We start from the raw sequence: 72,089 nt of genomic DNA on the forward strand, positions 1-72,089 counted from the left end.
AGCCCAATATTTCACAGATAGGTTTGGCCACTCTGATTTTCACTTAACAACTATTAACATCCAGCAGAACGAAGTAGAGAGGGTGATAACAGGAAGCTAAAGTTGGTAGTCCTGTGATAGGAGTTAAATGATTAGGCAGGAGTAGCCCTTGACTCTAAAGAGAAAGGAGGAACAAAACACACCCAGAGTACTTATAACAATGGTCCCTTCCCTTAGGGCTCCCAAGAATATATGCCACATCCTAATCCCCAGCAAAACCTGCGGATATGTCTTAAATGGCAAAAGAGTGACTGTTGCCTTACATGGCAAAAAGTGTGATTAATATACAAATGTCATAGAAGAGGAGTTTATCCTGATTGTGACTAGAGTCACATATATCTTTATCAGGCACATGCACAGAGAGAAGGTATTGTGGAGACTGAAGCAGAGATTGAAACACCAGGGCAGGCACCAGAAGCAGGAAGAGAAATGGATTGCTCGCTGGAGCCCCTGGAGGAAATGTGCCCTGCCAGCACTTTGATTTCAGACTTCTGGCCTCCAGAACTGTGAGAGAAGAAACTTTTATTGTTTTAAGCCACCAAGTTTATGGTATTTGTTACAGCAGCCACAGGAAACTAATACACCCCCCACCGAGCACCTCTCTTACTGAGGCACTAAGCAATGTTCCACCAACCTACACAAAGTTCCTGAAGATAAGAGATGAGCCTTTTCCATTCTGGCATCCCAATTTTGTCTAATAACCTGCTATAGTCCTTCTCGAACCTATTTATATATAATAGTCTATATAATATCTTGAGGCAATGAGTTTCATAAATTCACTACCCACTGTGAATAGCACCTTGGTGTATGGACTTTTTTTATGGCACAGTGCATTTTCATGACAAATCCATTTGTCCTCTCTTTCAACTTTTGCTTAATGCTTCTATCATTAGCTTGAACAAACGTGGGAGACAATTGAAATCCACTCAGTAGGACAAAGGTCAGAGAGGAAAGCTTGAAGCACTTACACCATACTCATGAGACACATAAAAGGCAGCCCCTTCTGCAGTTGAAGGCTGCTGTGGCAAGTGCCCTGTTGAAGAGAGCTGAGGTTCATCTGGAGGCCCCATCAGGGCAGCACCTCGAGGCAATATTCATCCTGGAAGCATTTCAAGAGGAGATGGCCCAGAGACAGAATCATGCAGAGGCACAGAAATTAAGCCCAGTAAAGGATCCACCTCTGCCGGATAACAGGAAACATTTCCATTTGGCCTTAAATAGAAAAATGGCCATATCATCCTATCACCACCACAGAAATCCTGATGAGATCAGACCATTGGAGCAGTCTTATGGATTAAGCCCATAAACATGTCTTACTGCTTGTTTTGACACTTGCATTCTATTGCCACCAAAAGAATCAAATTTATAAAAAGATAAAAGTTAATTTACTGTAAAGAATTGGAATTTGGAGTGTACACATTTAAACGTTTAAGTGCCTTACTAAACATTAGTAAATCTTACGTAAGCTTCTAAGACATTTATTCTCAAACTTTAATGTTCATGAGAATTATGCAGGTACTCAAGGAAAAATGAAGGTTCCTGGGCACCCCCAGGTTTTTCTGATTCAGTAGGTGAAGGGAAGAAGTGGGTGATGAGACTGTGCTACATGTTTTGAGAAATGTTGCTTTAGAATGTGTTTGTGTATGTGAGTGTGTGTTAAATTCTAATAGTGTAGTGGTCAGTCCCCCTTTTCCCCTCTTATAGATACTGAGATTTGCATTGACGATAAGACCTGGAGCAGAAGGATGCCAAGCTATCATCTTAATCGTCTTGAAAACAGTTGTTATACACTCAAATAACATCTTTTTTATAAATCTGTACACAGCTGAAGGAAATTTATGGACTCACAAAGAATAAACTAATTGTTAACATTTAGTGAGGACTTCCTTTGCCAACACTGTTTCAAATGCTTCATGCATAGTAACATATTGAATCCTCACAAGAGCCTCAAGAGGTATATGCCATGTTTACCCCTCTTTTATAGATGAAGAAACAAAGGCCAGAAATTTGGTCAAGTCCCTAAGATCTTACAACTAGTAAGCGGTAGAATGGGTATCTAAATTCAAGCAGACTGTAATTCATATTTTAAACATTTGCTTTCTATATGTTCATTTATTAACTTTAAGCCATTGTCTATAATTTTGTCATTGAAGGAATTCTCTATAGCTGTTTCATTTTTTCATATTATTTTAAGCCATTTACTAAATGGGTGAACTTATATTTTAGGACACTGACTTCCACTTTTTTTAACCTACCAAGTTGGGATCATTAAATAAAACTCTTTTGAGACCCTAGAGTAAAAGAGGTGAATTATCACATTTTCTACATCAAGCCTTCCAGAATCCTGAATATCCAAGATGCCCTCACCCCCTGTGAGCCAAGGCGCATTCCAGAACGCCGCAATTTCCCCTTTTCCAGACTCCTGTAGCGCAGAGCACCAAGAAATCTCACAATTAAAACAGCATGGGCCCCAAATATCTTTAAGACTGCCCACTCTTTTCATTAGCAAGAAGGGGTAATATCTCCATTACAGATGCAGAAACACACCCACGTTAATCTTCCCTTCATAGAATTACTAATCCAACTCAGAGTTTTTGCTGATTTTCCTCACTTTTAATTTAGACCACCTCCAACTGAAGCTCTTTATTTTCCATACTGACCTAGTCCAGAGGAGTGATCTTATTGTAATGGTGATAAAAACACTGCCCCTCACCAAAGCCAAGCTGGTAAGAAGGGACTATGGTGCTTTCTCCTCCCTCCACTGCCAGTTTTATTTTTTACTATGTTTATCTCCTCCAGGTTTATTTTCTATCTTAAAGCCACTGTGGGGCCTTCTCGCAATTTTAATACAAGTACCTTTAAACAACAGCCACTTAACTTCCTTTGGAATAGAAATTCCACATGTCCAGAAGCCATCTAACACTTCCAGACAAAAGGCATTCACTGCTTCCGGATGGTACCTGGTTTAAGATAAGAAAAACCTAAGGGTTTTAAGGGTGAAGTTTTTAGGGCAGGTCCCAGGGGAAGATCTCAATAGAATATTCAGCAACTCTCTAGGTGTGTCCTTTCAGGATTGTGGTCTCCACTGATTGATTGTTCAGCACCAGAGCAGGGGTCATTATCCAATGCAGCTGGTCGTCAGGTCAGCCGTGGGGTCACTGGTCTGGTTTTTCTGCCTTTCTGGGCCTGGAGCTGAAATACAACTGAGGCCTAGATGTTATCTCTAGGGAAGAAAGGTCAGGGGGTCCAAACTGTTTGACCAGCAATATGCTGGGGGAGGAAAGGTCACCTTGGGGTTGAGGTCCCACCGTACAATTGTCCGTTGCTGGGCACCCAGGGCTTTCTGCCCTGGTGACCTTCGGTACCTGGCCCATTGTCCTTGCTGTGCTCCTGTTTGTCTAACTGCCTACCACATTACTACCCAGGTGCTCTCACAAAACTGTGATAAACTTCAGTTTTCTCCTCTAGAAAATAAATGTATCTAGCAGAGGGTTGTTGCTATGGTTGAAAATGGATATGTGAAGGAATACAGCAGACTTGGAAAATGGTAGTGATTGATACTGTCGTTATCACTAAAAATAGCTTAAATATATTAGAGCAAAATTTCATAGATCTATGTGGGAAATGTAACGAATAGTGAAGGGATGGGTCAAATATAAGTAAACCACAGCAAGAATCTCTGGAGGAAGGGGATTTCAAAATTTAAGGGTGTAATGCAAATAAAAGTCATAGAAGGGAGAAAAAAATACTGGAGGCAGAAATAGTGATACCAGGATCTTGAAGGAGGTGACAAAATGACACTGAGAAATAATGGTGGGAGGTGTTGAGCAGCAGGCAGTCACTGAGATGGGACATGGACCCCAGTGAAAGTGCTTGACTCATAAAATAAAGCGAGTATTGAAAACTTCTCATGCAGTTGTGTGGACTTACGAAGCAGGAAGAGGTGTGAAGGTTGAGAGAACAAATAAATTTGAGAACTCCTTTTGGATACTAGAGGGCTGTCCCTTACAAATGCTAATGAGCTAATGCTAAATGAGTTCACATTGGCAATTTTTTTGTTGGGTGTTCTTAACACTTGCTGAGGAAAAGCCACTTATTGACTGAAGTTGAAGCAACCAGAAAAACAGCTTTACTTGAGAATGCCTACAAGTAAGTTAATGGCCAATCCCAAAGGGGAGAAGAGTAAGCACTTTTCAAGCACTTGCTGATCAAGACTTTTGCATATGTGAGCTCCTGCACATCAGAGAGGACTCCCCACTGGGTTTGCTTACCCCTTTAACTAACTCCTTGAATGTAAGGACAGCAGATCCTGTAAGCTGTGAATTTCAAATAGTCAGAAGTTGCATTCAAACCAATAGAGCTGTTCTTCCTATTAGAAAATGATGCAGCTGCAGTGTTATTAATTGAGCAAAAATACTGTCCACCTGGAGCCCGGTGACCTTCACCCCGTGGTTTTAAAATTGGCAGGTATCAAAATTCAAATGTGAAGTGACTTATAGCTGAAAGATTGGGATCCAAAGGTTAAAAGTCCCTGTACCAAGAGGTCAGGTCACCAAAGTCAGGATGAGGTCACAAAGGTCAGAATGCCCTGCAGAACAAGTATTTGCCCAGCGTGTGGAACTGGAAGAAACCCGTGGGTGAGGGAGTATCAATAGACTAATCAGCCAGGTTAAAAAAATATGGGCTCTGGAATTTGGCAAACCTAAAAGTGTTTGAAAAAAACACTTTTAAATATAAGCTGAGTTAATAAGAATTTGACATATCTCAGAGCAAAAAAAAGAAAAAGTATGCTTGTCTCCATCGGAGGCCCAAAGTTTCAATTTTATTGTTTGTGTCATATAGTCGTAACTTAGCCTCCTAGTGTCATTTTTTCTATGTTGTGCTTAGAAGTGATTATATTCTTTAGAAATTGGATCTGAAAAGTGATGACATTAAGAATCAAGCGCCAACAACTTCCTAGCATTGTGTTCCATACATTTGCAGAGACCGAAATGAGGCATTAATTACCTTAAGCTGTTATCTTTAAATATGTATAAAAATTCACTTTAAACAGTTTTTGGCTGAAGTTTTAACTACTTCTACCTTTCTTTTAAAATTATTTAGAGGAAAAAATAAAGTATCTTAATGTTAGCACTATTTTATTTTATTTCATATTTTTATTCTGAAAGTTGTAGTAACAATAGATTTGACAAAGACAAGAATGTGGATTCACTCGTTAACAAAATAGCTAAGTGGGGGTTTAAAATGAAAAATATTAGACATGTACCACATTTTTCTCTTTTAACATACACTGGTCAAAGATATCTATTATTATGAAAACCTTAAATTTTTAGAACGCTTTTTAACTCACAGAACATTTTACTATATCTCTTTCCATTTGATGCCCACTGGAAATAATATACAGCATATAAAAATCAAGTTAATTGTGAAATATTTTTGCTATTAAATGGCACTTGGACAAATTAAAGACAATGAACCATATTTTCACTTTTGACATGTGATTTCAATCAGCTCTAATAAGATTATGTATTTCATCCCATGTCCACTGTATCAAAAATAATATAACCTAATGTTATTAAAGTATTGTCATCTTCGACTCCTCTCTGCTCTGGAAGGTAGCAGGCGCCCTGAAGAGTATTGCAAGTCTGCGTAATACAAAGTGGTAGTATAAATATCAAGGATTAATTCATTGTCTTTTCAAGATATACCACAACAGGACTTAGGACTCTATATCTCAGCTTTAGTAAGATCCAATTTTCTCTTGTAAACTAAAAAGTCTCTCTGAAGATTTAGATTTTCACTTTGTAAAATTATTCCCTTAAAAATACACAAGAAATGACAAGATTGTAAAGTAACAATATGTGACTATAGACACAGTTGTTGCTGTATAATAAATTGGTGTTTCGTTAATCAGTTTCAAACTGTGCATTCTGAGTTGTATGTGACTTCCAGGGCAAGGCATTGACTACTGAAAGTTGTATGTGATGATTAAGTTAATATTTCACATGAAGAGAAAAGTTGTATTTGTAAGGGCAAATTAATACTTGATCAGAGGGTCCTAAGATTATGTTTTGATTGTGACAGCCACTTCTCCAAAAGACTTGGAAGAGTCCTAAAATCTGGGCAGTTTATCCTGAGAAACATGTTTAAAATACTTTTTTTAAGCCAAACTCTGAGGGTTTTTTGGAGTAAAACAAAACATTTGATGATTTGATATGCACATTTGTTTTGTTTCAAAAGCTTTTTGGGGGGGAGGGGGATCAGATGTCTCCACTCATAATGCTTAATTCACTTGGGAGAATGTACCAGCAAACCATTCATCATGTGTGATTATGCTGTCTAACTCAAATTAGTGAAAAGATTTAAAACCTTATTATTTTATAAAACTTCATGAATTTTTTTTTTAATTTTTAAAAAAAGAGTCTAACTGAGCCTACAAACATAGTCAATATTCCCCTAAACTCATATTTAATCTTGTATAATTTAAATTATTTCATCTTCCTAAAATAAACTTCAACTCTTCAACTAAGTAAGTCTTAACCCGTAAAACCCCAATTCAGAGCCCATTTCTTTTGGAAAGTTTTATCTAACTACTCACTTTAATTTAAAATACGGCATGTATCACCTGTACAAATTATAATTCACTAGTTCACATACATTTCACATGTGTTAGTCATGCTTCCCCAGCTGGATCTGAAACTCACCTAGGAGAACATGGTGGGAAAACTTCCAAAATGAAGGGCACAGTTGGTATCCAAAAAATGCTTGTCTTTTGAAGAATTTTGTTTAAAATCTTTTCCTCCCATAGATGTTATTATTGCTAGTTAATTCTATTAGCCATTACTAAAGATCTTTCTTGCTAAGATTAGCCAATTTTCACATTCATGGGAATTTTGGTCTCATTTCTATAAAAACTAACAATTCAGAGGCAGTATCATGAGGTAACAATAACTCAATTCAATGTATTTCATAAATCCTTCTACTCTGCCTCCATCCCTCCCAGGGACTTAATGTGGAAAGAAAAGCTTACAGCACATTCTCAACCCAACTGTTGAATTATGAACTCTATACTAAAAATGCATGGGTTCAAATTCCTCACCAATCTGAGCAAATTATTTAAACTTTCTAAAGCCCAGTTCCCTTATCTATAAAGTGGAGAACAGGATATACCTCATGGATATTTATGAGGATTAAATAAAAGAATGTTTACAAAATGCCCGGCACTTAATAAATAGCAAATATTAACTATTATTTTATTATTACTTCATCTGAGGACTTAAGAAAAATAAAAGTATGGCCTATCCAAATAACTGGGAGAAAATATAATAGCTACTTGAGACTCTTTGCTCTCATTAACACAGTGTAAAAACTAGGTTGGGGCATAGTTTATCAGACCAAAGATCAGACGTATACATGCCAACTTAGACCTCACCTTGTCCCTCTTCTCTAGTGTAACTCTTTTCTCATGCTTTGTTCGCTCTGGTCCAATTTACTAACTGAGATCATCACTCTTGTACGAATGGTCCCAGGCATTCCCCTCCTACTTGCTCAGGAGGATTGGCCATTTCCCTCTGAGTTTCTTTCCATCCTCTGAATTTCTGATGAGAATCCTCTTTTATCATATTGTTTCTTCTGAACCTCTGGAAGACAAATTCAGAAGGAAAGTGATGGAAATAAAAAACAAACAAAACAGTGCTCCTACTGGGTCAGGGCAAGGAGCTCTAGGGGGGCTGGGAAGTGAGAAGCATGAAAGCAGCCATGGGGTGTGCAATTGCAACAGACAAGGATTTACGAGCAACCTGAGTTCTCTTTGCAGCATTCTAGAAATAGAAGTGAAGAAGTTTAAATATTTTGAAATAATGTTTTGGCTCCTGAGTTTTTCTTCAGCTATGATACATTCTGAGATTAGACCATATGGCTTTATAACTATTACCCAAGTTAAGAACATGGATGAAATTTATTACAAAGTGTGGGGAGAAAATTTGGGGATGCCAATAGCTGTAGTAGCATAATAGGATAATTCGTGCTGCTTAAGTTGACTTAAATAGCTTTAAGCCCTGGGCACCAAGCAACCATCAATGAATCCATTCAATCACCTTAAACAGCTGCATTCTTTGAGTCACATTACCCATTTTCATTTTTCCCCACAAATTTAAAAATACTTTAATATTTCCCTTCCTTACTTTATATTTTAGCCCATGTCTTTCTGCTTCTCTTTTTTCAGGGTGATCTTTAAATCCATGAGCATTTTGGGGAAAATACTATTTTTCCACAGAAATCATGATATTGAGTATTAGGAATGAATGGTCCCTAAGAAACAAACAGTCTAGATGCCTAATTATATCCTAACTTCTTCCCCTTTCCTTTCTGGTGCTTTCTCCACAAATCCTGCAGTTTATCATCCTCAAAACAAATCTGATTGCTGAAGGGAAGTAGAATATGACACCCCAAAACATACTACTTTGGCATAAAAATTATTTTGAGCCAACAATTGAGGGGGGAAAAAATACAAGAGAAACTCTCTGTCTTTCCCTGTTTGTCTAAAAGCAGAACATAAATGTATTAAGGTGTCTCCCTTTTCCCCTCTACCAGAAGGGCAGAAGTTTATCACTGGGGACAACTGGAGACTGTTACCAGCCCAGAGGTGGCAGTGGAAGAAACTAGGAACACATTTTACTAACTAGGCCTTATCTTCCTTTAATTTCCTCATATATTTGCCTTCTCACAATTTGCCTCACTAGAAACTCAAAGTCCTTTTGCTTTGTCTTATTATTTCTCTAAAAACTTATGTTGTTTTGTTAAGAGGTCACATAAGCCCAAGTTCTAACCACACCTTTGAGTTACTCATCACTGGATGCTCCCAAGTGTATGCATGATACACATGTGAATAAACTTCCATGTGTTTCTCTCATGTTAATTTGTCTTTTGTTAGTCTATGTTATGGCCTCAGACAATGAACCTGAGATAGGTAGAGGGAAAACCATTTTCCTCCCCCACATTGCCTTATTCATGCTTTGATACCTTTGTCCGATTCTTTATTCCTATGGAATAAAATCCCATCTCCACAGGTGTCTCTTCCTAACTGAGCCCCAACCTGTTTCTTCAACCACACCTTCCCAGTACTTTCCGTACCAGGCTACACAAACCTCTTTCCTACTGTCTGAAGACACTTTACCCAGAAACTGGGGAGGAAATGCTCTTATATATACTGTTTCTTCTTTCCAGAATATTCTTTTCTGAGAAAACTTATACCACTAACTAAGAATTTTTTTTAGCCAGTTCAAGTTCTGGCTTTTCCTCAACTTCTCCAGGTGGTACTAGTACTCCTAGAGTAATACTTTTTTATTGCCTCCTTTAACTGTGACAGAAACCAAAGACAAAATTCTTATTAGCCTCATTTTGCAAAGAATTAGGTGGGAGAGATAGAATGTAAAGGACTTTTTGAAGGCAGAACTGGCAAATTTGTCATCCTTGCCCTCACAATCAAGCAGTCGCTCCTTCACTGTGCTTCTATGCATTTCTGTTCATCTCTCGATTGTAGTCCTTAGCAAGTTGTATTGAAAATAATTGTAATGATGTGTCTCCTCTGAAGTTCTAACTGTATTCCTTTCTGAAGTTAAGGCTTTTATAGTCCCAGGACTTGATATGGTTCTTGGTATTCAAATGTTTCCTGATCAAATGAAGTAATCAATCAATAAAAAAGGAAAATATTCTGATTTAAGAAGAAAAGGGAGCATGAGCTAACATTTAATGAGCTCCCATACCATTGATCAGACATTATGATAGATTCTACAAAGCTCATTTAGAATTATTTAGTGAGTTCTATCCAAACTCTCTGTTTTTATCAAACATTCATATTACATAAAATGGAACACAACTTTATAGCACTTTAACCAAATAAAGTAGGTCTTCTAAACTTTCAGGAATAAGATGCTTGCTGAAGACTTTTTATATGATTTGTTAAAGAAGCATTTCTTATGTATTAATAAAGAAAAGAAATTACTGGAAGCCAACTTAGAATCAGAGCAAAAGAATTAAGCACAGCCAATTTGTTCTCTTTACACAGATGTAAACCCAGCAGTCTCTGCATTTCTTTTATTTGTGTACTTGGCAGTAAGCATCTCCCTGCCCGATTGTGTGCTCTGTTTTATTTTAGTCTCTTTTGGTTGCAAGTAGCAGACCATCTCAACCCTAAAGCTAAAGCAAAAAACCAAAAACCAAAAAAATGGTAAGTGGGGAGGATTTCATTATAAGAATTCACTTGTAAAGAAATTGAAATAATCAGTAATAAAAGCTGTTAACCCAGGCAGTGTCTGTCTGTCTGTCTGTCTGTCTATCTATCTATATCTATCTATCATCTATGTATCTATGTATCTATGTATATCTATGTATCTATGTATCTATGTATGTATCTATCTATCTATCATCTATCTATCATCTATCTATCATCTATCTATCTATATCTATCATCTATCATCTATCTATCTATCATCTATCTATCTATCTATCTATCTATCTATCTATCATCATCTATCATCTATCTATCTATCATCTATCTATCATCTATCTATCTATATCATCTATCTATATCTATCTATCATCTATCTATCTATCATCTATCTATCTATCTATCTATCTATCTATCTATCTATCTATCATCTATCTATCTATCTATCTATCATCTATCATCTATCTATCTATCATCTATCATCTATCTATCTATCTATCATCTATCTATCTATCATCTATCTATCTATCTATATCTATCTATCATCTATCTATCATCTATCTATCATCTATCATCTATCATCTATCTATATCTATTTATCTATCTATCATCTATCTATCTATCTATCTATCATCATCATCTATATCTATCTATCATCTATCTATCTATCTCTCATCTATCTAATCTATCATCTATCTATCATCTATCTATATCTTTTAGCATCTCTTTCTCTCTCTGTACATGGCCTCTTTACCTCTCTGATTCTCTGTGTCTGCTTTCATCATTCCTCTTTGCCATTTCTCTGTTTCTATTTCCCTGGCAGGAGATGGGGGGCTCATCCAAGGACATTGTACATGTCACACATCTGTAGCCATGTTTAGAGACTAACTAGATGACTCTCCATTCCTCAGAGAGAGAATCTCATTGGCTCAGTGTGGTCAGCTCTCTACTCTGGACTGATCAATAGCACTCAAAGTGGCAAAAGTCTTCCAATATTTTTTTTTTTAAAAGGGGGCAGCTAGAGACATCTAGGAGTAAATTTCTCAGAGAAAGAAGATTAGTGTCAATTGAGCAGATACCTTAATAATTGTCCATTCCATATAGGTTTTTATCCAATTTTTTCTTATGTGGAAGCCAGTTAGAGTGTTTGTATATTATAATTTTAATAGATATTCAAAATGCACAATACTGAGAAGAATCGGCTTCTCAATGAGTTTGTAGTAGATTCAGTCCTAAAAATTTAGACCACTATTTTCCAGTCACTATATAATTATTAGGGATAGTTGAATCTATACCATATTTGGTTGTTATATCATTTTCTCCACTTTTGCAAATAAATTGATATTTTCCATTCAATATAACTAGAACTAAAGAAAATCTGCAGAGGAAATGTCTTTTCTTATTACACTGTAATTATGTTTGTGTCATAATAGAGTGGCTAAGTGAAAGGAACATGCTCAACTCACTGCAGGACCCAGTTAGCAAACTGAATATTTTGGTGTGTTTACAGAATAACTGATTAAACCATGTAACCTCAAGAGAGGCAGACTCCAATACACAGAAACGTCAAATAGGAGGTGTCTCTGATCTAAAGACATAACTGGACACAGATGAAGAGTAGGGCAGAAAATGCTCACCCAAATTCTTCCCTAATGTTGCCTAGTTCAAAATAACCAGCCCTTATCCTTTAAACACAGAAATAACCATTATATTGAATCTTGGTTTTTATTTTATTTTATTTTTTTAATTGTAGTTGACATTCAATATTATTTTACATTAGTTTCAGGTGTACAGCATAATGGTTAGACAATGATATAATTTTACAAAGTGATCTCCCCAAAAATTCAAGTGACCCACCTGGCACCATACATAGTTATTAATATTATTGACTATATTTTCTATGCTGAACTTTACATCCCTGTGACTATTTTGTAACTGCCAATTTGTACTTCTTAATCCCTTCACCCTTTTCACCCATCATTAATGTAAACAAATTTGTGAAAGTAAAATGTCTCAAGAAATTATAAAGTTTCTAATTTTCTTAAGATAAGCCCTCAAAATTGGCTGATCAAAAATTTCTCTAACTAGGCAATAAACTTTGTGTACACATTCATCATCTTTTTCCCCCAAAATGTCATTAAAATGACAGTAAGCATATTCAAAAGAGGATAATTGATAACAGCATTGTAAAGGAAGTGACGGATAGTAAGAGGGGTGGCTCAGGAAGACAATGAAAGCAGATGGGAGCTACATGAATGTGCAGCCCTAGGATGGAGGAAGCTACACACTCAGTAAAATGTATTCTCACTGAAGAATGCTGTACTTCAGGGAGGGCCCTGTACTTCAGGGAAGGCCTTGGAGAAACTCCAAGCTACAAAGCAGCAAGTGAGAAAGAGTGGACTGTGGAACTGTGTCCATCAGGGCTAATCAGGAAAACAAAAACCTTTATAAGCATTTTAAACCAATAGAAGTCAATCATTACTGGAAATGTGTTATCCTGATAATGGGAAAAACTGGGAATGCCCAAGAGCTTGGGCTGGTGATACAACCCAAGGATTAGCAGTAGCAGTAAATTTCTGTGGCAGGGCTAGAGAGACCAAAGGACAAGGTGGTATTATCAGAGGCCAAACCTATAGCGGTCCAGCAGAAGTTGTAACAGTGAAAGGCCTGCCCAGTGGAAGCTGAGACCACAGGAGAACGGATGGATTAAATGGGGGAGACACTGCCAGGTCCTGAAATGCTACCTGAGGTGCTGTTGCTGCCTGGGACACACAGAAAAGGAGAAATACCCTGATTCCTCTCTTCTTCCCACTCTCCAGTTTTCTACCTGTGCTTTTCATTGGCTGCACCCAGCCAATTACCAAGGGAACTTGAGAAATAAGATTCCTACTATGTGGAGGAGAGCACAAGAAGGTTGGGAAGTTTATCTGAGAGCATAGAGCCACATGACAAGAGATAGGTATCAGAGCAATGCTTTCTAAAAAAACTAACTCTGACAGAGAACTAAGAGACCCAGTGGGAGTTAATACCCCAGAGCCAAGCCTCATTATCATTTTTTTTTTCCAGGAGTGCAGAAGAGAAGGTCTACCTGTCTACCCTTCTCTATACCATAAAGGGCATCTGTTTTTTACCCACACAGTTTCTGGAAGGAAAAAAACACCTATTTTTATTATTTATATTTATTAATTAAGTATTTTGTTCACAACATTAAATGGATACCACTCATTTGAGGAAAATCAGAGGATTAAAAAAGGACCAAGATGAACAAACAGAACAAGTGAACCCAACAGAAAACACACAATTCACTGAACGGAACAGTACTTAGTCTTTTCAGAGAGAGATTCAAGAATATGTTGCCCACACAAAAACTAGCATGCTCAAGAAGAGATTGCTATGAAAAAGGAGCAGTTAGAGAACCAGAGCTCGCCCTGGCTAGTGTGGCTCAGTTGGCTGAGCATCCTCATGTGCACCAAGAGATCAATTCCCAGTCAGGGCTCATGTCTGGGTTGTGGGCTGACCCACAGTAGGGGGTGTGTAGGAGGCAGCTGATCAATGTACTGCTCTCACATCAATGTCTCTCTTTTTTCCTCTCCCTTCCTCTCTCTCTAAAATCAATAAAAATATATATATATTTTTTTTTTTAAAAAAAAGAAAAGAAAAAAAGAAAAGAAAAGAAAACCAGAGCTCTTGGAAGCTAGATATATGATTGGCAAATGTTTAAAAATTTGAGTTAAAGTTCTGGAATATGAGCCAATAATCTTAACCTAGAACATAGAGCCAAAACCCAAGAATTGAATATATATATTAAAAGATAAACTGAAGCACACTAAAATTGATATACATAGACTCAAATCAGGCAGCACCAAACTGAAAGTGGTTAGGAGTACTCTATTGATGGAATCTAGGGGAATGGCTTTTATAAGGAAGATGCAGAAGCAAAGCAAAAAAATGATTTGATTGGCTATAGCTTAAGTGGTTGCTTTATTTGGGAAAGCATAGTTGGCTATTTGTGATTAGTTGTTCTTAAGTTTAATTTTCTTGAATTCAAGTGCATTGAGTCTGGCTTAGGGTAGGTTTGCTTATGTAGGCTCCCATGGTATTAAAAATACCTCAGTCTAATGGCCTTTTTGTTTAATTAAATATATATGAACGAAAAAGTAAGAAACATAGAGACTTAATCAGGAGGCCTAATATTCTTATCCAAAAGAACTCCTCAAAAAAGAGAACAGAAAAAAATCAAGGGGAGAGAAATTCAGCAGAAAAATAATGGAGGCTCGGAGGAGATGGAGGATGCAAGATCTATATCTAGGAACCAACAAGAGTTAGATATATCCCCAAGTTCTCAGTCTCAGGTTAAGTAAAAACGTGAGGGTGTCAATTAAAGACATTTAAAAATACATGAGTTACCTTCACTTACTTTTTCTAAAAAAAAAAAGTAATTTGTGATTTCTTTCCAGACCAGCAAAAAAGGAATAGAAGAAAGAACTGCTCTAAGGTCCAAGAAGTAGTGCATCTAACACAAAAATACTCTGAAAGAAATTCCTTCAGAGTAGGCTCTACAGTATGTGAGGAGACAGATGGTCAGAATTGGAACATGAATATAGAGGGTCCTAACCACAGTGTTTTCAAGAATAAGTGGATTAGCTTTGACCCATAGTGTGGTTAAAAGGCAAGATTATCATGCTGCTGAAATAAAGTCTTAAGCCTCTTTAAATAAAGAAATGAAAAAGAAAATTGGAAACTCAGAAGACCAAAGACCTGTATCTTTGAACCAAATATTAAAAGAGTGCAATGTGGAGTGATGTTCAAATACTTTTGGAGTGCAAGGAAAGAGGCCCTCTCCACCTTTACTCCAGGAGCATTATTTGACAAGTGGCCCAGATTTAGTGAAATGAGATCACATCATTCTACTTCATCATATGGTTAATAATTACTATAATTGTAATATTGAAAACATTTACTGTTTCTAAATTTTAGAATATAAAGTATAAGTAGAACATCAAACATTTAATTATAATAGTAGTACAGAATTTAAACAGTATGAATTTGGTCAATGTAAAAATAATGGCACAGCTAACAGAGCTAAAGAAGTATGGAGAAGCCCTGCCTGGCGTGGCTCAGCAGTTAAGCATCAGCCTAGGATCCAGGAGGTCACAGTTTGATTCCCAGTCAGGGCACATGCCTGAGTTGCAGGCTTGATTCCCAATGGGGGGCGTGCAGGAGGCAGCCAATCAATGACTCTCTCATCATTGATGTTTCTTTCTCTCTCTCTCCCTTCCTCTCTCTGAAATCAATAAAGATATATTTTAAAAAAAAGAAATCTAGAGGAGAAAGTGGAAAGCTGTGAAACAGCACTGATTTTCTTATCTTTATAACCGTACATAAGAAGTTAATGCACGCAACCTTGATGAACAGAACACAAGGTTTACCAATAAAATAACTCATCAAATTTAAGGGGGCAGAAATCAACTGGAAGAAAAATGAAGCTTAAGTTAGCAAATTCATGGGCTTGCATGGGAAAAAATAAAAAGATATTTTAAGTAGTATATTTTGAGATTTACAATTGCTAAATAACTATAAGATATTAATGCAAAATAGAGGTATGAATGTACAGTTTAGCATGGGGGTTGGTGGCCCACCAGAGAATTCTGCTGAGTCCTTTTTTTGTTTTTATATTCCATACAACGTTTGTAAAAATAAAAAAAACTTAACCAAAGCATTCAGATTTCTGATTTTTCTTAGAAAAAAGAGTGGAAGAATGATCTAGCAACACTGAGGTTGCAATCCTGCATGGGAAAAATTGGCCAGAGCTGGCAGACAGCCTTCCATTAGATGGGGCCTGTGCTAGTCCACTGGCCACACTCTCCATTGCCCCAGCTATGTTACTTGGGGCCTGCTTTGTCTGTTAAACTACCTACCTGGTTCTATGAGACTGGAGTTTATGACTCCTCGTTGAGGGTTATGGAGTTAAATACCATAAGAACTACATGTGGTTCAAGGTGGTTAACTCTGGGATCAAGGGTAGGAAGAGTATAATTTGGAAGATAATCTTTCACTTCAACCCTACAGTACAGTTTGAGCCAGCCCTTTTTTTTCTATGTCTTTTTGCCTACGTATGTCTATGTTTTATCTGGCTCTAGCCTGGCCATGGACTGATTCAAAAATAAAACTCTAGAAGGAATTAAGAGACCCCATGCTAATGAAAAGGTCAAATGGAATCAGAGGATGGCTTTCAAGGCAATGAATGGTTCAGTGCTAGGGGTCCACTGATGCTATAAAAAAATAATAAAACAAAAAATCAGAGAAACCTATCTGTCTGGCGGAAGTAACGCAACTTGTCTCTGATCCTGCTTGTGGTCCACTGTCAGCTCTCACAAATACCCATGTGCTCCTCTACATTTCCCAGCCTTCCTTCCAGGATGTTGCAATTATGTGACTATATTTTACCAGACGGGATGCGGGCGGATGTAAGGTAAGCCATGCCCAAGCCTGGCCCATCAACTCTTCCCCAGCACTCCTTCAGTTCTTTTCCCTTTCTCAGCAACCTGCAAGCCAGGTGTTCAACACGTCTTAGCTATAACACAGAGAGAGCCTATGTGACCCATATTGGCTGTGATGTGAGCAAGAACTACGCCTTTGTTTTATTAAGCAATTGAGATCTGGGGATTGTCTGTTCCAGCAGTTATTGCTAATTACCTAAATCAATGGCTCTCAAATTTAGCATGTTTCAAAATCACCAGGGGCCTTGTTAAAACAGATTGCTCACAGGTAACTTAATATTAAGTCTCTCCCACATACCCTCACTGAAGCAATGCTTATAGTAACTCCAATGAACTGAAATAAACTTGTAAGAAGAATGAGTGATGCCAGATTTCCAAGATGAAACATAATGGTGCACATTTACCCACACTGAGATGACTAAAGCAGGCTGGTAAGTGATGACTCCAAGTTACCTCCCAATTTCAATTGCAACATAATTATGACCTTCTGGGAAACCAGAGGGCAGACAGATCAGCTTCCTCTGAAGTCACCCATGGAGGAAAATCATGGGTCAGTTTGCAGGTAGGAAAAAGTTCAGAAAACATAACCAGACACGCAAACAATGGTTCAGTGATATCATGGGAAAGTAATATATTGGAATCACGATAAGTGCCACAAAGTCATACCTATATGTTGTAACAATTCTGAATAGGAACACTTCATTTCTGAATAGGAGCAATAATAAAAAGTTAACTGCCAGGGAAGGGAAAATACCCAACAGAAATTCCACGATTTTATGTCAAGAACATTGGCAGCAAATGAATGTATTTCTAACGACCAAGGAGTGACAGATTCAAACATAGAGATAAAAATAAGATATTAAATAAAATTCAGTTTCCTTTTCTTTTTTCAGATATGAAAAATGTGCCTCTATGTGATCAGTATTTCTACAGTTTTTTTCACGACAGTGATTTTACCATATTGCCAAATTTGTCACTGTTCCTTTTCAAAAGGTAGTTTTGCATCTTCTTTAATAACTTTGTACCCCTCTCCTATCTCTACCATAAGCCACACAAACTAGTGTTTCTTTTTATATACAAAGATATAAAGCTAATTTTTCTTTTAGTTTGACGTACTAATATTTAATTTGTTAATTGTCTCACCATATTATGATAATAAATTACTATGCTTTCTAAAAACTACTTTGTGTGTTTTATGTGTTTCTCTTGATTTCTTGAATAGGTGTGGTCCCATAAATTCCTGCTTGGACATTTCTGTTAATATTCCTGAGAACTTTGTTACTACAAGTTATTAACTGAGAGTCAAATGAGGATGGTTTGATTGCACTCTTTGATCTTTCCCATTCTATTTGGAATCCAATGGGATATTTGCTCTCAATGTCATAACTTCTTCACATTTAAATTCTAAACCTCATTTAGAAGCCATCTGTAGTCCTTAATTCTACAGGCAATACATAAATAAATAAATAAGTATATAAAAAAATAAATAATATTCTCTTCCTCGTGAAAAAATTTGAATACAGAGGATGATTAACTAAAATGGATTTCATTACAGTTTTGATATTCAAAAATTTTAAATATTTCAAAATATTCAGAAAAGATAGTCTTTATTATATTTCATTCTTACTGTTTTACAACAAATATTATTAACCACCTACTCTCTCCACAAAGCATTGTCCTGGATGCTGAGGAAGATTCAAACATCAACAAGACACAAACTCCTCTATCTTCATAGAACTGAGAAGTAAGGTAAATTCATAAGTAGTTAGTTTTGATAGTGAATGTTAGTTCCTTAAGAAAAGTAGAACTTAAAAGCTGTAAGTCAGAAGATAGGTTATTTGTGAGAGGAATGGGTGATAGCCTCATGGACATGTGAACGACTTCTTAAGGAACTGTTGGATATTGATTGTAGAGGCACCAAATGTAGATGGTGGGAGACAGTGCACGCAGAGCATAGAGCATATTCAAGAATGGAATAAGTTTGGAAGATGGTTATAAAGACAATTAGAGATAATGCTGACAACAGGCAAATGGTGCCAAATTATAGAAGTTTAAATGCAACATTTGGGGGTTTGGAATTTACCCTGTGGTCCCTGAGAGAAGTGAGAGAATTACAGTTTTGTTTTAAGATCTGTCTGATAACAGGTGTATACAAAATAAGTTAAGAAAACTCTGAAAATAAGACTGACAAGATATTGATGGAAGAGAAACTGTGGGGTTAAGCAGAGGGAGAAACCAAGAATAACTCAAGTTTAGAGCCTGATTAAATGGGTGGATGCTGACTCAATATACAGTGTGGGGCAAAAGTAGGTTTACAGTTGTTTGTATGGAAAATAATACAACAATTAATAATTAATACGAGAATAAACTGTTTTGAGTACTCACAACTGTAAACCTACTTTTGCCTCACCCTGTACAGCAAAAGGTAGAGAGCTAATAATTATTTGAGACTAGCTTATCCAACTTACTTCATTCACATTAAATTAAAACACTGGCACAGCTCCCAGAAACTCCATAAGAGAGAGAATTGTCAACAATGTCAAATGTTACAGAAAGAGGTAGATCTGTTGGTGGCAAAACAGCACCAGGTGTTAGACCAGTGGAGTCAGACCAAATCTGGGTTCAGCAGCCTTGGTACTTGAGTTCTGGCTAAGAAAGAATTCAGAGCCAAAACTCGAAATATAAGAGGAAAATTTATTTAGAAAATCACAGAGGTAGAAGAAGTGAGCTGTAGAAGAAATGGGCTCAGGAAATAAGTTACAGAGGCAAAAGAAGGGCCCCTGGAGCTCAGGAGAGAGAGGCAAAGAAAACAAGCCTGGGGGAGCCGGGTAGGGAAAGGTGTGGATGTGCTCCATAGAGAGATCTCACAGAGTCTTCTGTCTTGAGGGTATTTATCTGGAGGCCTCAGGGGAGGATCCCAGTAGAATATTCATCAGCTTTCCAGGTGTGTCCTTTCAGGGTTGAGGTCTCTATGATTGGTCAGTGCCAGGGCAGCTGGTCCCGATGTAGCCAGGGCATCGCTTATCTGGTTTTGCTGCTTTTCTGGGCTTGGAGCTGAAACTCAACTGAGGCCTAGATGTTATCCCTAGAGGTTAATGCTTAAGGGACTGGTCACGCAAGGGCCCACATGGGAGTCACATGAGGCCACTCTTCGGCCCCTGGTTTCTCCTCCAAAGTGGTCTACCGCATGACTAGCAACATGCCAGGGAAGGAAAGGTCAGGGAAGGGTCCAAACCACATGATGGGCAATGTGGTAGGGAAGGAAAGGTCACCCTGGGGGCCAGATCCTTGTTTTCCCAGTTTTGCCTGTTTCTAGGCACCCGGGCCTTACACCCTGGTGACCTTCTGTACCTGGCCTAACGTCCTTGCTCTGCTCATGTCTGCCTAACTGCCTACGACAGATGTGGGGATTTCTATTTGCATTTGTGATTAAAGTCATGGTTAAGAAACTCTATATCAGAAGTCTTTTTATAATCTTAGGTTAGGTGTAGATTTGGCAATTATCTAGGTCATCTGACAGAGTTGGAAATCAAATTGCATAACTCCTAAAACACCAAATCCACCAGGAGTCTGAATCATTCATTTGTATTTCTAGAACTGACCACACTGTTTTGTAGCTCCCTGTCTTCAGGCTACACTCTAAGCTCCTTAAGGATAAGGGCTTTGATCTTACAAGTACTTGGCCTTTAAAGGAAGCTTAATCCTTTTTTGTTAAAAAGAGTAGTCGAATGAAAATTCCAAGGATCCCACATAATGCATGTTTCAGGGCCTGTAGAATGTTGAAGACTGAGAAGCTAGAGATGATAAAGATGCTTTAGAGGCCTTTAGATTGAGCAGTGAGTAAGTCTTCCCATTGCCAGAAAGCCATGCTTTATGTATTAATTAACTATTATTCTCAAGTTTATAGAAGCTGACAGGTTAAGTCACTTCTGGAAGATTGAAATGAGTCAGCCAGAGATCAAAGCCTGAGGGAACTGGTTTACCGCTGAGAGCTCTGTCTGTAATCTACCAGGGAGGTTCCAAACTGCCCTAAAACTTCCCCTCCCAAATGATGAGTTGTTCAGGTTTTCCTGAGGTTACTTTCACAAGAGCAACTCAGGGGAAACATGCACTTTTAACTGAGCAATAATTACAAATGCTTCTATTATCTTTTTGAAAATTCTATGGAGCCATCTTTATTTAAGACAAAGTGGGAATTCTTGGTGGAAAGATAAAGCATATCCTACCTACTCCACTGTACCAAGAAATAAACATCTACTGTATAGACTACAAATACCAGACACATATGCTGCTTACTTGTGTTTTATCTAGCATCTCTAAAATAATTAAGTGAATTGTTGCTTCCCCTTGTAAGATGTTTATCAGATATTGGTTTAAAAGCTTCATTTTTTGAATAACAACTAGGAATTAGCTGAGTCTAAGTTACCTTACAGCTTCTCTTTTGGCCTCACTGCAGTCTTGAAACAGGACACGGAAGAGTTAACCCGAGGCCCAGACAGTCCCCTGCTGATCAGTAATGAGTGAGAGCTGCAGCTGAATGTCAATAGCTCCTTGTGAACTTGGGTAACCCAGCTGAGCCCTTTGCTTGCCAGAGCTGGAGGAGGTAATCAGCTTGACCCTCCTGACCTTTCTGAGGCTGCACCCTGTCCCAGCATCAAGAAGCTTTTCTGCATATGACTCCTACAGGCTGCTCACTGAACGTCTTCGAGAACTGACCCTGAGTCAGCCTTAAGAGGAAACATAAATTAGTCAATGGTGTGTACAGGTTGCACAATATAGTAGGTGCCTTAAAAAAAATTAATGGGAACACATCCTGGAAACCTCAGAAATATTTCCAGGAACAGCCATGACATCTGCCCTTCCAGTGTTATTAAAATAAATTGAAGGTTATATAACAGTTCCGTCAGCACTTCACATTTCCTTGCGGAGTTGTGTTTCATCAAATGCTTTCACCTTTCTGGGACTGGTACATTGATTTACTTTTGTTTTATTGTTTGCTTGTCACTCTCTTCATTGCGTAGTCCCAAGGATGCCATACCCACAAAGTTTACATTATAGATTGAGTGTATTTCATAAGATTTTCATTGAAATTTTAAAGAGCAATTCATCCCCATTCTGTTCAATAAAAGAAACCTGAACAATTACTTAAACTCCATCTGTCTATCTGAGTCTAAACATATTGTTATTAAAAGGTTGTTGTTCATAAGCTGGAAGAGTGAATGCTAATTCTGCTGTTAATGCATAACTTACATAGCCAGGTAGACTTCAGCACAGCAGTGCTTCTTATAAAAGTATGAAAAGGTGATTTGAATAATGAAGATTAACCTACCATAGGCTCTGCAGATCCATACATGAGTCTCATAACAAATATAACGTTTATATTCCCAAGAAAATAGAGCTTAAATTTAACAAAAAGATTCAATTGATTTACACCCATAATGGTGTTCAAATACTCCAAATTAAAGGCACATAATTCCATCGAGGAGCTAGAGGCTTCATTCTTACCCTACAGCAAATTTACCACCAGGTATATTTATTAATGGATTTGGCCTAGAATAATAATTTATATACCCTTGGTTGTTTGTGGTTTTTTTAATGATGAAATATTTACTTGTTTAAATACAAAATATTAGAATTGAGAGTATCTTTTTTTTTTTTTTTTTTTTTTTTTTTTTTTATTAATCTCTCCCCACTCACTCCCCCCTCCCCGCCTTCCCTCTAAGATCTTTTAGTCTGTTCCATGCTTCTATGTCTCTGGATCCATTTTGTTCATCAGTTTATTTTGTTTATTATATTCCACATATAAGTGAGATCATGTGGTACTTGTCTTTTTCTGACTGGCTCATTTCACAGCATAATACTTTCTAGTTCCCTCCATGCTGTGCCAAAGGATAAAAGGCCCTTCTTTACAGCTGCATAGTATTCCATGGTGTAAATGTCCCACAGCTTTTTTATCCACTCAACTACTGATGGGCACTTGGGCTGTTTCCAGATCTCAGCTATTGTAAATTGCGCTGCTGTGAACATAGGGGTGCATAAGTTCTTTCTGATTGGTGTTTTGGGTTCCTTAGGATATATTCCTAGAAGTGGGATCACTGGGTCAAATGGCAGGTCAATTTTTAATCCTTTGAGGAAACTCCATACTGCTCTCCATAGTGGCTGCACCAGCAGTGTACCAGGGAGCCCTCTTTTCCACACTCTCACCAGCACTTGTAGTTCGTTGATTTGTTGATGGAGCCATTCTGATAGGTGTGAAGTGATACCTCATTGTGGTTTTAATTTGCATCTCTCTGATGATTAGCAACGTTGAGCATTTTTTTCATATGTCTCTTGGCCATCTGAATTTCCTCTTTGGAGAAGTGTCTATTTAGGTCCTTTGTCCATTTTTTAATTGGATTGTTTGTCTTCCTTTTGTTAAGTTGTATGAGTTCCTTGTATATTGGATATTAACCCTTTATTAGATGTGTTGTTGGCAAATATGTTCTCCCATACAGTGGGCTCCCTTTTTGTTTTGTTGATGGTTTCTTTGGCTATGCAGAAGCTTTTTATTTTGATGCAGTTCCATTTGTTTATTTTCTCCTTTGTTTCTCTTGCCCTAGGAGATGTATCAGCAAAAATATTGCTACAAGAGATGCCTGAGATTTTCTGCCTGTTTTCCTCTAGGATTTTTATGGTTTCATGTCTTACATTTAAATATTTTATCCATTTTGAATTTACTTTTGTGTATAGTGTAAGTTGGCGGTCTAGGTTCATTTTTTGCATGTATCTGTCCAATTTTCCCAACACCACTTATTGAAGAGACTGTCTTTGCTCCATTGTATGTTCTTGCCTCCTATGTCAAAAATTAATTGACCATAATGGCATGGGTCAATTCCTGGGTTTTCTGTTCTGTATCATTGATCTATATGTCTGTTCTTGTGCCAGTACCAGGCTGTTTTGATTACAGTGGCTTTGTGGTATAACTTGATACCTGGTATTGTGATCCCTCCAACTTTGTTCTTCTTTCTCAATATTTCCATAGCTATTTGGGGTGTTTTTTTAGTTCCATATAAATTTTTGAATGTTTGTTCTAGATCTGTGAAATATGCTGTTGATATTTTAATAGGGATTGCATTGAATTTATAGATTGCTTTGGGTAGTATGGACATTTTAATGATGTTAATTCTTCCAATCAATGAACATGGTATGTTTTTCCATTTGTTTATTTCTTCCTCCATTTCTTTTTTCAGTGTCCTGTAGTTTTCCAAGTAAAGGTCTTTTACATCCTTGGTTAAGTTTATTCCTAGATATCTTATTTTTTTAGTTACAATGGTAAATGGGATTTTTTTTTAGTTTCTCTTTCTGAGAGTTCATTATTGGTGTATAAAAATGCCATTGATTTCTGCGTGTTAATTTTGTATCCTGCTACTTTGCTGAATTCATTTATTAAATCTAGTAGTTTTTTGGTGGAGTCTTTAGGATTCTCTATGTACAATATCATGTCATCTGCAAATAGTGACAGTTTTGTTTCCTCCTTTCCAATTTGGATGCCTTTTATGTTTTCTTCTTGTCTGATTGCTGTGGCAAGGACTTCCAGTACTATGTTGAATAACAGTGGACACCCTTGTCTTTTCCTGTTCTTAGAGGAAATGGTTTTAGTTTTTGCCCATTGAGTATGATGTTGGCTGTAGGTTTTTCATATATGGCCTTTATTATGTTGAGGTATAACCCCTCTATTCCCACTTTGCTGAGAGTTTTTATCAAACATGGGTGTTGGATTTTATCGAATGCTTTTTCTGCATCTATTGATATGATCGTGTGGTTTTTGTCTTCAATTTGTTTATGTGATTTGACCTGGAATAATAATTTATATACTACGATTTCCCTTGGTTTTTACAATAATTTTTAAAATCCTTATTAAATAATTGCTCCAGAATAGGTGAATTCTTTAACAAATGCTACTAGCACCATCAGTATAACCTGCAGGTTGAAAGGGACAAGAAAGACTCAGCTTCAGATGGGCAGAGGAAACAAACACTGTTGGAAACCATAGCCTGTGGTCCAATCTGTAAAATACTGTGTAGCCTTCTTTGGACAAGCACATATGGTTAGACTACGGGAAAAGAAAAGAAAAAAAAAAGCCTGCGCACAATTCTATATTAAGCGTAACATCATACTCTCAAGTTGGTCCTAAGAGAAACAACACAATTATGAACCCTAAAATGAGCTGAATCAACAGATGGTAGAGATTACTTGAGGGAGATGACACCTATATATATGACCACAACTGTCACACACACACATAACATCTATAGAACAACTGCATTTACCCAGACTTGCCTGTTTCTGGCTCCAGCATCTTGTAACACATGACAGCTTGAACATCTCTGAACAAATATCTTAAGAGTCCATGTCCCAAAGGAGGCTGAATTTTCAAAATGCATGCCACGTGCCCAAGTAAATCACGTTATCGAGACTGGGCTCTGACAACAGCGTTAAACTAACAAAATATATTTCCCTTGCTGATTTTAAGAGCCCATTAAGATCAGATCACAGGATAACTAGTTATTTTAGCAAAGTCTAAATCTGTACATAGAATTCCCTCTAGTAAGTGCCACATGTTTATTTTACCCCCAAAACACTTCTTTTTATGAATATTCGTAGAACTAACTTCTGTGAAAGTGCTCGTAAAGAGCAAACCGATTTTATCTAATCAAATGCCACCAGAGCAGCAGAGAACCTCACTGCTGCATTTGGAGTGTCTCTTTCTTTGCTCCTCTGTCCCACACCACCAGCACTACCACCCACACTTTCCTGAAGGTAGAGAAGAGCTTTGTCAAAGATTTCCTGGTAAATCAAAGGCACTCTGTGGATGGTAATCGTGGGCACTGTGCCGGATGAGACCTAGTTATACAGTATTCTACAAAATGAGCTCCCACTGGCTCCAGTCAGTCAAACACCTAATACCTAAAATAAATGAAGAAGCCTCAGAAATTGCTCTGGTAACTAGGTTAAATAAACAAGTACACTTAAATTTTGCAAAGCTTCATATTTCTACAGTCAAAACATAATTTGTACAGATTAGCTGCCAAAATATAGTTTGGGGGCTGTTCCTTACTGAGGTTACAAAATGACTGCTGTGTTACGAATACTGAAAAGTCTACCATCCCATGAACATTTTTAAGGGCCTTATTTGATGGGGAGTAGACTGTCTGGTAAGTAAGGGGAAAGAAATACAATTAAGATATGGTGCCCAATCTAAAGGCAGTTCCACTCCAGCAGGACAAAAAGACAAGTAACTATTATATCTAATAAAATTATATTAATCGCCTGGCTGGCGTGGCTCAGTGGTTGAGCATCCACCCATGAACCAGGAGGTCATGGTTTGATTCCATGGTCAGGGCACATGCCCAGTTGTCGGTTCGATCCCCAGTAGGGGGTGTGCAGGAGGCAGCCAGTCAATGAGTCTCTCTCATGATTGATGTTTCTATTTCTCTCTCCCTCTCCCTTCTCTCTGAAATCAATTAAAACATATTAAAAAAAAAAAATGATGTTAATACCTGATGGAACTATGAGCCAAGAGCTATCAGCTCCCTGAGCAAGGGTTCCCAGCAGAGGTGACCTAGGCCTTCAAGGGAGGTGGCGAATAGGATACCGGCGACACTGCAGGCCACCTGAGGACGAGAGTTCCAGTGCCCAGCCTGTGCTGAGTGCTCAGGCTAATTCTAGGTAAAGAGGAGAAGAGAGGGACTGGAAGTTTGAACAATCAATTTCTAAAATGTGCTTATTATGAGCAATTCCAAACAAAAGGAGAGAGGATAATAAAATGATTTCTCAAATGCCCATCACCTACTTTAAAGATTATCAAAATTTTGGCACATTTGTTTCCCTGCCCCCTTTTCTTTTTCTTCCTGAGTGTTCTTTTTTCAGTTTTTAAAAAACTTTATTTAAATAGTTTTCCCCCTATAACTTGAATTTTCCCCCCATAACTTGAATTTTTTATTCAACTAACATTGATTGTGAGATTCATCTACTGCATTTCTTTCCTAGGCCTGTCATAACAAATTGCCACAAACTTAGTGGCTAAAAACAACAGAACTGTATTCTCTCACAGTTCTGGGGCTGGGAGCCTGAAATCAAGAGTCCACAGGGCTGTAGTCCCTCTAGGGCTCTTAGGGGGAACCTGTTCCTGCCCCTTCTAGCTTCTGGGGGCTCCAGACATTCCTTGTTTAGTAGCTACATAACTTCTATCTCTGCTCTGTATTCACATGGCTTCTGCTCTGTCCATATCTTCCCTCCTTCAGGGACACTTGTCACCGGATTTAGGGCCCACCCATGTATTCCAGGATGATCTTTCCTCTAGATCCTTATTTACATCTGCAAAAGCCCCAGATCATATGTGCTGAAGGCACATTTCCAACCCATGCATTTTCCCAACTCCCTGACCATTGGACTGCATGGCCTCCAAGCTCAGCTAGCTGGGAGTTCTGGTTACTGAAGTAATGGGCATTTAATGTGCCATTGGCTGTGCTGCTTCTCCCATGCAGGTGAAAACTAGTATCGAGGGTCTGCAGTGCGAGGGGACTGTGCGCTGGCTGGGGAGGCAGGAAATCTGGGTTCTGGAGCCAATCCTCGTTGGAGCCCCAAGCTCCAAGCATGCTGCAGCTCTGTCCCTGTTCCTCTTTCAAGCCTCTTTACCTAATTTAACTGGCAGGAAGGTCAGTGAGGAGAAATAACCACCAACCCACTCCCTGGGTTTGGGCTGGGAATGCACAATGGGATTTTTAACAAACATTGGTTTTTTAAAAAGGTACTAAAGTAAATAATCTTACAGAAATTTTCTTTTTAAATTTTTAAAAAGCATATCCAAGACACATATCAGTTCACCTCTTTTAACTTTAATGTGTCTCTAAAAAGGCATTGTCTTATATAATCAAACTGCCATTATCACAAACAAAATTAATGAGAATTCTTAAGCACCATCTGATGGCAAGTCATGCTAAACTTCTCCATTTTTTAAAAAGAGTGTGCTTTCATGATTATTTTACTAAATTGGTGACAATTTTTTTAAAACAAAAAAAGCCCAAATGCCACCCCATGGATCTGGGTAGCATCTCATAGGCAGTGGGAGTTCCTGGAGAACCCAGACTACGGCTAATTCCTTATAGACTAGCCCTGTACCTAGGAAGGCTAGGTAATTCTGACCAGCCCAGAATTAACCTTAAATAAATGTTGGCTGAATTGAACTGACTTGAATTAAACACATTTTTAAAATAGGGTGACATCTCATCAGCACTCAGTTTTAACATAACCCTGGTGGCTTGAGGGTTGATATTGGAAATTCTGCCCTAAAGAAAATCTGTGCACTTAAAGGCTTGTAATATATGAGGTAAACACTGCAGGTGTCACACAGACCAAAAACCATAAACTGAACATCATCGAACAGAAATCCTCAGTTTACAGACTTACTGAAACGACAAACCTTTGAGCCTTCTGGAATGTGGAAAGGGCCATACTTACCCTAATATATCTGAATAGACTAATAACATCTGAATAGATTAATATCAAAGATAGATCTTTCTCAACCAGGTTAAAATGTCTCCTCTAATGCTTAAAGAATTGCTTTTAAAATATTTATTTCAACAATGTTCTGGGTGAGTTATTTTTGGACAAGCCTGTGCATTCTCAATACCTAAGAAAAGAAACTGTAAGAGGAGAGAAAACTCCATCCAGGAGGAATGGTGCTTATCACCCTTGCAAACTTTCAGCACCTTACATTTTAAAACACACGTATACACTTCTTATTTCATTGTTTCTCTTCGTTATTCACAACAAGTGATGAAATCTATAGGGCAAATATTACCTACATTTAACAGGTAAGTAAACTGAGGTCCAGAGGAAGTTACTGCCACAGTCAAAGTATCAAAGCTGGTTATTAGTGGAGGGAAATTTGAGGTCAAGTCTCTGGATACCAAGGGTGGTTTCATGTTTCTACCATTTCCTTGATTTTTATTTTCTATTTTTAGCATTGCCTTGGTTCTACTTGTCCCTTGTCATCAAATCTCCTATGTAGAAGGAGCTGGAAGGCATTGAAGGCTCCCTGTTTTTGTGGGTAAGCCAAATAAACTTCAAGCAACTTGAAGCACTCTCAAGAGCTGACAACCTCCGCTTTGTATTATTTTTATAGATTCTGCAGGCTCCGTTGTTATTTTTAAAGTTTTCTTCCAAGAAATAAATAGTATCATATTTTCCTACAGAGTGAACCTCTATTAGTAATTGGTGATCCAAAAAGATTTTAACTACTTTTACTGTAACTGATATATATTATATATATATTAAAGATTTTTGTTCAATTTGTTTAGAGTATCTATAATACGTGTTTTGTATGAATAGATAATAAGATGTTAATATTGCACTAAATTTTGAGAACATTAAACTGCAGTATGAAAATCTTTATACTATCATATTATGGTATTAAAATAAAATGCGTAAAGCAACAATTAGTTCTGGTTCAATTATTCCACAGCAAATTATCTTCTGTCAATTATTATGAATAAATGTATGTGGTCCTTGCATTATTAATATGTGAGCTACAAGTTCTGAATTTAGCTTTCTATTGTTGTTCCTTGTATAACATCCATTTTGCTCAGCTTGTGATCTTATTTCCAGTGCTACCTGAGTTTCTAATTTTTTTATTTTTCTTAAACTACTTTATTATAATAAAAAGTTTTGCTAATTTTTGAAAATTAAATTTTTTTATAAGTGCCCTTGTAAAAGTCAGTATAATAAAGTGCTATAATTCTGAAACCTAAAGAAATTGATGCAAGATATGAATGAAGATTATTTTGTAATATACTTTATCTAAAAGGCCCAGAAATTTAATTGTAGGAGGGATTGTTTCCCCTTACCAGCCGTGTCTGTCTATGGGGCTATATTTGGTTCCAGAATCTCAACTGTGGAAGCTTCTGATTGAGATCATGCTCTGTCTTTTCACACAGTTCTCAGGACATCCACTGAGATAGGTGCCAATTCCTAGCTTTGTTTCCTACAAGTGGAATTAGAGTAAGAATCTTCAGTTTGCTCTTTTTGTTTTTTTTCCAAATGAACTTTCAGCACTTCGAATGTTCTTGGAAATGAAGGAAGTTCAGACACTGAGCTCAGGGAACTGTGCAGACTGACAAGGCTGAAGCATTGCTCTCTGTTTGGTTAGCTTTCGTTAATGGTTAGTATCAGGGGATATGTCATTGATACTAAAAATATTCTATAGGAAGAGTAGATGTTATTAAACTCATTGGAGTTTTTGCATTTCAAAACAAAAGAAAGGGATTTTTAGACTACTGGAATTACGCCATACACAAAATGGGTTCATAGACAGTACGTGGGAGTGACCAGTGAGGTTCAGGCAGTGACAAGGCGCCTTACAAAGGACGGTATTTGGGACTTGCAGTGACTATCTTATCCCCTTTTGTCTTCACCACAGTGCTAAGCTGGTGGCCCTGCATAAAATAACAAATAAAGGCTTACTGTATGAATGAATCCGTAGGCCCTGTTTTATTCTGGAAAAAAAAAAAAAAAAATTACATCCTATGACATGGTATCTCCCATCCCCTCTAGGCCGGCTAGAAGAAGCAGGGTGATTTCTCTGAAGTGCAAACCTGGTCCTGCCATTCTTCTAGCAATTGCTTTCAGTGGCTTCCATTTACCACAGGAATCAACCCAAATTCCACAGCATGGTGTGGAGAGCCCTTGCCCCTGCCTCAGACTCCAGCTTTATCTCTGCTTCCACGCCTCTACTCCCTTCCCCTCCAAATAAATTAGATGCATTCTCCTTCTGTGCTTCTGTGTGTGCTGTTCCCAGCTTTCATACTCTTCCAGCACCTGGATGACCACTCCCTGTCTCTTAGTAGAGAAGCTGTCCCTTAAGCCCTGCTTCCTGTGGCCTGGTTGTCTGTGTGTCGATATCTTCTGGGAAGTGGGCTTCCTGTCCCCTGTCTCCCTGCATGGATCTCTGCAGACCCTGGGGCACTCTCACCTTTAAACCCAAGGTACTTAGGATCACTGTGTCAGGGGCACGGTGGTACTCAAATATGCTGAAGGGGGAAAAAGTGGGGGGAGAGGAAGAGAAAAAGAAAGAACTATGGGGAAAGAAGGAGCAGGAAAGGAAAGAGAGAGAGGAAAAAAGTTATTACTGGTTCAGACCATTTTCTGGGCTCTGTAAGCCAAAAATGAGCTCTAAGATATCTCAATTGTCAATGTTTTTAAAAAATTACTAAACATGGACTATACCTTTTAAAGAATTAGTATTTTTATCTTTTAACTTGTTCATAAGACTTAATAGCAATATATTTATGTAATTCTTGAGAGATTACATGATTTAAAAAAGCAAAAGCAATAATTTTCTTATTACAGTCTGCATTTTGAAATCAAAGAAAGTATAATTATTTCCAAGTTTATTTGAGTCCAACATTGAAATGAAAATCCAGTTCAGAAATAACAAAATTCTCACTGCGTAATATTTTGTTTAAATATCAAGTAAAAAGTTAATTCTTTTGCAATTTTTTATGTGTTTTTGGGTCATGAGATAAGTGTATTTAACTTCCTCTTTACCACAGGCTGGAGGTTCTTAACTATTTCTGGATTTCACTGATCAGCAAGCTCAGCTAAACTGAGCAGCTTCAAGTAGTGTGGGATTTTAATAGAAGTGAGGCTTTCTTTAAGCGTGGTTTCATTTAAGCTATGTTTGAATATCTTTCTTTATAATATGTAAATATGATATCATTTTGAGAAAAATATAAATAACTAGTCATGCTAATTATAAAATCTAACACTGCAATATAAATTCCTAAGGTAAAAAAAGGAGATCAGAGCTGGAATGGGGAGAGAGGACACACAAAACACAGGAAACCCCCAAAGGCTGTCAACAGATGGTCCCCTTTGCTCTTCACACACCTCCCAACCTTTTCCAAATGGATTAAATTACCGGGAACATCCACAAAGTTAACAGGCAAACACTCTGGACAGGGCAAGACAATTGGCATTTGATTCTAAACATGCAAATAAAAACACTTGCATTGATTATTCATATACAACAGCCTTGCTTGCTTTAGTTGTAATAATGTCCTTCATAACCTTTGCAATGTTTCCACTTATAAACATTGAGCCTTTCGGTGGGGAAATCTGCCTATCACTCAGGTCAAGAAACTGTGTCTGAGGCCACCCAGTCCAAGGCCATTCAGTACGGAACAGTGCGTCTGAGGCAACGGAGAGCCAGCGCTGGATTCCCAGCTGGTTAGACCACTAGGCTACTAGACCACGTTGCTCCATCCGAGCAAAGGCAAACACGAGGTTGTCCCAGGGCAACCTCTGTTTACGAGTGTGTTTGCAGCCTTTCCGAAACCCTGTTGTCCTCATTTCGTTTTCCTGTTTGCTACTTGTAAGCTTTTCTGTCTTCCTTTTCCCTTACCTAACCTATTTCTATGGTCGCTTTCATTCTTTGATTTGAAATGAGTTCTAGGAGCAACCAAAGGATAAAATAGAATAAAATGGCAGGTTCTAAGTCAGCTGGAAGAATGTCTATATCAGGGTATAGGTGTGCAGTTTACTAGAGATAATATGAAGGAAATGCATCAGCACCAAAGAATATTTTACAAAAAAAATAAAAGATGCTTTCAGCACAAAATGTCTTCTTGCCTCTCCCCACATGTTTTGAGTCAAAGAATCTCAAGGCGACACGGCAGTGATGAAAGTGAGATATCAATCGATTATGCTCCTTTCAAACTGAACGCAGTGGTGAATTTGTGCAAACAATGTTGTAAATTAAACCTTGTATTTTCAGTGTCTGTTTAAATACATAGGGTGTGTCAAGAATCACGTAAGATAAATCTATAGTCAATTTGCAGCTTTAAAAAACATGATCGATTAAACAAAACTGGGAAGTCTAGAAATAAGGTAGAAAAAAAACTGAATTGAACATGTTGTGATTGCCAGCACTTGAGGGAAAGCAGGCTTGTTTTAGAGGAGGTCAGGAAGGTAGACAAGAGAGTCAGCTACTGAACTTCAACAGTGAACCCTAGGCATCCCAGAAGACTTTAAGGTTAGGGACGCTGGCTTTTTTACATCTAATTTCATTCAACTTTATTCCTTAATTTAAAAAAATTATAGGTTTACCCTAACGGTATAATTAAAAGCCATAGTCAGGTCAATATTTGGCTCACAAATGTAATGAATATATAATATTTTTATCAGAAATCAAAAACATATTTTTGTAAAGGAAAAATTGTTTTTTCTATTCTGTAAATTTTATAACATTTTTCTCTCCAATTCTCTCTTGATTTCTAAGGTCTATTTCTCTTGGTTTCAAAAGTTGTGCCTCTAAACTTGAACCCAGGAGTAAGTTAGAAGGGCTGCTTAGTCATTAGAACATTCACCTGCTCACCATGCTAAATTGGCTTTACAGCCAATAGAGCCAGACCCCTGGGTCCTTGCCCTTTCGTGTGTCTCAGATTATGGCCAGCAGCTTCATCCTGGGCTGAGTGGCAGCAGACAGCCACAGTGACTTCTTGTGAGTAACCTGGCCGTGAGCCCTGACCCATGGGTGGGGCTGGAGCGTTGCAGTTATGCACATTGCCTAATCCTTCTGAGTCCAGTGGAACCTAAAAAGAGCAGGAATGGGATGACTCTTACCGCAAAAACTGCTGTGGAAGGAAGAGGGAAGATGGCCAAATAGCCCTAAGGTGATAGAGGTTCCAGGCCCCCATGTCTTACTTCTTGGGAGAGTCAAGATACCTCAGCTCTTACAGATGGCTACTAAGATAATAGGACCTTTGGAAATGGAAAGTAATAACCAGCCTATTGGTTTGTCTAAGACAAAAGAATTTAACTAGGAGCCAAACCAGCCTGGATAGGAGAGAAAATGGGCTCTCCTAGGAGCCCTAGGAATGGATAAAAGAATGAAAGCCTTCTGTTTGTTCGTAAGGGATTTGAGGAAGCCCGGACTGCCTGTGATACAAGCTGGCTTTTATCAAATTGCCAACCTGCCTCATTGCAGTGGCCACACTCTCAACGAGCTGGGAATAGAGAGGAGAGCAGTCTGCTGGTTTTCTAATTCACATGAGATAACTTTTTTTCTTGACTGTCCCCTAGATTGTCCAGATATTTGTTTCTTAGATTATTCTATCTTCTCCTAGGGAGAGATGCTAACAATTGTACATGAAAGAAATCACATGACACCTTATAAATATAGACTATCATAGAATATTAATTTGTGTCCTTGTGTCCTCAGTGCTTGGAAGCCAGGTAACTAACGCAACAGATAACTACGCAATCCTGAGAGGAAGTTCCTTCAACCAAATTATCCAGATCATGGCTTTCCAGAATGAACGCACCTGGAAGAACTGGTTTAGTGAAGCTCTGATGTTCACTGGCATGAAGAACAAGGCAGGTCCTTCACAGCCTCCCCCGAGGGTCTCTTCCTGGTGGCTTCCAATAGTCCTTAATTAATTTCGCTGATGTAGGTACCCAGCCTAATACTTCGATTTCTCACATTGCCTGGAGAAAGCTAGTGCTACAACAAATAAAAGAGGGAGAAAATTCACGTGTTCATTCATGCTCCTAAATCAAAGGCTAAGAAAGGAGGAAGCCTTTAGAGGTTAGCAACCTCCCTTTCCTTCTACCTCCTTCTACCTTTTATTTTATTTTATTTTTATTTTATTTTAGGCAAAGAGGCCTAAATCTCAGCTCCATTCCCAAATAAAGATTGAATTGGAGGATCTTGTACTTTTTCATCTCCTTCATAGAATGTGAAGGCATGAAGAGCCCTTAGAGACCGAGTAGCTGCTTGGTTGATTCGTTTATCCACTCATCCCTTCAGCAGGCATTTGTTCAGGACCTGCTTTGCAAGAAGTATCATGCAAAGGCTGAGAATGAAAAGACAAAAGAATATGAGTTTTTGCCCTAGAGAAGCTCATGGTCCAGTGACAGAGATAAACATGGAAATAAATGTTTTAGGTATGAATCATGGCTCACAAACTGAGGTGTGTGTACAATAAATGCCATTTGTCTTTATTTTCTTTAAAGGAGATTAAATGCTATTCTAAACTCTCATTGCTCAGGGCATCTCAGAAGTCCAATCTCAATTATAATTGAGGATCCCTTCCTGCTTTGTATCTGTGTCATGCAAAAGCCCAGAGCACATGAGGAGACCCCCTGCAATCTTGGATCCACATGGCTATTCCTGGAGGCCTATGGGCCATGCTGGGATGGTCACTTGAGGTCTGGAAGCCCCACTATTTCCATGACACACATGGGCCACTGGGTCCTGGATGACCTGGGAACCTAATACTTAAAACTGGCTTTCTGGACACATAAATAGTCAACCCCCCCCCCCCCACACACACACACACACTGTGGTCCAGCTACCTTGCAGGGCTCCTCCAAGGATTAGGGGCTCTGTGGGTCCTCTTGACCATAGGATCCCCCCACTTCACTCTTATCTTTGCCTGGGAGGATAATCTCCTCTCTCTCCTGTATTTCCTCCACCCCTAACTCCGATGAATCTTCTTTAGGGCATAACACATTCAGGCAACAAATACAAATAGATGTCTCAGCGATTATGCTGCCCCTCAACCCCCAGAGCAAGTCTCCAGCTGCTGTGGCCGGGTGACTCACAGGCCTCACCCTAGCCCTGGCCCAGTGTCAGAATGCAGAATGTGGGCTTGAGTAAGTGCTGCGGGAATGCCACCACCTATGGGAAATTTAGGACTTAGAGAACTTGATGTTTCCTCTGGGTCATGAGGGCCAGGGAGATGTTGGTCATAAAGTACATAAGGCATGGGGGGTGCAGAAAACAGGAGGGATGAAAGAGCTGATGTCTTCCAGGGAATGTGAAATCCTTCTGTGGTTACTGTGTGTGTGAGAGTGTGTGTGTGTGGCGAGGGTGAAGGGAGAATGAAAAGAGACGAGGCTATAGAAGAGGTTACAGCTAAATTCTGAACGGGTAGAAATTTGGGGGGTTTCCAAGTTGAGTTTCTAAGGTAAACAGGTAGTTTAGGTTGTTGCTTATGCTAAAGTGTTGAGTGGAATTCATGGACTTCAGAGTCTGTTGGTTGTAGCTTGAAATCCCAGTTCCCCTGTTTTTTTGTCATAGGATCCTGGGCATATTATTTAACCTCTTTGTCCCCCAGTTTCTCTAATCTGTAAAATGGGTACAGGTAAAACTAGCACCAACTTCAAAGACTTTTTGTTAGAACTGAAAAAAGATAACACACATAAAATACCTGCACAGTCCTGGGCACATAATTAGTATTAAGTAAGCTTTGGCAGTAATATTATACTTTTAAAATTATTTTTGTGCCATACTCATGGCAACCTAGAGAGGCAGGCCCAGGACAAGCTGCGTACCATTGCAGCTTGTGGAGCATCCAGGGACTGAAATGTAAAGTGCTCAACGGACTGAACATTGTGGCTGGCAGAAGAGTGGATGTGACACTGTGGATGATAATGTTCCCACGGGTCTAAAGGGATGAACCACAGGCCCAGCCTGTGGGGCAGGGCTGTGATGATCTCACGCTGAGTAAAGACAGGCTCTGGCACCCAGTCACTACTCAAGCCATTGTATTTTGAGATTCCCCAAGAGAACATGATGACAATAAAAATGATCAATCAAAAGAGAGAAAGTGTTATATTAGTTTCCAGGTTCTGCCCAAGCCAAGTAGCACAGACCAGGTGGTTTAAAACAACAGAAATGCATTTTCTCACAGTTCTGGAAGCTAGAAGCCTAAAATCAAGTGGTCAAGAGGACTAAACTTCCTCTGAAACTCTGGGTAAAGTCCTTCCTTGCCTCTTCCTAGCTTCTGGTAAGGGCCATCAATTCTTGGGGTTTCTTGGATTGCCTTTGTGGTCACGTGGTATTTCCCCTATGTGTCTCCTTTGGTATCTCTGCTTTTCTTATAAGGACCCCAGTCATATTGGAATAATGGCCTGACTTGTGACCTCACCTTAATTTACATCTTAATCATGTCTGCAAAGATGCTATTTCCAAATAAAACTACATTCACAGACATAGGGGTTAGGACTTCAACATATCTTTTGGGGGAAAACAATTCAACCTACCTGTGGTTTTCTGGACAAAGCACTGGACTTGGAGCTGTGTTTGTGGTCAAATTACCCCTCAGGGGTCAGATGTGTTATTTGCAAAATCAGGAGTGGTTCTAAAATGTTATGATTGTTTGAGTCCCTCATGATTCTAAAAAAATGAAGTATATCTGGAGGGGAAAACTGAAGTAACTAATTGAAACCGTGTGTTCAAATCAAAACTGCAGTTTGAGGAACTGGGGATTACATAACTCATAACCTAAGCCCTCACTGACCCGGCTGCGTTAGGAAGCACTGCTTATGAAAGAATGCACTTTGTTTGAACAATTTCCTCAGTCGGGCAGAGGATAGATTTGCTTGTGTAACTGGCATTTCCACCCCTCCCTTAAAGTGTGCTTTGATAAATATATTTAAGGGAAACAGAACAAAGAATAAGAAAGTGGAAAGTTTGGTTTATGCTCTAAATTGAATCTTCCTATGCAACAGTTTGAATTTTGGGTACTGAAAAAAAAGCTATTATTAAAAATCCCCCTCTTGGGTAAATTGTAAAACAAAGATCACCATTGAATATTTTCATTTGCCACCTACGTCTGCCCTCCCATCCCCTTTACCTCTCATCCCTGGTTGCGATAATGTATATTTTTGTGGTTTTTCTCTGTAATCGAACTGGTGCATGTGTCATGCTTATAGTTTATGTCTTCAGAATATGTCACATTATAGGGTAGCCTTGCCTATTGATATCCAGCCAACCATTCCGTATCATATTCTCTCCTTTTTATATGTATCATGATTTGGTAGCTTACATGAATGAGGGGCATCTGCCAAGATTCCATCTGAGGTTGGCCCAAGGCAACCCAAATGTTGACACTTACTCTGTATCTCTCATAAGGATGCAAAGTTTGATGTAGTCTTAAAAGGTGGTTCCAGTGAGAGGAGAATTCTCTTAGGAGGATCGTCTGAGAAGAGACTCGGAGGCTCAAGAACATAGAGCACATTTGGAGAAAATTTATTTATTTCATTACTGATCTAGTCCCTGATGAACCTGAAAAAGGCATGCTTGAGTCAAAATTATAGAAGAGCTTTGCCTCAAAGGCTAAGAACTTGGGAATTTATGGAGTTCTATAGGCAGTGAAGAGCCACTGAAGGTTTGGGGGAAGGTGGTTATCAAATGCATATGTTTTAGGAAGCTGTCCTTTAACAGCACAGAAGTCAGAGCGAAGGTAATGGCAGCCTGCACCCAGGTGGTGATGTTGGGAGAAAAGCTAAAGGTATAGATAGATATAAGAGACAGAGCAGACCCAGGACTAATTTTTCATTGGCATTAAAATGAGATTTCTAGTCCTTGCAAATGGAAGAGTGATGTGGCCCCTTGAATGTGCGAGGAGTGTGTTCTATTTTGGACGTGTTGAGTTTGAGGTGACTTCAGGACAACCCAGCGAGGATGTTCCTTGGGAAGCATGAGGTCACTGTCTCTGCCCTGGCATGTTTATAAAGAAGGCTCCCAAGGGCACGGCTGCAGCTTGGTGTCCTTTGCTGAATTCAGATGCCCTGTGCTGTGTTTACTGAACACAGTGGCTGCTCAGTAAATCCCAGGTAAGTTGTGTAGCACCTTTTATTGGGTACTCAGGGAAGTCATTAGCAGCCTTGCCTCTGTGCAGTCATAGATGCAAGAAATGTGCAGTTCTAACATTTTTTATGGAGCAACTTTTAACCAGGACATTCTTCATTCTTCTAAAATCAGCTTTTTACTGAGGAGTGAAAGGTGGTGCAGGACCAGCCTAAAGTCACATGCTCCACACATCTAAGAAAGGAGAGTAGATTTCAGGAGCCTGCCTGCACTACCCTGTGCCTACTTTCATCAGGCTACTTTTTTTCTTTGCCAGTTGGTGTATTAAGAGTATACATTACAGAAGTTTCAAGGGCCCTGTCTAAAAAGAATAACCAAAAAAAGTTCCTTTTTTAACTCATGAAATGGAGGTAGCAGGGGAAGAGAAGGGTTGGTTAGATGCCAAAAGCCATCATGTGTTTTAGATATGCCATGGTCGGTATGCTCGTAAAAATAATTTACAGGGGGAAAGTTGACATGGAGCCACTGTGTGTCCTTACAGGCAGCGCCTGCTGACTTCGGTTGAGAGGGACAGAACTATGAATAGGGCAGAGGTAAGGACACAACATGGCAAGCTGACATGTGAGTCTGCACCGTCTGAACCAGTCCTTTTGCCCCATCGGAGACGGGAAGCGCGTTTGCCTCCCACAGGCCCAGGCAGGATGGGTCAGGGAAGGCATTCTGCACCAGAGGCCCAGACCTCTGGGTCCCAGTGTTGACTGCCCCTGAACAGAAGTTCTGCTGCCCACCTTGGGGACATCGCTTCACCCTCTGCACGGTGGCAGTTTGGGCTGTAATTTCCTCTCCTTCACATGTCACCTTCTCTATTGATTCTCTACCCCTGCAGCCTTCTTTAAACGATCACGCATGAGATTTATAAAATACCTACATATTTTTGGATGCTGTGTATTTCCTACTGAGGAAAGTTCCTCTTTTGCGGCTTATAATGAAAATCACAAGTGCAGAGCCCGGCTCACTTGCGCCGGGACATAAGAGCGAACTGAAGGTCAGGTTCAATGTGCTTTATCTTACCTCCCAGGCACTGCTGATGACAGACAGACACAAGGACAAAGACGAAATTAACTTTTAATTTCCCATCCTAGCCCACCTGACAGAAACAGGGTTGGGTAGAATCTCTTTTAACATACAACGGAGAATTATATATTAAATATGTTATCTGATTTAACTTACCAGAGACAGCCAAGCATGCAACTATTTAAATCTGTATTTATAGGTAAATTCCTTAGCTCAGAGCACTAATACATTTTAGTGACACATTTTCACATCTACTATTAGTATAAAAATCTCTCAGTCCTACATTAGATGAATAAATAAATAAATCAGGCACATTAATTTTCTCTTTGGAATAGTTTTCTTTCCAAACAATTACTGATATTATTTACATGTTAATAAAAGACACTACTTAATATCAGATTTATTTCATGAAACTGAATCAGTAATAATAGCTTGGAAAGTGTATAAGCCACCAAACATAACATGTGGATGATACACATTAACTATGGAAAATAAATTAATTTTATTGAACACTCCACCCATAAATGAACCTTAGTGAAGCTTAGAGTTAAATGAGTAGCACTTTCAAACCATGGATTTCAAAATAGTTTTTGAGATTTTCTTGTATAAACCTTTCATCTTTGTGTAGCATTTAAGTGTAATCTCATTTCTAGAACAGTGATTGATTACTCAGGATCTTATCTATTGTATATGTTTTATCTCTCAGCATTCAGGATCCCTACTGACCACTCAGGAAAAATGTGTAATACTGGCTCTGAAACTGGTGGTGGGGGTGGGGGTGGTAAACATCCCTCCAAAATGACAATACTTGGAAGCTATATAATAACTCTATTTTACCTTAAGTCAGTGCAGTTTAGAAATTCACAATGAAACAAAAACTCCAAAGAAAAATAATAACCTTGAATTCTGTAGCACATGTAGTATACAGGGTTGGGCAAAAGTAGGTTTACATTTATACATATAGAAAATAATGCAATAATTAACAAATAATAATACAAGAATAAACTGTTTCATGCATACTCAGAACTGACAACCTACTTTTGCCCTCCCCCTCCACCCACCCCCGTATATAGCACAAATAATTTAAATAGCCAGAGTTTCAGTCTCCAAACTTTTCTTTCACATAGGGAACATTAAGTGTTCCTTTAGAGGGCCTATGCTCAGTCTTAAACAGTAGAAATGAAGGTGATATTAAAAATAAATAGAGAAATACAAAGAAATTAAAAGTATTTTTATTTAAACTTTAAACAGGGTATCTGGCTTCCTGAAGCATGGACTTTTAAAAATTAGCATTTTAAAATTTCATTAATGGTAGTAATCTAGTATAGAAAATAACAGATAAGCAAAATAAGTAACGTAAATGTCACCCATAATTCCAAAATTACTGATACATGTATGTTCTATTATAGGTTGAATTATGCCCACCCCATAAATTCAAATGTTGCTGTGCTAACCCCCAGGACCTCAGAATTTAGAGACAGAGATAACCAAGTTCATGTGAGGTCATTAGGATGGGCCCTAATCCAACAAGACTGGTGTCCTTATAAAAGGGAAATTTGGACACATCAACGTACATACAGAGCAGGCATTTCGAAGAGACATGAGGAAAAGGCAACTATCTAGTTAAGAGAGAGACTGGAGCAGATCCTTACCTCACAGCCTTGGAAGGAACCAATCTTGCTGACACCTTGACTTTCCAGAACTGTGAGACAATAAACTTCCGTTGTTTAAGTCACTCAGTTTGTGACACTTAGTTATGGCAGCTCGAGCAAACTAATACACTCTCCATCTATTTGCTAAACACATACATATAAATATATATGTATATAAGTGTATATGTACATACACATATGAATATATATCTTAATTGCTAACATAATTTACACAACTGTTTTGCAACTTATTTTACATGTAGCAACATCTTTCTGTGTCTTAAGATATGCTAATAATAATTATTGTAATAATAAAGTTAACATTGAGTATGTATTTAAGTACCAGGCACTTTCTCAATACTTTATGTCTATTATTTTAACCTTTATGATTTCTAGAAGAAAAATTTTAATGGCTATATAGTATTCTATTATATGGACACTATTCTATTATATTCTATTTAAGTCTATCCTATTATCAAATGTTCAGATTTATCCCTTTTTTTTGGTCTAAATAAACATCTCTGCCATGAACATTTTTATGTCATAGTCTAGATGCATAGGCATTACCTTCATGGGGTGAGGCTCTGTGGGCTTATAAAACGTAAAGGTAATTTGACATGCATAGACATACACATGTGTGTACATGTGGTGTGTGTGTGTCTGTGGGTACAGCAAGAAAGAGAGAAAGAGACATTATCTTCCAGGATATTCATACCAATTTTATCAATTTTTACTTTCATCAGAAATAAATGAAAGTACCCATTTTCCCTACCCTCCTGTTTTTTTAAAGCCCAGTCAATTTGTAGGCAAACAATATCTTATTGTCTTAATTTGAGTGTCTTTGACTTCTAAAACCTTGAACTTTGAAAATCTATGCTTTAGTTCTTCTTAGTTTCCTTTTGTGAATGTCTTGTTTCTTTGTTTACTTTTAATCTGAGGTCATAGTGAAAATCTTTTTTCTCTGGATTTTTTTTTATGATTCTCCAATCCCTCAATGTCCTAGTTTAAGAATTAACATCAGTTACTCTTTGGCCACCTTGAACTCATAACGCCTCTTGTCCAACCTAGGATCAACCTTGTTGACAACCTCACTCAAAGAGAACACAAATACAAACCAAGAAATAAGATATAAGGGTCTCTAAGAGTGAAGGAAAAGGCAATCATGAAGTTTATGCGTATTGCTTCAAAGGAGACCTTTATAACAGAATTTGTTTATACAAATATTAGCTACGTTAGATAATAGATTAGAGGAATCAGAGAGAAAATGGTGACTCCTAGATGCTGATTCACATGAAATAAAACTCTCTTCCTTCTTGTCTGAAGTTTTCTCTCTGCACCATCTCCTTCCTTTCTCTCTTCTTATCTTTCTCATTCCCTTCTCCAGGATTCAAGTGGAATCCTTAAATCTGTGTTTCTCTGTACTGCCTTCCTTGACTTTCTATTCATCTCCTATGTGACTATTTTTTCATATGCTAATATTGCACTTTACATAAAACTGTCTAATACTTGTTGTAATGTTTCTTAATTATTTGCCCATATATCTGTTTCTGACACTGATTGTGAACACCTTTCGATCAAGGTGACTTTGGCCTTTGTAACTTCAGTGCCTGGACCCAGACAAAGGCTGGCAGAAAGTAAGCACATAATTGGTGATGTCATTTGTCCTGAGGGTATATTTGGATTAAGGGTGGATCCAAATATTTATTTTCATATCTAAGGCTAAATCTTATGAAATTTTGTCTATGTGCAGAATTAGCTCTTTGGAAAGAAACAAATGTACTAGTTTAAGCACAATAGAATCATATGTGGATCTACACGGATCCCTAGAGAGTTTAGAGCTTAGTTATATATCCACGCATTCATTTGTAACAATTATAAAAACCACACTTTTCCATATCTTCCTGGTCTCAGGTTTTTGTTTGTGTTGTTGCTGTTTTTAATCTACAGAACAAGAGGGTTGTGACTTGATGTCCAAAGGATTTCTCAGTCTTAAAAGCCTGTGATTTTCATTGTGCTTGGATAAGACTAGATGCGATGCATCTTCACTGCTATTTTGGGGGCAGGTTGAGCCTGGGGCTGCTTGTGTCACTGTCTCAGAATCTCAGAGATAGCATGCTGTTTACACACAACAGTGCTGCCCTGCCTCTTGATAGCCGATCCTATCAGACGTGGTTATTTCCAGCTGTCTTCAGGAGCAGACAGCTGCTGTGTCCAAATTTGCCTGCTTCACCACTGGAGAGAATAGTAAGCAGGCATACTCCTCCTAGGGCTCCTGGACTGCTGAGTAAATGCTTGGGAGAATGCGGACTTACAGAGACAGACAGCCACGCGTGGGGGCTCATCCGACCAGGGCTGTTTCATACTTTCATTAGGTTTGCAAATTTGTTCAGTAGCCCAGTGGGGCCAGAATTGAGGAAGATTGTCAAAGACAATAAGAAACACATTCATTAAGAACAAATGAGCCTAAAGAAATTGAAGAAATGGCACATATTTACACAATAACAGCAATACTAAAATTTGTTTTTAAGCACATATGTTTATAGGTACTGTAGATTTCTGTAAAGTGTGTAGATATCATATGTAGACTGTTCAAAACGATGATATCACAAGGAGCTGAAAAAGAGAGGGTGAAATACCCCATAGTTTGGGGGCATACCTGTGTTCTACACTCAACATAGAATAGATACCTTCAAGATTTGGGTACTCTTCTTAGTACTGAAAACTTGGGCAGAAAATTAAAAACTTTAAAATGGCTAGAAAAGAGTGATAATGGTAGTTAAAAGTGATAAGACAACATTAATCATATTATCAAAATGACTTTCACGTACTAGAAAGCTCCAGCATGCATGTTTACTTAACCTGGTGCTGTTTATAAAAAAATGTGCAAGGCAACAATTTTAAAGATGGGCTCAAGGCCTCTATTTTGCCCTCAGCAAAGCTGTGCGACACAAAGTGAAAGGGTCATCGCCTTAACCCAAATGAGATCCAGAGTTCCCGGGACCAAAGGGAGCCCAGACTTCATTTCTTCCCTGACTCAGCCTGGCTGAACAGCTTCTATTTTGTGCCACACGGCAGTAGGGCTTGTCTGCAAGGAGAGTGCTAGGACCTGAACTGAAATGACCTTGTTTCCAAAGGGATACCAACAGCTCCCTGAGAGGAACAGATTTCCCCAATTTAAGTTGAATTTAGAAGGATAACAAATTCGAGTCCAAGTCATTTAGTCTCTTTTACCTGGTCTGTCCTTGACAAAAGGATTTGAAGGACTGTTTTAGATATTAGCTTCTTGCAGTTGCTCCAAGGCACTAAAGAATTTCTTTACCTGGATTCAAGCAATACAACTCCAATTATACAAATTATTTCAAATGACTAGTTGTGATTCCCTTTCTAAGAAGGAAAAGGTTTACTTTGGGTAAAATGCAGGTGTCATTATTAAATAAAGACTGACCTCAAAATAAAACCCAAATCTTCGGCAGTGTCTTTAAAGTTTAATTAGTTAAACTTGAATAGCATTAAGTTTTTATAATAAGGTCCAATAATAAAAAGGATATTTGTGTATCTCCATTGAAAAAAAATTTTTTTTCATATTCTTGGGCAATATTTAATTTTACAAGGTCATAGTATAAAAAGAGATCAAGTCCTTGGTTTTCAATAAGCTCTTATAAGAGATACATAAGCAAATGAACAAGTCTTACCCAGTTATAAATGATTGCAGGATGTTTTGTAATAACAACTACACCATCATTTTAATATGTCTGCCAAGTCCATGAAGCATCTATCAAATATATTTCCAGTCTGAAGTTGTTGAGAAAATGGAGTTATTTTTAGAGATTCTTGAGAAATTTAATTTCTCAGATGCTATTTTTCTAGCATTTTGAGAAGACTTTAAGCCACTTGATATGGGAAATCACTAAGATGAAAAAGACGCTACAGTGCAATGCTGTCCTTTCTGTTTTTAAAAATCTCTCAGCGCTACTCACACTAGGGCAGAATGCATCCCTTGAACAAATTCCATCACCTGAAATGCAGATGTATTTTTTTCTTTAAATACTGATATTCACCTTTTCTGCCTTTTCTATAGCAAAATATAAAAATAATAATTAGCACTTACTTAAGTACCAGGAATTGTGTTAAATGCATTATACTCCTAACCCTCAAAAGGATGCTACCATATGAGTGATAACATTTACCTCCTTTTTACAGCTGGAGAGACTGGTACACAGGGTGCTAAGTAACCTGCTCCACGCCCTGTGGGTGGTAAGTGGCACAGCCAGGAGGTGGGTTTCCAGCCCAGGCAAATGGCGACAGAGGCTGAATGCATAACCATGACATCATCCCGCCTCATCAGCAAAATCAGCAAAGGCTACAAATATCCAGGTGTCTATGTGCGTGCGGGGGTGTGTTAATATTAAGGATTCTACTAACGGCCATTATTTCAGAGGAAATAGGCTGCCACTTTGCCATCTCGCATCTCACATCCCCAAAGCTGAAAATCCAGGGGTCATATTTTAGCTGGCTTAAAAACACTTAAGGGCTGTTTCACCTGGAAAAGCTAAAAACTTGAACTGTATTTGAAATAAAAATTCAAGGTAGCTCATGGTTGATACTTTAAAGAACAATCAATTGTCTCCAATTAGTTTTCTTTCTTTCTTTTCTCTTTTTTTTTTATAAGAGAACATTTATTTGGTAAATCACAGAGGTAGAAGAAGCAATTCCTCTTCTTTAATTTTTCAAGCTCACAGAAAAGTTGAGAGGCTAGCTATAGGACTTGCACTGAGATTTATCATTACTAATATTTTGTCATATCTGATTTATATATTTGTCCTTTTGTTTACCTGTAAGCAAATCAGATATCATGACATATAACCCTAAATATTTAGCACACATCACTGAAAAATAAGGACAATTTCCCACTTTCTCTCACAATTTGAGATAGTGATATTATCACACTTAAGAAAATTATAATAACTATTTAATATCATCTAATAGTGAAACCATATTCAAATTTCCTGCAGTTGTACAAAATAAATATTTTTTATCTGTTTTGTTCAAGCCAGATTCTAAACAAGGTCTAAGCTACTTTTGAAGTTGCTTCATTGGACTTCTTCTATAAAGTCTTTCTTAAATATTTCTTAAAATAAGTGATTTTTTAAAAAAATTCAAAAGCGAAGAATGGCATTTGGAGTTGGTACCTTTTTTATAGAAATTAACAAATAAAAGATAGCCATCTGTCTTTTCATTATCTTTTACATATCCTTTCCAAATTGTCTAGTTCAATAAGTTTTCCCCATCTCTTCCCATGGTCTCATCATTTCTAGCCCACGTTTCAGATGAGAACCAATGAAAAAAGCTAAACCTTAGAAATTCAAAGGTGAAAGATAAAAAATATTGGATATCAACAGGCATAACCACCTCATTTAACGCATTAGAAAACCAGCTTCCAAAGAGGTGAAATAAATTGCCCTCAGACACAATTACGTATTAGCAGAAAATGGAACTAGAACAAAAGTCCAGTCCTCTTTCCAGTAATACCACAGTGGAAGGCGATCATATTACCTTCTAAAAGATTGCAGAATAAGTGACTTTTCAGATCCTATGCTCTGGCACTAAAGTCAATAAAGCTATTCCTGATGTTCCAATTTACATCTGGGACAGCCCATTTTAGAGAAGGAGTCTGCAGGTGAGCCCCAAAGGCCCAGTTCAAATATGTCAACATGAGGTCAAAGTTTGCACGGAATCTTTTGTGCTAACCTGCAGGCCTGAGAAAGCCGCATACTGAACTGACTGGACTATGGCTCTCAGTAGAAGCTTGTAAGCTTGGCCATTAACAGACAGGCTTGAGGACACTCAAGGCAACACCTTCTTCCCAGGCTGTGTTTAAACCCACCTTTTCTTTTGCCATTGGGAAAATAATTTCCCTCTTTTCATGCGTTTCTGTGGTTGTCTCACACTGCCCACCATGACTTCCCTTCACCCAAAGGGGAATAAAAATGAGACTTGGCCAGCCACAGAACCCCATCCCCCTATTCAGAATAACTTACAGGGTGCATGTGTGGCCCAAGGACGGCCAAACAGAGCACTCATGCAATTCAGTGAGGGAATTGGGAGTAAGACGATTCTCTCTTTCTTTTGGATCGTAACTTGTAAGGACATGGGCTTGACAGCTTTTTCTGCCACATGGTACGAACCTTAAGTCAACACTTAAAGAAAAAACACTTCTGCAGCTCTGAGATGTAGATAGAGAGAGCCCTGACTACACCACTTGCGCTTACTTGGAATTTTCAGGTGAACTAATAAATTAACTTTTTTGCTTTTGTAGATGTTGTTAGATTTCTGTCATTTTCATCCACAAGAGTCCTATAAGTACAAAGTTCTGATTTTCAGAGACTCATGAAGCCCTGAGGTTTCAAGACAACTCAAGATAGTGGTTTGTACCCTGCCACAGCTATTTATAATTTTGAAAGCAGAAGCTACATATGTGCAGAGGTGCCCTACCCAGCACTTACCCATCAGATATAAAATGTGTTTTTTCTTTTCTTTAGGGAGATAAATGCCAAAGATTTCATAATTTAGACTAGCGTGAAGAATCACTTGCAGTCATACAGAGTAGCCTGAATTTGGAAAGGTAGAAATATGGTGCCTTGGACTTACTTGGAAACCTCCCTTAGATGAGTATATCACCTTGGCTAAATCACTGAGGATTGCTTTCTGGAGATAGGCAGGCACAGGATAAATCTGAAAGGTGTGGACAAAGAAGTCAAGATCAGCTATTCCTCCTCGAATAGGTCACAGAAAGGGAGAAGGGGAGAAGGGGTGGGGAACAAGGCCCAGGAGTTAGTACAGTGTAGGACCAGATCCGCTCCAGCGCCTTGGAACCAGCTTGCACTTAGAAACTGGGACTGCTGGGACTCCACACATGGACCACCTTTGGCCAATCTTAGAAAAAACAGAATGAAGAAATTGAATGGCTGCCCCATTCTGGACGAGCAATCACTGTTCTAAATGTACAGGGTGGTTTTCAACAGCGAGAGGAAGCAGCAGAAGCAGCAGAGCATCCATCTGCTTCCATTTCTCTCCTTTCTGGGTGGTAGCCAGAATTGCCCTTCTTTCCACTGGGGAGAGAATTGGGGGGTAGGCAAAAGGCAGAGGAACCTCAAGAGGAAAGCACCAGACCCCCAGTTAAGAAGGCATGTGGGTCCTACAGCAATTAACTGAAAAATGAAGAAAAAGTGAATGACTGCCTTCGTGCAAAGATCTGCGGAGCAATTCTTATTGGTTAGGTCAGAGCAGCAATTTTCAACCCTTTTCATCTCAAGGCACATAAACTAATTACTAAACTTCTGTGGCACACCAAAAACATATTATTTTGCCAATCTGACAAAAAAATAGGTACAATTTTGATTCATTCACACTCAACAGCTATTGTTGTGTTGGATGCTGTCATTTTTTACATTTATTTTACAATCTAAGGGAAAAGAGGTCAGTGCCCCTGACTAAATAGTCAGGTATTGCATGTTTTAAAAATTCTTGCGGCTCACCTGTGTGCCTGAGGCAACACACTGGTTGAAAATTTCTGGGTTAGAGATATCCTAGCTGTGATTACATAAAAAGATATATTTATGATAAACTGATAAAAAAGAAGAAAGAAAGAAAGAAAGAAAGAAAGAAAGAAAGAAAGAAAGAAAGAAAGAAAGAAAGAAAGAAAGAAAGAAAGAAAGAAGAAAGAACTGACATATAATTTCATTTGATAAAGAAAGACTTGAGTATTCAATGCGATCTTTAACTGTAGTCTGTGATATTTGATATGCCCACTGTAAGTCTTTGAGGGTGCATGACCTCAATAGAGGCCAACGCTGGACTCTTTTTACTGGGTTCTGGGCAGAACTTCTGCAATGCATTTAGTGCAAGTTTTTGTATATACTCAGCTACAATCCCAAGGGAGGCAATTATAGTTTATAAACCAGAAAAGGGAAGCAACAAATTACTTGTTCTTACCCATAGGCCATAGTTACCTATATGAATCTATATATAGGGAAGACATCTTACTACTGCTGCATTCCCATCTCAATGGGTTAATTTTACTTAGAAGCTAAACCCTGAATTTCTCTTGACAATTGCTTTACATATTCCTCTTCTCTTTTACCTGAGTCACTGTCCCAAAGCCAGTGTCCTTTTAAATTTATTATGTGCCTTTCACAATCTGTAACAAATTCTTATTGTCTAGCCTTATTCCTTTGTTACTCTACCTACTAGAAATGTTTATTAGGCTACTCCAGTGAGCTCAATCTTTCTTCAGCCATCACTGTCAGGCTACCTAATAGAGATTTTTCCTGTCACCCGCTGGGATCTTACTTTACCCTCTAGTCTGAATATTCTGGAAACAACATTACTTTTAGTTTCAACATAGGCAATTAATCATGCACATTTATGACCTGCAATCTCCAAGAAGGCTTCAGGATGTACCCAATGAGTTCATGGACTAGTAGGCAAAATACCAGCTCAGACTTGGGAATACTTGATACTCCAGCATTCTAGCTCAAAAAAATATTGCCTGAATCTGTGTAAAAAGAGACATTTAAGTGCTTTGCTTTTAGGGGTAAAATAGCAAGCAGGAGAAATTATTTGAGAGCTCTTTCCCCTTTTCCTCAGCCTACCTCCCTTCTAGACCTTCAATCTTTTTTTAAATTCTATCCCTTGGGGTTGTGCTTTCTCCCTTTTACTGTCTACTACAACTTGAAAGTTCACACAGCCTAGAAATATTATTGAGAAGACAAATTTTAACAGGGTGGATGGTCATGGGTAGAAAGGTGATTGCAAAATATATTATTGGGGTGGGTTGGGATAAGAACTGAAATCTGGAAAGGATTCTGTTACTCTGGTAACAGAAACACTAAGAAAGTAAGGGAGAGAAACCAAAATAATTATTTATTATAAATTCAGATTCTAACTTGGTCCAATAGCTGTCTCCAAAGTCACTACATTACAAGATCTTATCTCATAATTTTATTTTTTCTTTTATAAATTATAAAGGTAATGCTTGCTCCTTGTAACAAAATCAAATAATACAGAAGACTAAAAAATGTAAGACCTCTCAAACCTGATTTTCTGAAAGGAAAAATTGATTCTAACTTGGTAATTAAAAATTTTTTTTAAGACTTACAAATTTTTTATATACATGTATTTTTTCAATATATAATACACACACATAAAGGTTACTTTAAAAATATTTTTTATTCTTTTGCATGAATGAGATAAACATACTATTTAACATATAATTTATTCTAACATGAATACCATGATTGGTCATTTTTGAGGTATATAGATTTGAAGTTTAATGGTTAACTCTCTACAGATTATATATAAAGGAGTCAGTATTTAATTAATTTATCCAACAAGCAATGCATAATATTTGTTCTTATGGGGCTTAAATTCTATTAAGGAAATAAACTCAAACTAAATAAACATGTAAACAAGAAAAATATCGAATAGCAATAACTGCTATTCAAACAACGAAAACACAGTACTGCAATAGTGACTGGGTAGCTACCTCAGGTTTTAAGGGATCTCTTTAAAGTCTTATCCATCAGGAAAAAGCAAAGGTATGCATTATATATTAGAGTTTCTGTACAATTAAATTCTCAGAATTAAAAAATGTCTTCCAAATGCTAATGATTGGGCATATAAACTCTAGCAGTCTTTGAGCAGTGATATCCTTTAAGGCCAGCTCTTTCTAAGTCAATAACTATGGGTCTGATTGACCTTGGTGCTATTACAGGGTTGTATTTTTACATGGCTCAACTGTTCTTGAACAATTTCTACAATTGACTAGGTAAAAATAGTCCTTTCTTCAGGATGAGGTATGCATGCGTGTCTTACCTTCCCACCTATTCTTGTCCCCCCAATCCATTTTTTCATTACTTTTATAAAAGAAAAACTATTATAGGATATGAAAAAAAGAAACCATCCCCAGTGGCTAATTTTTTTCTTTCAGGCTGACCTCTCTTCATGTTGTGTCATAGTTGACATATTGCACTCATGGACTTCTGCTTTATTCTTACGATGGATTTTATTTGTGCGCTTCTGTCATTCTGTGGCTCTAACATTGCACAGAATAACCTATTTTCATTTTCATCAGAGAAAGGACGAGAGCTTGGGAAAGATTATAGTTCTATCAGCAATTTGCCTAGGAAAAGTTCCAATCTTTTCCTAAACTGTGCTACAAAGAGATTGCAATGTCACAACAAAAGAGCCTAGAATTGCAGTCAATTCTTACCTATCAAAGCATTTCTAAGAAAATATAATTTTTGAATAAAGGAGCAAAACCCAATCCTATGAAAGCCATCCTTTTTTCATCTCCATGAGTCCGCCCAGCGCAGTGTGAGGGTAAGTTCTGAACTAGAAACCAAGGGAGTCAGGCAGGGTACCAGTGTCCAAGTGGCCTGTTCAGGCAGAGTAGCTGAAGAGAGCTCACAGAGGAGCAATAAATAGAAGGGCAGACGAGGTAAACACAGTCAGCAAGAGCCAGCGGAATACTTCAGGGGCTAGTTTTACCACCCCCAGGAATAAAAAGGCAAAAGAAAGTGGGCAGTTTTTCATGAAGATGTGGTTCTGACGGGAGTGGCAGGCTCCTCCTGAGGCACCCTAACAGCCCACAGTTTAGCAGAGCAAGAAATGGGGAAATAAATACTTCAACTCACTTGCCCTGGTGGTGCTTCCTTTGGGCAGAATCCAGCGAAAACCTGAGGACAAGAGAGCTTGTGGACACAGTTCACACAAGTCAGCCTCCCAGGGCAAAAACCATGTGATAAGGGATGGAGAGGAGCCTCAGGACAGGGAAAGGAACTCAGCACATCAGCTCCCGCCAAGAATGAGATCTCAGGGCCCTGGGCCTTTTCTTCCCCTCTCTGGGCTTGATGGTGGTTAGAGGTCTGACCAAGCTCCAAGATCTGTAACTCTATATGTCTAATTTGAAGAGGAGGAAGTTAACAGCTAAAAAATGTAGTTGAAAATTACTCCAAAAAGCTTTAAAATCTTTTCAGTATCTTTCTTCCTTGATTTATTGCCAGGGTGGTTTTCCCCATTGTTTAAGAAAAGTTTTATGGGCATTTAAAATGTTTTTTAAAAAATATGAATGTGCAATATGGGGATTATCTCAGTGTGCCCTATTAGAAAAATGATTTAACCATTATGTGGTATTTTATGCAACATCAATATGAATGTGAAATGTTTATAGTATTTATTTGCTATTTTCACATGTTTCCAGATTTAGGGTATTTATCAAAATTAAATAGCACTGGCAGATTTTGGTCCCGGCTGAATTGTGAGCTCCCTGAGAGGGGTCTAGATGTACCTGCGCCTCCTTGGTATCTGTGTAATGGGTTTAGCAGTGATTACATGGAGATTGTGTTCATAGCACTTGCTATGTGTTAAGTACTATGCTAAGTGCCTTTTAAACAATAATTTACTTCAATCATCCAAACAACATGAAGAGTTTACAGATGATAATATTGCAGCTCAAAAGGGTTAAGTAACTTGTCCCAAGTCACACAGACAATAGGTACTATAGCCAGGAGCTAACTTGGGTCTAGGTGACTGCTGTATTCTTCCTTTTAACTAGTACAGTAAACCGCCATTTGGAAGTAAATAAGACAAGGAGGTGTACAAAGGGCCCTCAATAGTGTCTGGCAGAAAAGCACTAAAGACATTGTTGGTGGTATTATTTTAAGGGTCACTATTATTTTGCCAAGGAATATGAAAAAATTCTTACCTCCTGTACATAAAAATGAGGTAGGGAGTATTAGATAATTAGAGTAAGGCAAGGATCATAAAAGACACAGTACAAATATACATAAGAGGGAGGTGACCCACTGAACAATGGACAGGGTTTCAATGATTAGGAGATGAAAGGGTGTCACTGCAGGTGAAGGAAATGTGGTGAACAAAGGCAATGAGGTTGGAACACACAAAGCAATTTAAACACTGGAACATGGGGAGGTGCAAGGGAGCAAGGAAAGAAGACTGGAAAGGTAGATGGGAGCCTAGTGATTAATCTATTTAATTGTGCTCTCATACAGTAGATATTTATAGAATGTGTTGACAAGAGAGTTCATCAAGTGCCGTGATGAAATCTAAAAACATTTTGTCTACTGGATTTCCCTGATCTAACAATTTTGTAACCTTGCCAAAAAGAAAATAAAGTCAGTATGACTAACCACCCCCAGTCCTGTTCTCCAATGTATTTTTCACAGTAGCGTCAGTGTAAACCTCTTAAAATTCAAATCTGATTACATTACATTTTCCTTAACATACTTGACTAGCTTCTCATTTTCCAAATTCAACATGCTCACCTCTTCAGCCACCTCTCGTACCAGACCCCATCTTTAAGAGGTCCCAGTGACACCGAACTTTTTTGTTTCCCAGATGTGTTCTTCACTCTTCCTCACGCTTTCCTCTATGACTGAGCTGTCTTCCAGGTCCCCGCCTAGCTGTCCCTTTTTCTGCGATGCCCTTCCTGTGGCCTCCTTCATAGACTCCACCTTGCAGAGTTCTTTTATGCCATTTGTCGCATACCTCTATTGGTGCACTTGCCACAATATTTTGTCATATTAATTTAGATTTCAGAAGCTTTTTAACATTTATTTTTACATTTTCAGCTCCTGGGGCATAGTGTGCATACAGTAGGCATTGGCTGAATAAATACACTTAGCTTGAAAGTCATAGAACTTTCTGCTGCTCTTCTTAGATAGTGAGACTTTCAGCATCTATATGAATAGTTTGAATCTCTCCCTCCTCTATTTAATCTCTGAGGTGGTTGTCAAGGTAACTTCTGTGTTCTTACTGTATCCAGGTGGCCACGATACGCTCCTGCAATTGTAGCATTTGTATTCTGTTCTGTGTATTTCAGATATTCTCGAAGGTGTCTCCTCTCAGTTTGTGGATTTTTAAATTCTTTTTTAAAGGAATACTTTTCTACCTCTTTACTTCATTCTTCTCTTCTAGCCCATTGGTTTTAAGATTATATTCTCTGTTCTGTTTTCTCCCAAGAATTGCCGGAAATCACCCAAACCACTCTTCTTTGGAACCATAGTTGTAGTCCTTTTGTAGGAGCAAATTTCCATTTCTTTTAAGGATTCCTTCAAAGTCAATCTCTTGTTACTCTCAGATTTCAGCACAAAACCACTTATAAGAGGAACTGTACAACCCCTCTAATCAATGCTTATCAAACTGCATGCTGTACACTCTATCATCTTATATGTTATTTATACACTCTGATCCAAAAGTGATTTGAGACAACTAATTTCATAATTTAGCTTAATGATTCTCACTTAAGAATGACAAATTAATTTATTAGGAATTAAGCTTTGTTTACTCTTTTCAAAGATGATTTTCTCACTAGCTAAAACCTTATCTTCATTAGATTTTATTCTCTAATACTGTTTTTCCATGGCACCCAACAAGTTCACTTATTTTTAAACTCATTTTAATGTAGGTCTGCATTTGGGAAGCAAGCTGCTGGTCCCTGCTCTTCTTCTGGACCGGAAATGGGTACATTGGAGAAGACCATGAGATACAAGTGCTTAAATCTTATTTAGACAATTAAGTAGCTATGTAAATTAAATAGACTGCTTAAAATCAAATAAATAAATCCTTTCATCCAGACCTTATTTTAAGTCGTTTAAATTATCAAATCTGCTAATGCCTGTCTGAGACTAGGGTTCTGGAAAAGTTATGAAAACAGGTTGGAACATGGAGATAACAACGTAACTTTAAAGAACAGGCCACTTCAGGAAAATGCAAGCATCCTGATGCTTCTACGATGTGAACACGTAAGGGTCTCTCTGCTGCACCTGTCATCATTTAGTATAAGGGTCCTCTGAAGGCAAGGCTGGAAGGAGGGAGAGTGTCAAAGTCCAATGGTTGAGTTTGGGACATGGGGTCCTGGTAACTGTAAGAGCCTGTGAATTGTTCAGCAACAGAGGGAGTGACTCATTAGCAAACTTCCCTTAGGTCATTTGTTTATTCTTGAGGCCAATTTTATTTGTTCGGAAGAAAGAAAAGATTAACATCTTAATGACCTCATGCTAGCACTTACAAGGTGGTAATCAACTCAGAGACATTCTGAGTCTATATTTGCCTTTTATGATTGTAGATTTATTTTATCAAAATACTTATTATTCTTTTTTAACAACATAGTTATATATTTTTTAAATTTTTATTTGTTTTATTGTTGACACGATTACATATGTCCCCATTTCTCCCTCCTTTGCCCACCTCCCAGCAGCCCCCAGCCTCCCTTCCCTCTGGCCATCACCACACTGTTGTCTGCATCTATGGGTTTTGCTTATTTGTTCTTTGGCTAATCCCTTCACCTTCTTTCATCCAGTCCCCCTCCCTTTTCCCCTCTTACAGCTGTCAGTCTGTTCCATGATCCAAGCCTCTGTTTCTATTTTGTTCCTCAGTTTATTTTGTTCATTAGATTTCACATATAAGTGAGACCATGTGGTACTTGTCTTTCTCTGACTGGCTCATTTCACTTAGCATAATAACATCCAGGTCCACCCATGCTGTCTCGTAAAAGGTAAGATTTCTTTCTTTTTTATGGCCGTATAGAATATTATTCTTTAAACCCACAGCAAACTTGAGTTCCTTCGTATGTATGTATGTATATATGTATGTATGTATTATGTATTCATTAAACGCTTAGTCCCCTGCTACCTGTATAACCTTCTTATTTGGAGCTTGTGTGGCTTCATCTTCCAGGTATAGGCCTTTTTGTGGCCATCTCACTCTACCTGACAATTTTCAAAGGATATACAGACCCTCTTCACACAGCATTGTGCCTGACCGTAGGTGCTAAATAATTATCTCACTTAAACAGAAATGTTTTCCTACAGGTAAGTAACGGTTAACCAAGAGAATAGTTTCCAATAATATTAACACCAAAGACTTCATTATACAACTAAAAATAATATACTTATAAGCATAATGATTATAAATAAAAATATGTATTGAGTGCCTCTCTGTGGCAGGCACTCTATACATGGTCTTTTGAATCTCTGCAACCACTCTGCAAGGTTGATACTATGATTTTTAATTTATAAAGAATCAGAGATTCAGTGAGATCAAACAACTTATCCAAAATTATCCAACTAATTAATAATTGGCTAAATTCTGGTTGTTCCCAAATGTGTCAAATTTCAAAGTTCTTATTCTTTTCTAGACTATTCTTGTTTAGTTACATCACCAAATCTTGACAGAGTAATGATCTCTTCTTTTGCCCTTAAACCAGGGGGAAGTTGATCCCTGAGAACCTTGGTTAGTATGGAGGATGCTTCTTCTCCTCTTGGTAGATCCTCCCATCAAGTGGCATAGATGTCAGATGACTGTCGTTCAGACATTACTTCCCTCCTTTTTACTCTCCAAGTTGGCTCAGCTACAGGACCTGTGGGTGGGTTGGCTCTAGCTCAGCAGCCCAGGTCCAGCCAGGACTCCACTTTAGTGTGAATCTTATTCCCTTCTCCCTACCCATCCATTCCCTCACCCACCCACCCATCCATGTTCAATCAACAAAAATTGTATTCCAGGCACCATACAATGTGCTAGCGATTCAAAGAGCTAAGAGCCCAGGAGAGGAGAACATAAATTTGTACCATAATAAGGGCATGTCTAAGGGCTCGTAAAGATACGAGGAGGAAGGGATCAACTCTTAGTGGGTCACGGAAGGCTTTACAGAAGAAATGCTTGAGCTGGCTCAGCTGTCATGAGAGGACTGAAGAGTAAGAAACTTTCCCTGATCCAGGCCAGCTTTCCCCGAAGCATATTTTTTCCCTGGGGATTTGTGAATTGAGGTATCACTGTGCTTCATTGTCAGCACGTCATGGGACAGTGTGTTGATGGGAGGCACGTTTTATCTCTGTAATACCATGAAGAGTCTTTGTTATGTGGAGGTGAACATCCTCTTGCACTCAGGAACACAGTGTTAACTCTTCAAAGTGATCTGTAATCTTTTACATGACATCCCGCATGTGTGCTTCAAGAACGCAGTCATCACGTATCTGAAGATTTTAGATGACTATCCCACAAACTTGTGATGACATGCCTAAGCTCAAATTAAAGTCAGTCTGTAGAATGATGACCTGCCAGGACACAGTGGAGGCAGGCAAGCATCCTGGTGCTTTTTAAAGCACCAGAGCAGAGAAGAATGTGAATCTAAGTGGAGTGGTTGAAAATAGCTCTGTGCTTGGCCATTAGCAGCTGTGGCTGCAAATCAAGGGTAAATCTCATCTCAGAAGTGTAGACAGGCCTTTCTGACACGTGTCATTCTTATCTGAGCTGCACATATACATGCCTGATTGGTGATAGAATGATTAGCACTGTTTTCAAACACAAAAACAAGTTATGTATGTGAGTTTGACAGTGAATATTCACAAAATGACTAGACAAAATTATCTCTTTGAGCTCTCTCTTATTTTATTCACAGAATATATACTACAACAATGTAGAATAGTTTGCATTTCAGAATTGGTGTTTCAGGCATTATACTGTCACTTTCATGTAACATGATTCCTATGGTCTGTGCTTTACAATCACTTTTTTCCTAATTGATCTCTGTTGAACAGAGCCTAAAAAATTAACCCAACTTAAAAAATATTTCCCTATGTTTAAATTTCAGTGTATTTGAATTAATGAATCTTATGAAATGTAAAATTTCAAGAACATAGCTAACCCTGAAGCAATTTTGAAATTTGATGGTTTTATTCTGTGGAAAACCACTGTCTAAAATGTGTTTGCTAAAAGCATATTAATAACCTTTCAGAAGAGAAGTAGAATATGAAAGGCTGATATTAAGCTTTCAAGTGATTTTATTGAGGATCTGATCACTACCAGTTTCCAAAATTGGTTTGAAGTGTGGATTCTTAGCCTTAGTGATGAGTGAAAGAGACACTGGCCCCAATGCCCACTGGTTTCCTGAGGGCAGGGGTCAAGCCTCTTTTGTTCATCACAGAACACCCAACTCCCAGGAGTTTTGGCACAAAGGAGAGGCTCTGTATACATTTGTTGAATGAGGGTGTGCACTAATAGACCGGTTAGAAGTCAACCAATGGCCAGAGAAATAGGATAATTCTGTGTCTGGGCAAATAGAGTGGAAATGCATAGAACTTAGGGTCAGGATGACCTCTCTGGGCTTCAGTTTCTTTATCTCTATACCAAGCATATTGTCTTCCTCATAGGGGTGCTATGAGATCAAATGCAATAAACACATAAAAATTGTCTCAAACAAAGCTGGACACTTAGTAAGGGGCTCTTTAAATGCTAGTAACCTCCATCTGAGGCCATCCCTATATGTGCTTTCCCCTCCCCCAACCCTTAGCCTACATTTAATATATTTTTTTATGTTCTGTTATGGAAAATACATTGAATGGAAAATCAAACTTGGATATTGGTCCCAGCCTAGTAGAGGAGGAACTTTGGTTAACCTCTGCGCTTTGGCTTTCTCATCTAAAAAAATGAGGTGATTAGACTCATTCTCTAAATTCCTTTTATATCTAGTCTTTAGCTTTAAGTCTCCTAATTCTCACTTGATTCTAAAACATTAAGCAATTTACAATGATCGAAATTATAAATACTATACATAGGCTTGAGAGACCCACTAACATTTTTATTGCTATCTTCTCACTTGACTTTAGGTATCTTTTTTATAATTCTGCGAATTTTCCTCACATTTCTTAAGTATCACCTACATACCAGGTGAATTTTATTAGAATGATTAAGATTTAAATTCTGTTTTCTCAAATATTGTGGCAGACTGAGAGTTAATCTAAATAAGGCAGATAATCTATGAGTTAATCTCTTGATATTTTAGAAAGTCATTTAGAATCTTTTAAGCCCTTATTTTCATTTTAAGGCTGTTATTAAATTTGTATTACTACATTGTGAACATGGTGGGAAGACGAGTGGAGAAGATAAGTTTTGGTTAATTAAGAGTTTTTAACATCAGAATACTGAGTAGCAGAAAGTCTGCCATAGCAAAAGAATTATAACTGCATGGTAAAAAAAAAAAAAAAAGATGATTTATTATATTTCTTATATACTTCTTTCCTTTAAGGGTAATATGAGCATTTACAATTATCTTGAATTTCCTCAATGGTGTCAATCTTTTTGGAAGAGCAGTTCTTAAGCATAGAAAATATTTAAAATTCTTTCGACTCATCATGGTTCTGAGTTACTAGAATTTGTGTTCAGAAGATTGTCAGTCTTTACTAATTAGAAATGCAATGAAGAAAGTAATGCTTTTATCACTAAATCATGGGCAGTAAAATAATTAAATTCTCTTTATGTGTTCCTTTATATGGTAATGTTGTTTTATTAAGTATGTGACATTGTATGAAAATGATTGCTGCAGCCCTGGCTGGTTTGGCTCAGTGGTTGGAGTGTCTACTCAGGGACTGAAGGGCCCCTGGTTCGATTCTGGCCAAGGGCACATACCTCGGTTGCAGGCTCCAGCCCCAGCCTGGTCGGACGTGTGGGAGGCCACCAATCGATGTGTCTCTCTCACATTGATGTTTCTCTCTCTCTCTTTTCCACTCTCTCTGAGAAGCAATGAAAAAACTATTCTCGGGTGAAGATTAGAAAAATTAAAAAATTAAAAAAGAGAAAAGAAAAAAAAAGAAAAGAAAAAAAAAAAAAGATTGCTGCATACCATGATTTGGAAAACTAAATGACTAAAAAATTTTAAGACTAAAGTTAGTGTTGGTAGAAATCATTTCTTTTCCCTTGAGTAGCCTACAAAAAAAATTTTACCCAAGACAAATATCTCCATATTTTTTTAAAGATAGAAGGTTATCTTTCTTACATAGGGTGAAAGGGCATAGTTGATATAAGACAGAGTGACAAATTACCTGTAGACAGTCCATTGAGTTCAATCCATGAGATTTTGGTTGAGAAACTCCTTTTCAACTATAGAATAAATGCATGGTTACTTGATTGGAAGCTCTTTCCCTATTAAGACACCAATTGCAAAGCTTATGTGTCCTTAATTCCTTCACCAGATATTGCTTGATGTCTGTAGAGGCAGCTATTAAGGATTGTCCTCTGATTAGGACTTTTGAAAACAATACATTTTAACAATTCTCACCTGGAAATCAGTGCTAGAAAAGACAACAGAATGATCAAGCAAGTTTCATTTCTTGGATTTTCTTTTGCGTATAAAAAACTTCAAAGTTAAAACAGCTTCTAATTGCTTCCTGGAATGAGATCATTGACCTGTAATCAAACACACCTAAATCCATGTTTTATCGTGCTCTGGGAGACCCACAATGATGGGTCCTTATACACTTATTTTTAAATAATTAGGACTTGAAATCATCAACCTGAAGCCATAAATTTGCTGGGGAGCAAGGAGGAACAATGTTACATTTGTGCAGAGTTGTGATTGTCACCTGGGTGGTGTTATTTGAGAATGAGAGTAAAGTATTTTTGTGGCTCACTAGGGTGTTTCATATCTTCTCAACATGCACTTTAAATAAACTTTTATGAAGATGCTTTTTAGAGATAGTTTGTAAATGTTTAATTTTCACCTTTTGCATAATAAGATATTGTGCTCCTGCCCAGAATTTTAATTTTTCTAGAATGTTGATATACTGTCACTTTAAAAAAATTATAAATTCAAAGGAATTCAAATGCTGAAGACAGATTGTAGTACTTTTGTTTCAATTTTGGTACCAAGGACTTTCTTTATCTTCTGGTACAAGTTTCCAGAACTTGTCCTTGTCCGTGATTTAATTAATTAATTAATTAATTAATTAATTAATTCATTCATTCATTCATTCATTCATTCATTCATTCATTCATTCATTCAACAGTTAACTCAGGCCCTGGAGAAACCAAGCTAACATACCTTCCCAAGTCATTTCTATTGCCCTCTTTTAATGAGGTAGTGAATGTTATTTTATTTTTACATTTCTATCTCAGTGATTTAGAGTTTAGAAAAGAAGACTTTAGTCATCATTCTCATTGTTGAGATAAACTTTGAGGTCAAAAGTGCTAAGGTAAGTTTCAAAAGAAACATTGAGCCTAAGAGTTAACTCTAAATAGAGACATATTATCCCAATTTTAAGGTGTTATCAGAAATCCATATATGACCTGGGTAATCCTGATTTCTAATAATCTTTAGGGGACATATTTTATTTTTAAAGTTGGAGAATAATTGAGATGGCTTTTAGTTGCTTCCATAATCTCATTTCTCTATTTACAAAAAAAAAAAAAAAAAGGAAAGGAAAGGAAAAGAGAAGGTAAAAAATGTGAAATAAAGTAGTTTGACCAACATCAAACAACTGATAGATGACAGGACAAGAAAACACCTCTTCTCAGTAAAATTTCATCAATGCACTAGACCAAGACTTAGAGTGTGGAGTCTGGAGACCAGAGAAGACATTTCCTTCCATTTGTTTTTTGATAGAGAAGGAAGCCAGGAATAACCATCAAGAAATTCTCCTAAGTCAAATTCTCGCTTATTTCCAGCTGTAATACCTCACCCAGGGCTGAGGCCTATCCCAGCAATTCTTACTTCAAGGATGACTCATTTGCCTTGACTGGTGGAAAATAAAGCTTTCTTTGTTCTAGCCAAGTTGCTAAACAGATACAAAAGGGGTACTGGAGTTAGGGGAAAAAGTCTCAAAACAGGAAAGAAAAAATGTTTACTAGGCCATTTATGATGAGTCTATTTTCTAAACCCCAAACCAACATAATCTAGTTTGACATGATGTTTTCTTTTCTTTTTTTAGTTTTTATCATATTTTATTTTTCCATTACCATTTGTCCCTTCTATGCCCTATCCACCTCCACCCACCCCCTCTCCCCCTGCAATCACCACACTGTGACATAATATTTTCTGATAAGGAAAATCTTTTATATGAACAGCCTCCCAAAAGTATAAAAGTTAAAATTAATTTAACTTTGAACTATCAATAAAATTGAGGCTGTCTTGAAAAGTACGGAATGTACAGTCACTATAAGCATAAGGAACATTAAACTGGAAGTATCGACGAAACCTGCTATTCAAAGCGTAGTCCTTGGACTAGCAGCATTACTTGTAAGCTTGTTAAAAATGCAGATTCTCAGGGTACAACCAGGCTTACAGAATCAGCAGGTGCATTTTAACATGATCTCCAGGACATATATATACATATTAAAGTTTGAGAAGCGCTGACTTAGAATGTCAGAAAGAGGCTGTGTAAGGGAGTCTAAAGGCTAGCTAGCCATTATTGGAGATAGTAGGTCCTAGCCCTTTTATTTTTCTAGTTCCCTTTGCCAATAATTTTTCAGTCTTTAAGGTAGGAGCCCCTTGAGTAGCTGTTCTTGTTCATAGCATTTATGAAACATTGAATGTACTATGTTTTTCAGAGTAGGGTCTACTGCTCCATTTTTTGATTTTAAATGATTATTATAGTGCAAGTCTCTTGACAGCCAAGTGAAGCAGAAAACCACACACACCTTTTACTTTTCTCAACATTTCTCAACATCAAAAGTGCCACTGCAGTCAGTTCTTGATTAAAAAGTTCTAAAGGAGTAAAGAATGGCATTGGGAAGTTCATATAAAAAAAGCATTTAGTCATGATTTTAACCACTAGGGTCACCCTAATTCTTCTCCACCCTTTCAAAGAATGGCCAATAATTAATACAATTTACAGAGTTTTAGTTTTGCCTTCCCTACCTTCTACTGTTTACATTTCTAATTCATTTGCTGAAGGGAGGTGCAGTAAGTGATGACTGGGGGAATAAGCCAAGAGCGTCAAGGATCCAAAGGCTGGCTGATTGAGAAGAGTTGTTAAATTATCAGTGCTACTCATATTTATTGAGTTTACTCTGCAGGTGCTGGATAAGTGCTGAGTATTTATTTTCTGACTTAATCTGCATCTTTCTGATACCACTCAGCACTCATCACAGACTGATGTTAGTTCCAATAGATGTGCCGTTGGACAATGTCAGGTCCTCATTCACCTTAATAACTTATTGTCTAAGTATTTATTTATTTTTTAAAATATGCTTTTATTGATTTTAGAGAGAGAGGAAAGGAGAGAGATAGACAAAGAGAAACATCTTTGTAAGAGAGAAACATCGATTGGCTGCCTGCTCTACACCCTCTACTGGGGATCGAGCCTGCAACCTCAGGCATGTGTCCCAAATGAGAATGGAGCCAGAGACCTCTCGGTGCATGGGATGACGCTCATCCAACTAAGTCACACTGACCAGGACTAAGCATTTATTTTTTAAGCATCTGTGTATCCTTCTACATCTTGAAAAACATGTATATTTGATGTTATTTTCTCTAACAAAAAGTGCAGATTAATGTCTAATCATCTCTCACAATTTAAAATTTGACATAAAAATTTACTGTGCTACAAAAACACATTATTAATTAGCTGTCTCATTGCTTTGTTCCACAGAGACTTGATAGCATACACATTCTGGAATAAATATTGGTTTTTGAAAAGTGTAAATAAATTTGTAATTAATGTTGAATATTTTTATTGTATACAAACCTGTGAAATAAAGTTCCTCCTCTGGAAGTCAAAGTCAATGTTTTGTTCATTAGAAAAGTCAGATATTTTTCATTTTAAAAGAAAAAAAGCTAAAAATGTGTGAAATTTGAGAGATGTTAACACATACTTAAATTAAGGGCATTAAAAAATCACTTTATTTGAAGTGATAGCATTAAGGTGTTAGTTGTAAACCAGTTCTATTGTTATTTAGCAATCTTTTTGTTTGCTTATTATTAACAATATTTCTATTTTCTTCCTCCCGATCTAGATTTAAAATAAATAAATAAAATCAGCTAATGCATGTTATAGATAAAATACATTTTAAAGCAATTTTTAAAAATATGTATATAACATCTAATCTTGGAATCCTGAAAACGAATTCCAGTTTGGTGTTATGTTACCCATAATTCAGCAGTTGTGAATTTTTTATTTGCTTTATCATACAGTGCCAGAGCCACCATCCTCTTTGCTCTTTACTCTCAATGAGCCTGAGCTAGGTGTCTGGAACTGGCCCAGTTTTAGGACTTAAAGTCCCACATCGTGGAAAATTCCACCATCCTGGAAAAATCAGACAACTGGGCATCCTTTCTGAAATGTCTTAACTCTGCATATGTGAAATAACTCATGGAAGCCTCCTGCTTTTTTCAGTTTTCATCCCTTGAACAACCTATATTCCAGGTTCCATGCCTTGCCCACACTGGCCCCAATGAACGTGATTTGCTGGCCCCTTAAGGACTAGAGTTCCTTGTTACTTGCTTGCTCTCTTCTGTTTCTTCTCTGCTACAACCGCTGGCTTTAACCCCACCCACAGGTGTTCCCCACTCCCACCAGTTCATGGTTTTTCTTTATTTTATCCAATGAGATCAACAAATAACTCAACCAAATGTCACAGGTGTGAGCTACCAGATTGAATTGTTCTGCCACAGTGGTAATGAGTCAAGGTTAGAGCTGATTCCCTCCTCACCCTAAAATAATAATTTTCTCATTTTATAATGTAAGTAAGTGCATTACACTGAATGTTTATGTCCCCCCAACATTCATATGTTGAAATTCTAACCCCTGATGTGATTGTATTAGGAGGTGGGGGTCCGTGAGAGCTGATTAGCTCAGGAGAGTAGAACCCTCATGAAAGGGATTAGGGCCCTTATATAAAGGAGACCCCAGAAGGCTCCCTGGCTCCTTCTGCCATGTGAGGCCACTGAAAAGGTGGCCATCTATGAACCAGGAAGTGGGCTCTCACTAGACACAGGATCTGCTGGCACCTTGGTCTTGGACTTCCAGCCTAACTGTGAGAAATACATTTCTGTTGTCTACAAGTCATCCAGTCTATGGCATTTCTGTTATAGCCACCTGAGCTTACTAAAACACTAAGTAATAAAATACAGATTTTTTTTATGCAGAGAGAAGTTTGCTTGCTTCTCACTTTTATATATAAAGGCATATCAGCATTTATTCTTAAAAAAAAAAAAGAAAAACATAGACTTGCAAGGCAGGGTTCATTGTCTTTTCAACATACTTGGGGTCCTGAGTCCTCTTGTAGGTTAGCATAATAGTGACCACCACTTATTTGGTGCCTATTATGTTCTGGTCACAGTACTAGGTTTGTTACTCACATTGACACACTTTGTTCTCACATTAGGTTAGTGAGTAGGTATTATCACATTCATTCTGTAGATGAGGAAAATAAGACTTAAAATTTTGAAGGAATTTGCCAACTTTCAAGACAGTGGGAGAGCCAGGATGTGATGACAGGACTGCGTGGGACTTGAGTGTGTGAGTCTATGATGGGGAAAGCGAAGGGAGGGCAATTTATATAGCATGTGCCACTTGACCCAATGATCCTGTTAAATAGTCTCAAAACGCAGATTAAAACTGCTGATTGATCTGCCGAAAAGCATTATACCTGGGGGGAAAAACCAGCCAAGTAAACAAGGACTTCTGATGAACAACTGTCCTCACATGTACCGATTACTCTTATTTTGAAAGGCAGGTGATGATAACTCTGTAAGAAACCTCATAGTGGTTTCTTTTAAATTAACCTCTTCCTGTTTCCTATTTGGAAAGTGATATCTTTATTTATTTTTCTGGAGCTGTTTGCAGGCCTTTCTTTCCAATGTTTATTACCAGGAATTGTTTGGAGATGGCTGATTGTCCCAAATCAAGCATGGCAAGATAACTTTGCCTTCAGTTAAAATCAGTTGGGGGATTGGCAGAAACAATAGGATAAACCAAAAATGCAAACACTTTCATGTGTAAACAGTGGCACCGTATAGAAGAAATTTAGTTTGCTTTCCTTAAACATAATAAAAATATGCTCATTTATAAATGCCCTAATTACATTAGTGGGAAAGCACGTAGCAAAGGCATTTTTTATTTCAAATCATTGTTAAAACATTTTTAGAATGTGGAACATCTGTTAACCTAAATTCATTCAAATCTTGGGTAATATATTTTTTAAATATGTTTTTATTGATTTCAGAGAGTGGAAAGGAAAGGGAGAGAGAGATAGAAACATCAATGATGAGGGAGAGTCATTGATCGGCTGCCTCCTGCATACCACCTACTGGGGATCGAGCCCGAAGCTGGGCATGTGCCCTGACTGGGAATTGAACCATGACCTCCTGGTTCATAGGTCAACGCCCAGCCACTGAGCCATGCTGGCTGGGTGTGGGTAATATTTTTAATAATTTACTAATTTTACCTGTTAGCTGCATTGTAAACCACTATACAAATATAGCACATATTCTTAAGATATCATAAATTGCTGAATGTTTGAACTTGGACAAATAATCTGGTTCAACCTTCTTACAGATGGGAGAGTGAATACAGAGAAACAATAGCTAGCAAGTGTCAGTATGTGAACTGAGACATTTGACTCCAAAGGCAAGCGCTCATTCTAATAAACCACACCGTGTCTCTGAAATGGCAAGATTATCACTTTATTTAGGGAAAACTTGTTATCCATTAGGGTAATATTTCATGAAATGACACTTACATACAATTATCTTTCCAATAAATTAGGAGGATCCTTGAAAGGATCCCCACAGTGCCTACCTCATTTCAATAGTGCTTGCATATTGTTGATGTGAGTTTTACCCAACCCTTCCTATCCACATTATCATATGAGATCTAAAGGGAATGTTGGCCAGTGAGTAATTTTTGTGTGTGGGGGGGAGTCATAGAAAACAGGATTCTACACATACTGGAAATTGAATCTATTTTGTGTTACTCTGATAACAAACTAGTATTTTGTGATCTTTTCCTGGGGAAAAAAAAGTTATCTACTATCACTCAGGTATAGGGTTGCAAACATTTGTAAATTGACTTAGTTCTTTTGGTTGCTTGGACATCAAGATGATACATGTACTGGAATGTTTTTCCAAGGTATTTTGTCTCAATGACAATAAAATCACTTAAATACAATGATCTTAAATTAAAAAAATAAAAATTTCCCCTTAAGTGGACTATGTAGAAGAATAGAAATCTATACAATCCACTTGTTCTTAAATGACCCTTATGGACTTTCAAGTTAGCACGTTCCCAAAGCTAATGGAATTGGGGAAGGGATGGCTTGACACCTTAGCTGTTACTACTCTCCTGTCAGCTGTCACTGTAGCCCGCCGCGTCCCTGCAAACGAAAGCCACTCTTAGCTGGAGTCTAGTCACTGCCAGCCTGGGTGAGGAGGGCAGGAAAAGATTGTGTTACTCAGTGACAGCTGAATCTTTCCAGAAGAATTAGCTACCTAATTCCTCTAATGAAAATGTACCTTTTATATAAAATTGGAAGAGTAATAAAAATGGAAATAGAATTGGTGCTTTTACCAAGACTCAATAAGCTTCCCAATCCTGATGTTAAAGCAATATAAAAGAATATAACTATATAACTATATAACTATACATATATATATATATACACATACACACACATATATAGATATTCTTTGATCTAGTGTATTCTTTAAAATTTCTTTGCATGAGGTTATAAATGCTCAGCCCTCCTTGCCAACTCTGTGCTAAGCATTCCTAATCCAAACCATAGCAAAATTAACTGACATCCAAAGTGTTCCTTGGAGGCCATTTTTAAAATTTTATTTCTTCTTCCTTTTGTCTCTTAGAATCTTGGAGTAACTTTCACAGGAAGGCTTACAAATAGGGAATCAGAGTCACTGTAAACTAGATGACATGCCACTGTGAAATTTCTCATTGTCTTCACTGCCTAAGGATTTGAGAATTAAACTAGATGACATTTAAAATCTCTCTGGCCCCATTGTCCTGTGAGATTCAAAGTTTAACTGTTATAATTACATATCCACTTTGGCTCTTAAAATTCAGTTTGCCCCCTGTTTATGATAATCCTCAACATGAGTGTTATCTCATAGTAGATGGGTATGATAAAGGACCTAGTTATTTTCAATGCTTTATTCTAGACAGTGTAACCGTCCATGAATACAATCCATGAACACAGTCACAATGCTGCCCTGTAGAAAGACTGAGCTCTTTTCTTTAAACATTGCTCTTCATCAACAATAAAAATACAAAATCCTGACTAATCTTCCTGGTAATCCATCCTTAACTTTGTGACTTTGATAATATTTGATGTTCAGTTTCTTTTATTTATCTTTTATCGTGGCCCTTTGTGTTGCTCTTCATTCTAAGTAGTTGTTTTCATATTTTAGCATTTGGGATTTCTGTTTTAAATATTGTGTTTCTTACAGCTTACTAGCATAGATAATTATTTTTCATCATTTTGAATGTTTAAACTTCAATATATGGGAATCGAAAGGAACCACTAATGAGGCCTTTTCTTTTTTCTTAAAAATACTCTGGGGAGTTATAGGTTTCAATAGTGGGATCTCTTATTAAAATTACCTGTAGTTCCCATCCTCTGAAGGCAGCAATTATAGAAGTAAGATCCCCAATTGTCTTCTTGCCTTCCCCACAGACTTGGGAATATATTGTTCTATTTATTCTGTTAACATCAAGCTGGGGAGTTCTATCAGGTTGTGAGCTGGGAGTATTGACCCAGGAGTGGGGATCCACTCTAATTACTACCTTCTTAGAATAAGAGTTGAAGATAATTACTTATCTTATTTTCAATTAAAAAACTCAGCTCTCTTTAGTTCTATAATACCATAGGCCTCATATGGGGCTAGTGGAGTCTTATTGTTAACTTTTCCTCCCTCTATCCATTTGCCTTTATACAAAATGATTTACTTATGAAAATAGGTAAAATTTTAGTCTCTTGTTCCCTGATTATTTTGTATAGAAGTGTTGCAATTTACATTTGTTAATTAGTGGAACAGTAGGTCCTTAAGACTTTTTTCCATTTTGGAAGGTAGATATTTTCAGTTTCCTTTAAAAAAAAAAAATTCTTAGTAGTATGGAAAAAAGTGTTTTTCTCTAGAACATAGATATTACCCTTTTTAATCGTAATATCCTCAATTCCTAGTACAACTCATACTTAACACTCAATAATTAAGAGTGACAAAGGATGTGACAAAGTTGGAATTTGTAAGAATATGAAAATATCAGATATCTGCAGAAACCTTGTCTCAAATACTGTTGGTTGCCTGACCGACATCAATTCACTTCCCCAATTTTCACTACACCAACTTCTTCCTCCCTCCAGATATCTACCTTTCTTGGCAGTTGTCCACTTGGAAGAAACTGACTTCAATCCCAGTCTCAGGGGAAGGTCCTAACTGGTCTGAGACAAACATGATGATTCCAGTGCTTTTGCCAATGATTTGTTTAGCATGTCTATGTGACATATGTCTAGGAAATGAGCCTAACATCAGGTAGGAAATTATTTTTTCCTCCTGAAAGCAGTACCTGGAAAAAGTACTCCCATTTCTCAGCTCCTGGTCATCCTTATTTCTAGATATGCCACCCAGACCAAGTACAACAATCTTGAACCCTGACAAAAGCGGGTCATAAGAGAATTCAAGGCACGCAAGAGTTCAACACTGAGCCCAGACTGTACCATGCCTAATCTCTGGACTTCTTACTATAGGGGGTAAATTAATATTCTTATTGTTTAAGTAAGTTGAATCAAGGTTTTCTGTTACATGAAGCTGTAATCATCCTGATAAAATATTATTTTTTTTTCTGGAATGTCTGAAAAAATACTTTAAACACTGTATTTAGCCTTCCCTCAGAGTCTTAGGTCTTATAGAAAAGTATGAGGAAAAGTAGTGAGTTGGAATTAGGTTAATTTGCATAAATGTAGCAAACAGTTTTGACTAAAATATTTAGTTTAAAAGGTCCTCATAATTCCAAAAATTGGCTTTCAAAAGCAGCAACGAAGTTTCATTTATTCTCCAGATGTTTATAATTCCTAGTCAAAGGCCATGGAACGTGGAATGACTATGGGAATATCAACTGAAGGAATCTTCCAGTTCCCATTGCTCACTGCCAGACCCATACGTGCCCAACCCATTCCAGCATAAACAATCAGGAAGCCTTGCTATGTACACTACAATGGGGAGCAAGAGTTGGGTATTTCATTTTTGCCTTCCCTCATGGTATCACTCATACTGTGAGACCATCATTGAGTAAACACTCTGGTTCTCATGTGAAAAAAACAGAGATTTGTATCATTTTACTTTAAAACACATAGCAGAAAAAACTTGAGGCAATTCCGCATCTAGTTTTGCAAATCTGCTGGCACGAGAAGTCTTAGTAATGGATTTGGATGTGTTCTAGAGTTTATTGTGCCAATATCAATTGAATTAAGACTTCAAACCTTTTCAGGGAACTTCTCATCCTTCATTCCAAATGAATGCACAGACTGTTTTCAACCACTAAAGTGCTGGCCCCAAAATGAAAAATGACTCCCTCTCAGCTAAGGTGGATTGCAGAAACCCACAACATCAAATTCTGATCAGGATCCAAAATGAATTTTTTTTTTTAGTGTAAACAATGATTTCCACTCTTTCCAGAATTTTACAGTGGGTTGTAGTGGAAAGAGCACTGGATTAGGACAGGAGGTTTGGATTCTTTAGATTTTTGTCCTGTTCCTGTCATTTTATTTCTGTGTAACTAGGCAACTAATTTTACCTTCTTAAATTTCAGTTTTTTAATTTTTAAAATGACAATAATCAGGTTTGCCAAATAGTGTCTTAAAAGATTTCCATAAAAATCAATATTTTTGATAAACACAAAAGTACTATAAAACTATAAGGAACCATTATTATTGTTCCATCTCTTATTTGTGAAGAGATTTCAGGACATGTCCACATCGATTGCAACGTCAAGAAGCCAAGCCTTCATGTAAGATCACTGGGCCTCTCTATCACTGGGCCTTCCCAAGCATCATCAGACTCATGACCTCTTTTTCTTTTTATAAGTTGCAATGGTGTTAATTTATCAAAAGCTTATTAAGTTCCTCTATCTCTTTTTTCAATGTTCTGTAGTTTTCCAAATACAGGACTTTTACCTCCTTGGTTAAGTTTATTCCTAAGTATCTTAATTTTTTTGTTGCAATGGTAAGTTCTTATTATATCCTGATCTAGTTCTGGGCACTGAGGATACAAAGACATATGAGAAGTAGGGGAAAGGGCCCAACTAGAAAGTATAGATTTAAGGTTTGCCACGACAGGAAGCCAGTGGTACGGGCAGAAAGCTATGGTAAATTGGAGGGAGAATACCCGCTTCAGTTTCAGGTTCTTGATCTCAAATGCTGAGGAATGAGGTCATCCAATTTCTCTCTAGTGACTAGTTGTCATGGATTTCTTCAGGTTTCCCAGTACAGTATAGCCAATGGGAATCCTTGTACAGACTTTCAAGGTTCTACAGATTTCCACCACCCCAGAAGGTTTTAAAACAGGTACAAAAGGAAGCTCTCTGAATAATTAATTTTCATCTTAACTTTTATCATGTTGATAGCATTTTGGGGGCAAAGGATACACCAGAACCCTTCAAACGCCAAAGGAGAATGCTGGCTGAGGGTGTGCTGAGTATGGGAGGAGGTAATGGCTGAAATCATTCATTTTTCTCCTGAGAATTTTGTAGATGAAATGTTTATGGGAGTCTGCTGTTGGAAGAGAAGTTGAGGCAGAGAGAAGGTGCATCATTTGCAAAAATTTTAATCATGAGGATAGGTGAAAGGGAAGAGGTAATAGAATTAATAATCCTGATTTATAGCTTGCTGAATAATTACTTATAGTTTAAAGACAGTTACTTTAAATGTCTTTTATACCTAGTAGACTTATAACTAAAACAGAAGGAATAGAGGGTTTCTTTTTACCACTTATTCTTGTAGTCTCTGCTGACATGTGGCTATGGTGTTGAGAATGACTACACAAATGCATATATCCTGCCTGACTCACCGATCGTATCACTATGGCAAATTCCCTGCTACTATCTTGGAAGTTTATTTATCTTCTGGAACTGAAGTGAGGTAGTAAATATTTGTTTAGA

Source organism: Miniopterus natalensis, chromosome 6 (assembly GCF_054644295.1).
Source record: "Miniopterus natalensis isolate mMinNat1 chromosome 6, mMinNat1.hap1, whole genome shotgun sequence".
Lineage (NCBI taxonomy): Eukaryota > Metazoa > Chordata > Mammalia > Chiroptera > Miniopteridae > Miniopterus > Miniopterus natalensis.